Source organism: Aspergillus versicolor (assembly GCF_001890125.1).
Source record: "Aspergillus versicolor CBS 583.65 unplaced genomic scaffold ASPVEscaffold_8, whole genome shotgun sequence".
NCBI classification, from domain to species: Eukaryota; Fungi; Ascomycota; class Eurotiomycetes; order Eurotiales; family Aspergillaceae; genus Aspergillus; species Aspergillus versicolor.
In genome coordinates, this window is record NW_024467531.1 from 1 (window position 1) to 71,366 (window position 71,366).

At 30.1% G+C, this 71,366-nt stretch overlaps 17 protein-coding genes across 17 annotated transcripts; 7 read left to right on the forward strand and 10 right to left on the reverse strand.

Moving 5' to 3' along the window:
* Positions 1–7,159: 7,159 nt before the first annotated feature.
* On the forward strand, positions 7,160–27,487 carry ASPVEDRAFT_152932 (uncharacterized protein; the record flags this gene model as incomplete). The annotated part of the gene is made up of 4 exons (XM_040808331.1): positions 7,160–7,986; positions 8,042–8,364; positions 17,790–17,798; positions 27,474–27,487. The coding sequence occupies exons 1-4, from the start codon at positions 7,658–7,660 to the stop codon at positions 27,485–27,487; spliced, it is 675 nt and encodes a 224-aa protein (XP_040670352.1). The 5' UTR covers positions 7,160–7,657.
* Positions 27,488–37,404: 9,917 nt separating this feature from the next.
* Positions 37,405–38,977, reverse strand: ASPVEDRAFT_31040 (pepsin-like aspartic protease; the record flags this gene model as incomplete). Its single annotated transcript, XM_040810417.1, has 3 exons — positions 37,405–38,345; positions 38,412–38,730; positions 38,783–38,977. 3 exons carry the CDS (start codon positions 38,975–38,977, stop codon positions 37,405–37,407), a joined length of 1,455 nt encoding a protein of 484 aa, XP_040670353.1.
* A 1,081-nt stretch (positions 38,978–40,058) lies between these two features.
* On the reverse strand, positions 40,059–41,486 carry ASPVEDRAFT_136586 (tryptophan--tRNA ligase MSW1; the record flags this gene model as incomplete). The annotated part of the gene is made up of 5 exons (XM_040807307.1): positions 40,059–40,504; positions 40,564–40,682; positions 40,732–40,847; positions 40,936–41,016; positions 41,085–41,486. The coding sequence occupies 5 exons, from the start codon at positions 41,484–41,486 to the stop codon at positions 40,059–40,061; spliced, it is 1,164 nt and encodes a 387-aa protein (XP_040670354.1).
* Positions 41,487–41,912: 426 nt separating this feature from the next.
* On the reverse strand, positions 41,913–42,958 carry ASPVEDRAFT_137710 (mitochondrial 37S ribosomal protein uS10m; the record flags this gene model as incomplete). The annotated part of the gene is given in 4 exon segments (XM_040807418.1): positions 41,913–42,091; positions 42,154–42,698; positions 42,715–42,848; positions 42,905–42,958. The coding sequence occupies 4 exon segments, from the start codon at positions 42,956–42,958 to the stop codon at positions 41,913–41,915; spliced, it is 912 nt and encodes a 303-aa protein (XP_040670355.1).
* Positions 42,959–43,385: 427 nt separating this feature from the next.
* Positions 43,386–44,704, forward strand: ASPVEDRAFT_136751 (purine-nucleoside phosphorylase; the record flags this gene model as incomplete). Its single annotated transcript, XM_040807326.1, has 7 exons — positions 43,386–43,590; positions 43,652–43,730; positions 43,791–43,870; positions 43,938–44,002; positions 44,063–44,268; positions 44,323–44,602; positions 44,660–44,704. The coding sequence occupies 7 exons, from the start codon at positions 43,386–43,388 to the stop codon at positions 44,702–44,704; spliced, it is 960 nt and encodes a 319-aa protein (XP_040670356.1).
* A 178-nt stretch (positions 44,705–44,882) lies between these two features.
* ASPVEDRAFT_31045 (Fcf2 domain-containing protein) lies at positions 44,883–45,907 on the reverse strand (the record flags this gene model as incomplete). Its single annotated transcript, XM_040810418.1, has 3 exons — positions 44,883–45,269; positions 45,514–45,667; positions 45,741–45,907. 3 exons carry the CDS (start codon positions 45,905–45,907, stop codon positions 44,883–44,885), a joined length of 708 nt encoding a protein of 235 aa, XP_040670357.1.
* Positions 45,908–47,083: 1,176 nt separating this feature from the next.
* hapE (CCAAT-binding factor complex subunit HapE) lies at positions 47,084–48,241 on the forward strand (the record flags this gene model as incomplete). The annotated part of the gene is made up of 4 exons (XM_040807312.1): positions 47,084–47,165; positions 47,246–47,259; positions 47,323–47,379; positions 47,438–48,241. The coding sequence occupies 4 exons, from the start codon at positions 47,084–47,086 to the stop codon at positions 48,239–48,241; spliced, it is 957 nt and encodes a 318-aa protein (XP_040670358.1).
* Positions 48,242–48,521: 280 nt separating this feature from the next.
* On the reverse strand, positions 48,522–51,277 carry ASPVEDRAFT_137292 (Rab GTPase-binding exocyst subunit SEC15; the record flags this gene model as incomplete). Its single annotated transcript, XM_040807375.1, has 9 exons — positions 48,522–48,600; positions 48,651–48,901; positions 48,955–49,404; positions 49,458–49,602; positions 49,662–49,768; positions 49,830–49,931; positions 49,986–50,117; positions 50,176–51,168; positions 51,227–51,277. The coding sequence occupies 9 exons, from the start codon at positions 51,275–51,277 to the stop codon at positions 48,522–48,524; spliced, it is 2,310 nt and encodes a 769-aa protein (XP_040670359.1).
* Positions 51,278–52,546: 1,269 nt separating this feature from the next.
* ASPVEDRAFT_137381 (putative meiosis protein MEI2) lies at positions 52,547–55,322 on the forward strand (the record flags this gene model as incomplete). Its single annotated transcript, XM_040807385.1, has 11 exons — positions 52,547–52,737; positions 52,785–53,172; positions 53,239–53,673; positions 53,729–54,088; positions 54,145–54,180; positions 54,239–54,305; positions 54,441–54,471; positions 54,635–54,725; positions 54,785–54,856; positions 54,925–55,030; positions 55,087–55,322. 11 exons carry the CDS (start codon positions 52,547–52,549, stop codon positions 55,320–55,322), a joined length of 2,013 nt encoding a protein of 670 aa, XP_040670360.1.
* A 571-nt stretch (positions 55,323–55,893) lies between these two features.
* Positions 55,894–57,124, forward strand: ASPVEDRAFT_44119 (uncharacterized protein). The gene is made up of 2 exons (XM_040812982.1): positions 55,894–56,280; positions 56,342–57,124. The coding sequence occupies exons 1-2, from the start codon at positions 56,054–56,056 to the stop codon at positions 56,733–56,735; spliced, it is 621 nt and encodes a 206-aa protein (XP_040670361.1). The 5' UTR covers positions 55,894–56,053; the 3' UTR covers positions 56,736–57,124.
* las21 (mannose-ethanolamine phosphotransferase LAS21) lies at positions 56,886–59,827 on the reverse strand (the record flags this gene model as incomplete). The annotated part of the gene is made up of 7 exons (XM_040807377.1): positions 56,886–57,494; positions 57,535–58,508; positions 58,582–58,952; positions 59,003–59,130; positions 59,193–59,481; positions 59,535–59,579; positions 59,625–59,827. The coding sequence occupies 7 exons, from the start codon at positions 59,825–59,827 to the stop codon at positions 56,886–56,888; spliced, it is 2,619 nt and encodes an 872-aa protein (XP_040670362.1).
* Positions 59,828–60,440: 613 nt separating this feature from the next.
* ASPVEDRAFT_85986 (DUF2423 domain-containing protein) lies at positions 60,441–60,944 on the reverse strand (the record flags this gene model as incomplete). The annotated part of the gene is made up of 3 exons (XM_040817766.1): positions 60,441–60,586; positions 60,646–60,693; positions 60,761–60,944. 3 exons carry the CDS (start codon positions 60,942–60,944, stop codon positions 60,441–60,443), a joined length of 378 nt encoding a protein of 125 aa, XP_040670363.1.
* A 450-nt stretch (positions 60,945–61,394) lies between these two features.
* ASPVEDRAFT_137363 (uncharacterized protein) lies at positions 61,395–64,651 on the forward strand (the record flags this gene model as incomplete). The annotated part of the gene is made up of 11 exons (XM_040807382.1): positions 61,395–61,539; positions 61,611–61,829; positions 62,019–62,335; positions 62,413–62,518; positions 62,566–62,791; positions 62,842–63,267; positions 63,417–63,450; positions 63,803–64,044; positions 64,198–64,315; positions 64,378–64,467; positions 64,523–64,651. The coding sequence occupies 11 exons, from the start codon at positions 61,395–61,397 to the stop codon at positions 64,649–64,651; spliced, it is 2,052 nt and encodes a 683-aa protein (XP_040670364.1).
* Positions 64,652–65,065: 414 nt separating this feature from the next.
* ASPVEDRAFT_54739 (malate dehydrogenase) lies at positions 65,066–66,468 on the reverse strand (the record flags this gene model as incomplete). The annotated part of the gene is made up of 8 exons (XM_040814968.1): positions 65,066–65,206; positions 65,264–65,408; positions 65,462–65,546; positions 65,607–65,984; positions 66,050–66,137; positions 66,196–66,306; positions 66,366–66,397; positions 66,456–66,468. 8 exons carry the CDS (start codon positions 66,466–66,468, stop codon positions 65,066–65,068), a joined length of 993 nt encoding a protein of 330 aa, XP_040670365.1.
* A 1,166-nt stretch (positions 66,469–67,634) lies between these two features.
* Positions 67,635–68,414, reverse strand: ASPVEDRAFT_136916 (60S ribosomal protein L28; the record flags this gene model as incomplete). Its single annotated transcript, XM_040807339.1, has 5 exons — positions 67,635–67,812; positions 67,874–67,998; positions 68,065–68,088; positions 68,174–68,268; positions 68,363–68,414. The coding sequence occupies 5 exons, from the start codon at positions 68,412–68,414 to the stop codon at positions 67,635–67,637; spliced, it is 474 nt and encodes a 157-aa protein (XP_040670366.1).
* Positions 68,415–68,744: 330 nt separating this feature from the next.
* ASPVEDRAFT_801374 (DUF2015 domain-containing protein) lies at positions 68,745–69,637 on the forward strand. The gene is made up of 3 exons (XM_040816822.1): positions 68,745–68,769; positions 68,819–68,977; positions 69,046–69,637. The coding sequence occupies exons 2-3, from the start codon at positions 68,926–68,928 to the stop codon at positions 69,363–69,365; spliced, it is 372 nt and encodes a 123-aa protein (XP_040670367.1). The 5' UTR covers positions 68,745–68,769; positions 68,819–68,925; the 3' UTR covers positions 69,366–69,637.
* Positions 69,638–69,909: 272 nt separating this feature from the next.
* ASPVEDRAFT_54742 (U2 snRNP complex subunit HSH49) lies at positions 69,910–71,094 on the reverse strand (the record flags this gene model as incomplete). The annotated part of the gene is made up of 3 exons (XM_040814969.1): positions 69,910–70,581; positions 70,645–71,020; positions 71,075–71,094. 3 exons carry the CDS (start codon positions 71,092–71,094, stop codon positions 69,910–69,912), a joined length of 1,068 nt encoding a protein of 355 aa, XP_040670368.1.
* Between the last annotated feature and the right edge of the window lie 272 nt (positions 71,095–71,366).

Here is a 71,366-nt window from a genome sequence, read left to right on the forward strand (position 1 = left end):
TATCTTTATAAATATATTCTAGTTAATACTCTATTATTATCTTAATTTAAGCTATAAATTAACTACTATATACTATCTATAAATAAATAGATAGATAGAATACTAAAACTAGATATTTAAATATTATCTATATATCTATATAAACTAGAACTAAGATAACTAGTTATAGTAATTACTAATTATATAATTTATCTATAATAAAATAATTAGATAAGATATAAATAAAAGCCTTATATAATCTCTAATAAGATATTAATTATAACTTTAAATTAATATTAAAGATCTAGAGAAAAGTACTATATAAAATATATTAAAATAAGTTAAATAATTTTAAAAAAACTATAAAAAGCTAGTTAAATAGCTAGAGAATATAATTAAAACTATAAAAAAGTAATATAATAAAAAATATAAGAATATAAAATTTATAGTTAGTAACTTTATTATATTAGATATAAAAAATATTAACTAAGCTAGATTAAACTATAAATTAAATAATTAATATCTAGAATCTTTTAAGATTATATATATATAATACTAATCTTATAAATTATATTTATATTCTAAAATATATTAACTTTATAATATATTCTATATTTTCTTACTTTATAAATATACTAGAGATTTCTATACAGCTCTAAAATTAGAACTACTATTTATTAATAAAAAAAAGAATATAAAGTTAAAAATATAATTATAGATTACTAGTATAAAGAATAACTTTAATTTCTAGTTTAATAATATAGATAGTACCCTAGCTATAATATATAAAAACTACTTAATTATATTAGAGATACTATTATACTAAATATTTATAAAGAATAGTAATATCTACTATAAAAATATAAAAGAGAAAGATCTATAATATCTATAAATTATATAGAACCCTAAATTATAGAAAGAGAATTATTAATTTAAAAAAAAAAAAAAAAATTAGAGAAAATAAAAAACTATCTATTACTTCTACAGGGAGCCCCTTCTAGAGATTTTTTAAAAATATAAATCTCTATAGAGGGCCCCTCCCAGAGATTTTTTAAAAATAAAAACCCCTAAAGAGAACCTCTCCTAAGGATTTTTAAAAATAAATAATTTATAGTACTATAACTAAAATATATAGTACCAGGATACTAAGCATAAAATTATAAAATATTAAATAAAAGTATAATAAATATAGATAAAAATATTTATAAATAATCTAGAAAAGGGCTTCTACTCTAGCTAATAATAAAAAAGAGCTATATCTTTATTTCTTTTATAAAAATAAAATATATAATAATAAATAATAATCTCTAGTAAATTATAATTACTTTTAATAATACTAGTCTAAAAAAGTATTTTACTAGTAATAAAATATATCTTAATAGTAACTATTTTATAATTCTAAAAAAAAGAATTAGTAAAATAATCTAGATTTAATATAAAAGAATTAAAATATCTATTTTATTATAGAACCAGGTACTATATCTATTATAATAATAAATATTATACTATTTTAAAGAGCTATCTAATATTATAAATAAATAAAGCTTACTATAAAAGAGATATATATAGTATATAATAATTAGAATAGAGAATATAAGATAAAATATTAATAATATAAGAAAAAAGAGTAAGAATACAGGAAAAAAAATATAAAAAATAGTAAAAATAAGAGTAAAAATATAGATATAAATATAAATAAAAAAGCTAGAAAAATACTTATCTTTAAAAAGATATTTATAATAAAATAAGTAAGATATAACTTATATATATAATATATATTAGTAGTATAGGTAATAGCAGACTTCTTATATAGTAATATCTAAAAATATTATATTAGTAAGATTCTAAATATAAAAATAATTATAAAACTAGATTAATTAGAAACTAGAAATAAAAAAGTAGAATATTATAAAATAATAATAAAATACTAAGAACCCTGATAATAATATTAATATAATTTATAAAATAAAATAACTATTAAAGATAAAAATTAATATAGAAAAATATATAGAATAATATATTTAAAATCTAAACTAATTAGATAAAATCTTATAAAGAATTAAATAATTAAAAAAATAGAGTATAGATATATTATATATAAATAAAACTTTTAATAATAATATCTCTGTAAGTTCTTAAGTAAAATAACTAATAAAAAACTTATTTAAATTATAAAAATTAGAAGAATCTAAATACTAAATATTAGTATAATTATCTAAAATATAATTAAAAAATAGTAATATAAAATTCTTATTATTAAATTAATATATTACTATATTAATTTATAATATAGTACTAGAAGACTTAATTTAATCTAGAAAAATATTAATAAAATTTATAAGATTAAGATAATTATAAAAATAAAAAGAATTAGTAATAAAAAGTAAGATATCTAGAGAAAAAAAAATAAAAATAAAAAATAAAAAATATTTTAATATTATAATATTACTAAACTATATATAAATTTACTTATAATAAATACTAGCTATATAATATTTACTTATATTATTAAAGTTATTTATACTAATAAAATAATAATATACTAATTTTAGATATTTATTATAAGTTTAATTTTAGATTTATAAAACTAAGTTTAATACTATTAGATTTCTTTTTTTTTATTTTATATTTTAACTATAGAGCCTGTTAAAAATAACTAATTATAAAATTATAATTATTTAAAAGAGAGAAATAATTATTATATATTATTATTTATAAATATTATATAAGTATACTTAAGATATACTATAGTAGCTAAGCAGCTACTATATAATATATAAATATATATTATATTACTAGTTCTTAGCTAGAAGAGCTAGTAATTAGTTCTATTAAATATAGATCTATCTTCTATTAATTATATATTATATCTCTATAATCCCTAGAGAGCCGCTATATTAGTATTACAGCCTTATAATAATAGTAATAGATATATATTTTTATATAAATTATTATTTTTTTCTACTATAAATAATACTAGTAATTTATAAAAACTCTTTAATAATTTAATCTAGCTTTTTCAAGTACTTTTACTATATATTTATATAGAATCTATAGTTCTTTTAAAAATAATAAATAGATTAATTTTAATAAAGATGTTTTATCTAGTTCTAGCTTAATAATATAATTCTATTTCTAGTATTATAGAAGTAATTTTATTTCTTTTTTTTAAAAAAATATTTATAAACCTATAATATTATTCTAGAATTATTAATTTTATAGTTTAAATTCTATTAATTTTAATTTAGAGATAGTTATTTTTAGATTAAACTTTTACTTAATATATTTATATTTTTATAGTATATTTTTATATAAATATAATTATTTCTAGATTTATAGATTCTTCTTTATAATATTTCTATAATTTATCTTATTAATTTATTAATAGCTTAATAGCTTCTAGCTAGTTCTAATCTAAAATTATATTATATTTATTTGTATCAATAGTTTTAAATTCTAAGTATTATTTATTAAATTTATTTTTTATATCTTTTATATATATTAATAGTATATAACTTTTATAAAAGATTATATTATAGCTATTTATTATATATATCTTTTTTAATATTCTACTACTATTTAAAAATAGACTTTATTTAATTTAATATTAGTTTATAAAATTTATCTCTATATTAAAATCTAATAGAATTTATATTTTTATAACTTTCTCTACTTTTTTTAAAAAAAATATTATAAATATAATTATCTCTTATTATAGTTTAGAGAAGAGACCTAGTATTTTTATTATATAAAATACTAGATTCTTAAGTTTTTTAAATTATTTATAATTTTATTAAATTTTATATTTTTCTATAAATATATTTTATTATCTACTACTTAATACTATAATTAAATATAATTAATTTTTTTTATAATTATAGTAGTCTTAATTATTTTTATCTTTTTTATCTTTTTTAGATATTAATACAATATTTATAATTTTTATTATAAATTTTTATTTTTTTTATAATTATTTTTATTTTTTTTATAATTATTTTTATTATTATTTTTTTAGAAAAGTTATATACTATTTATTGATATATATAATTTATAAATTAGAGTTTCTTTAAAGCTTTTTTAATTATAATTTAATTTTTATATATTTTAATATTCTAGAATTAATTAATTAATTATTTAAAAAATATACTATATATATATTATAATTCTCTAGTTTTTATAAATATTATATTATTTTTTTATAAATCTTATTATATATTTTAAAGTATAAAATAGCTTTTTATATTTTATTATCTAGTAATTTAGTTAAGTACTATTTAAACCTCTTAAAATATTATATAAATTTATATACTAACTAGTATATCTATTATTTTATATTATAATCAAATACTATTACTTTTTATTTTAATATTATTAATTATATATAATAGAATACTATTAAAATTATTTTTATAAAAATTTATAATAAGATTTATATATTTCTTTCTAATTATAAAGTCTAGATATTATTAAAAATAATAATATATAATTTATTTTCCTTTTATTTATATAATAGTATTTTAAGAATATTTAAAAATAATTTTTTATATAAAAATACTAATTTAAATATTTATATAAATTATATTTTATAAAATTTTTTATATAGAGATATTTTTTAATAATTCTATTTTTTAATTTTTAAAATTATTTAATCTTAAAGATTAACTATTTTATAATATTTTTAGAGAAAATTATATTATAAATTAAATATTTTAAAATAGTATTTCTATATTTATATATATAATTTTAATATATATATATAGTTTTATTTTTAAAGTTTCTAGTTCTTTTATAATAATACTAATTTAATATATTATATAATTATTTTTTCTTTTCTAAAAAGTTCTTTAATATTCTTATTAATTTATAAATCTTTTTTATACTAAATTTTAAAATTAAAATAAATTCTCTTCTATTATTAGAATTAAGTATAAATTTATAATATTTTTTATTTTTTATTAGTTTTTAGTTTTAGATTTTTTACTTTTCTAGTAGAGATCTATATTATTATATTATTTTATATAGTAGAGGCTGTTTAATTCTATATACTATAATATAAAATTTATTTCTAAGTCTTAAATTTTATTATAATTATATATATCAGGCTTTTAAAGAAAGAGTAATTAAAATTATAAAATTATAATATTAATATACTAACTCTCTAAGAATTATAAAAATATAATATATAGTTAGTTAATAAAAAAATAAATTTATATTTAATAAAATTAATTACTAGTTCTTCTAGCTAAAAACTAGTAGTATAATAATATTTATATATTATATAGTAGCTACTTAGCTAATATAATATACCTCAGGTATACTTATATAATATCCATACATATTAGTATATAATAGTTTATTTATAGATCTTGTCTCTAAAAAGATATAGCTAGATATTCTAGAAATTATTTTATATTTATTCTAGAAAACTATATCTCTTATAGAAAAAGAAATATAGATATATTAATTTAAAGAAGTATTCTAATTAATTATATCTATTATAAATAGTTATATTTACTTATTTTACTAATAAAATTACCTAATTTAGTTTATATAAAATAATATACTAGACTATATAAGTTAAAATACTATTTTTAAAGCTTAATAACTATTAAATATATTTTATTTTATAGCCTGTCTTCTTACTAGGTCTTAATTTAATTAAAATCGTATAGAATTAGATAAAAAAACTAGATTAAAAAATAATGTTTTAAGAATAACTAGCTTTCTTATAATATTTTATAAAAGATTATATATAGGCTTTATGAAATTTAATACTAAAAAACTTTTCAAAAGATCTTATTAAATCTATATAGATAAGATATTAGATAATAATAATAATAGAGAGTAACTATCTAAAATATTAGCTAGTTTATTTAAAAATAACTTTAATTTTAATACTAGTAAATTTAAAGAATTATAATTCTAGTAAGATCTATTATACTAATAAAATTACTAGGGTTAACTAGAGTAGTATAAGGTCCTTGGCCTTGGGGTTGTTTATAAATAGTGTGAAAGGGTGTAATACACCTAATAATAAGGAATATAGTATCATGATAGCCAGATTTCAAGAATAAAGACTAGTTAATAGATTAATACTAAAGTCCTGAGTATACACCCTTCACGAAGTAAAGAGGTATCTCTCTGGCTGAGTCAGCTTTAGGCTGACTTAGCTTGCGAATACTCAGTATTCTTTGTAGAGGCCTTATAAGTAGTATTAATATAAATTTCTTATCTAATAATTATAAGTCTATAATACCTATTAGTATATTAATATTATTATTTACTATTTATCTTATTTATTTACTATTTATTTTACTATCTTTAATTATATAATATAATTATATAATTATCTAATATTTTAAATATATTCTTTACCTTTTTATTATTATTTTAACTTCTTTATCTCTTACTTTTTAGTAATAACTATATATAAAAAGTAAAAGTAAAGTAAAAAAACATTTTTTATTTTAGATTTAAAAATATTAATAATTTTAAATTTATCTAGTAACTGGCTTCTATGGTTTAAATTAATACGAGTTATTATATAAAATAAAGATATATAGAACTTAATTAATCCTAATTAATTAACTAAATTAATTCTATCTAAATATCTAAAGTATCTATAAATTTTAGATATTAAAATAGAGATTTAATTAATAATAGCTCTAAGCTCTAATAAATAAGAACTATAATAAAATTATTAATAAAAATATAACTTATTAATAAAAAGATATAATTATGTAAATAGAGATTTAATTCTCATTCTATTAATTATATAAAATTCTATTATATATTTATATAGAGGATTATTAAATAATAAATATACTACTAGATTATAGAAATTAAAGTTATTTAGAAAAATAATTAATTGATTAAAGTAGATAGTTAAGTATAAATAGCAGGTCTAGAATAACTAACTAACTATTAGCTAATCTAGATCAGTACTAGCTCAAGTTAAGTAAAGCAAGGTAATAATAAATATACTATAACAGGTAGGCATCACTATAATATATATAAATTATTAGAATCTCTATAATTAGAATATTTTTTTATCTATCTTAATATTATGAGAAATTAGGAATTACCTATTTAGTTAATCCTTAAAGTGGTAGTGGTTGCTTGGTCAAGTTATCTGAAATGTGATTACTTCAGCACTTTCGGCTTGAGTGACTGATTTGGTGACGTGCAACCGCCATGAAGGCAGCAGCTAACGCACCCACCCGGATTTGTATTTGCCCAAGCCACTCCAATACACTCTTTGCTATTAATGAAAGCATAATAACATATTTCCTGATTTCGCCGTGGTAGCGCGCCTGACCAAATGCCCCGGATTGCAACAGTGGCCATACTCCAAGCATATACACTGAATCCTCTTCTTCCGCTCCTCTTGAGGGAGTGCCGATCGCTTTCGTCGGCAAAAAACGAATTGCAATGGCTGTATGAACGAGCTCTATGTATTGTGCGATCAATGTCAAATTATCGGCGAAATGTGACGAACCATAGAGTTTATGGCTGGAGAAATCTCTTGAGATCAATGTGCCTGGCACGGTCAAGGGGTGTACCTCTCCAATACATACTGGGGGATCAGCCTTTCGGGGAACTTGACATCAAATGTACAAGGGGTGTGTTGATTCCAAGGTATCAATACTCCAATTAATCCGATCCTCGTTGCCGTCAGATGTATCCTAACCCCCCCGCCGTCAGGCATGAAACAGAAGCTATTACCCTCCACGCTGCGGAGTTGATATTGGGTCAATTCTCCGGCTCGGGGGGAGGAGAAAAGGCGTCGCTGCGTATCATGGATCTCTGCACGGGGACTGGGTGTATACCACTGCTCCTGCATTCTCTCCTCTCTCGCCACTTTTCACAGTTATCGATTGTCGGCATTGATATCAGTGCTACAGCTGTTAGCTTGGCACAAAAAAATGCCGAGCGAAATGTCCGTCTGGGAAAGCTGTCGCAACGTGCATTGACAGACATCGGGTTTCAACACAAAAATATACTCGAGTATGACACTTATAGGCCATTGGTAATGGATGAGATGTGCGACTAATATATCCAGACCCTTCGCTGTCCCCAATTCCCAGGTTGATGTTCTTATCTCGAATCCGCCATATGTTTCGCCGGAGGAGTATCACGGTGGAACCACGTCACGCAGTGTCCGGATTTTCGAGCCGAAACTTGCACTGGTGCCACCGGAAAATATTGCGCCATTTATGATGGACTCTGGAAATTTCCGTCCGGAGGATTTCTTCTACCATCATATTTCAGCTCTGTTGTGCACATTACAGGTTCGGCTGACTATTCTCGAATGTGGAAGCCGCCTGCAGGCCATGCGGGTTGCCACGGTATATGAAAATGTTATCGGTAGCCATAAAGACCTAGGTAAAGGACATGTTAATATTTGGTCAGATACGGGTATTGATACAGACCCATGTGCAGTCATTGTGCAGTTAGAAAATTAGTATATATCGTGGTGTCACGGTGTGATGTGAAATAGGTTTTTATAGCTAAAAAACCTTATAGGTTAAATTATAATAAAATTTATTATTAGATTACAATCCATAAGATATCAGAAAAATGTGTAATACTGTACTTATTAAACATACTATTTTTATTATTGATGTTGTACCTAGGATTTTAATATATATATTTGTCAATTGCCATGTAGCTGACCCACAGCACTGGCAGTTATAGGCTAGCTATATCTTAATAAAAATTATAATAATTATTTAATATGATATTATTTATTTTTAATTTATGTTATAGATCTATATATAATAACTTTTTTACTTAATTACTTAGAAATAGTGTTATGTATTCTTTAAAATTTTTAAATATTATAAAAATCTACACACTAACTGGTTATATAATTATTTTCCAATATAATATAATATTATCAATTATTATTAGAAAATCCCAAGTTATCTATTATATATAATAATATTTTATTAAAGATTTTCTATATAATAGATTCCTTAATTTCTTTTTTAGTTTTATTTTAATTTCAAATCTATTTTATAATTAAACATAACCTACCTTCGTTGTATTTTTTAATATTATTTAATATCATTTAAAAACATTTTAAGATAATTATTTATATATAAATACTAGTTTATGTATTTATAAAGACTTTACTTTCTAACCTATTTTATTTATAATTATACTCTCAAAAATAATTTAGAAATATAGATTAATTAGTAATCTAGATTAATTATTTTAGATTAATAATTTTACACCTACTAATATTATTTTATTATTTTTATATAATTTTACTTCTAGAGTAGCTAGTTCTTTATATAGTATTATTTATTATAATTTATTTATATAGTTTTTTCTCTTTTAATTAATTCTAGTATAATTTATAATTTTAGGTATTATTTTCTCTAGATTATATACTTTTTAATAAAAAATTAAATAATTTAATTCTTATTATTTATAAATAGCTAAATAAAGTACTAGAATTAAATACTTATATATATATATATATCAGAATTAGAATAACTAGCCAAGATTAATTATGTAACTTATAACTTATAATAGAATAAGATATTATTATATACTAATATATATAGATACTATATAAACATGCCTGAGATATACTATAGTAGCTAAGTAGCTATAATATAATATATAAATATATATCATATTACTAGTTCTTAACGAAAAAACCTAATAATTAATCTTATTAAATATAAATTTATTTCTTATTAATATATTATATATTTATAATTCCTAGAGAGCTATTATATTAATATTATAGTTTTATAATCTTAATTACTATTCTTCTTAAAGATCTAATATATATAGTTATAATAAAATTTAAGACTTAGAAATAACTCTAATATTATAATATATAAAATTAAATAGCTCTTTCTATATAAAATAATATAATAATATAGATCTATCTATATCTAAAAAAAATCTAAAATTAAGAAATAATAAAAAAATAAATAATATTATAAAATTATATTTAATCTTTAAAATAATAAAAGGGAATTTATTCTAATTTTAAAATTTAATATAAAATAAAAAAAATCTATAAATTAGTAAAAATATTAAAAAATTTCTTTAAAAAGAAAAAATAAGTATATAATATATTAAATCAATATTACTATAAAAGAAATAAAAAACTTTAGAAATAAAACTAAATATATATATTAAAATTATATATATAAATATAGAAATACTATTTTAAAATATTTAATTTATAATATAACTTTCTTTAAGAATATTATAAAATAATTAATCTTTAAGATTAAATAATTCTAAAAATTAAAAATAGGATTTTCAAAAGACTATTTTTATATAAAAAAATTATAAATTATAATTTATATAAATATCTAGACTAGTATTTCTATATAAAAAATTATTAAATAAATAAACAAAAATAAATTATATATTATTATTTTTAATAATATCTAGATTCTATAATTAAGAAGAAATATATATAACTTTATTATAAAATTTTATATAAACTAACTTTAATAGTATCTTATTATATATAATTAAGAATTTAATAATATTATAATAAAAAGTAATAATATATTACTATAATATAAAATAATAAATATACTAGTTAATATATAAATTTATATAATATTTTAAAAAATTTAAATAATATTTAACTAAATTATTAAATAATAAAATTTAAAAAGCTATCTTATACTCTAAAATATATAATAAGATTTATAAAAAAATAGTATAATATTTATAAAAACTAGAGAATTATAATATATATAAAAAATATATTTTAATAATTAAATAATTAAAAGAGTTTTAGAAGAACTTTAATTTATAAAATATATATTAATAAATAGTATATAAGACTTCTCAAAAAAAAGATTATAATAATAAAAATAATTATAAAAAATTATAAATTTATAATAAAAGTTATAAGTACTATCTTAATATTTAAAAAGAAATAAAAAAATAAAAAAATATATAAAAATAATCTAGATTATTATAATTATAGAAAGATTAATTATATTAAATTAAAGTATTAACTAGTAAATAATAAAGAATATTTATAAAAAAATAATATAAAATTTAATAAAATTTTATACAATAAAGATATTAGGTATAAAGATTTAAGTTATATATAAGAATAAATAAATATATTTTTTATATAAATTATATTAATTTTCTAGAATTTATAATAACTAGAAATAATATAGAAATAAAAATTAAATAAATTATAATAATAATTAACTAGCTAGTATTATAAAATATAAAAAAAAAATCTAGTTATTTATTAAATTTTTTAAATTTATTAATCATTATTACTAGTTTATTTATATATTTGGTAAGATTATAACTCTATTAAATAAAATAATAAAAAAAAGATATAAAATTATACTTATTAAAAAAAACTTAAAATATTCTTACAGTTATTATTATAATATTATAACTTAAAATTATCTATTAAAATCTATATAAATATATTAAAATATATAGTTTTAAGTATCTTAAACTAGAAGCTTAAGAATAAAAACTAATATTTAATAATCTTTTATTTAAAAAAAACTAAATAGTATATAGATATATTATAAAATATATAACTAGAAATTATTTATAATAGTAAATAGCTTTTATAAATAATACTATTATTTTAAAAATAGTTTATATATTATTAAATTTTACTATAATTATAATAATTTGTACCAATTTATAATAATTAAAAGCTATTTTTATATTAGATATATTAAATTAAAAAATTAATAATATTTTATTCCTAGATTTATTATATTATAGATCAAAAACCCTATAAATAACTCGAGAAATATATAAACTATAAATCTAAAAAAAGAAAGTAGATATATAAATAAAATATATTTTTAAAAAAATTATAGAAGTAACTAAATAGTATTATATATATATTATTTTAATATACTTTCTATAAAAATCTTTAAAATTAATATAAATCACGGGTTAGCTAGTTATTACAGGTTAATAGATTACCCACCTAAAGTTAATATATTATTTAACATATAATTCTTTAAATAACTACTATATTACTAAAATAAAATAAATCTTATTAAAAATTAGTAAAGTAAGAAGAGAAGATTTAATTTATTAAGCTATAGCTATTTTTAATATATTCTATAAAATTTTTTAAAAGTAGTTAAAAGAATACTAATTTTAATTAAAATAATATAATTATAATCTTAAGCTCTCTAAAACTTAGGAAAATATTCTAAAATATTAAATAATATTAAGAGATATATATAAAGTTACTTCTAGATATATATATATATATATATAAATAGCTAATCTTATTCTTTAATCTAATATAACTACTATTCTAAAGTTTATTAGTATTAATTAAGTTACTAATTTTATTAAATAGTAAGATAAGATTAAAAGTATATTTATATATAAATATAACTATTCTTAAACTTAATATAAGAATTTTAAATTTATTAAGACTTAGTTTAAATAACTATAGTAATTATAAGTTAAATATAATATCTAATTAAAAAATATTTTTAATTTTAATAAAACTAGCTTTACTATAGATTTAATAATAATTTTTATAGTTATTTCTAGAGTTAAGATATCTAGTATATTATATCTTATTTAACTAGATAATTAGAAATAGATTATAATAATTAAATATATTAATATAAATAATTAGGCTATTCTAATTATTATTATATTTAAAGAAAAGATCTTTATATAAAAATAATATAAAAATAGCTACTTACTAGATAATTAAAAAATTAAAATAAATTAAAATAGCTAGATAAATAATAAAATTAGTTTTTAATAGTTTTAAAATATCTTTATTTTTAAAATAATAAGCTATATAATTAATTAATATTAATTACTTATTTTAAATAAATATAGTAGTTATCTTATACTTTAATTTAATAAAATATATAGTAATAATAATATTATTCTTATTTATATATTTTTATATTTGTTTTATTTTTTATAGTCGCTAGATATTAATTATTTTAGTTTTTTAAAATATATATATATAGATTTTACTAGTTTAAAAACCTATTTTAAAATCTACTATATTAATAAATTTAATTTTTTAAAAAAATATCTAAAAATTTATATAAAAGTCTTTATATCTTAAAATATTTAAAATAATTTTACTACTACTAGGATAATTTTATTTAACTTTAATGAAATATTTTAAAAGCTAAATATTATACTAGAAATATCTATATTTTTTCAAATTATAATAATTTATTTACTAGTTTTTTAATATTAATAATATCTTATATAATTTAATAATTATAATAATAGATATCTTTAATTAAAATTTTTTTAAATTTTTTTGAAAATCTATTATTACTTTTAAAAATTATAATTTATAATATAGTTTAACTAGTAAAAAATAACTATAATCTCTATATTATAAATTATAAATTAATAAAGAACAAAAGTTAATCTAGATATTAAATAATTTTTAATAAAAATTTATTAATATATAAAACTAGAGACTTAATTAAATAGAGAAATAAATAATTAAATATTAAGATAGACTTTATTATAGATTTTATATCTTTATCTTTAATTACACTAAGATAAGTATTACTGAAGTATATAAATTATAAAATTTAAAATTATAAAAGAACTATATCTCCTATATATCTAGATAATTAGTTTTAAATAAAAAATATATTATTTAGTTATTAAAAATAGCTTTAAGTTTCTTGGGCATAGCTGAATTCAGTAAGGTAACCTGTTAACCTATGATGACCAGCTGACCCGTAATTTACATTAACTATAATAACTTATAAGATAGATATCTAGATAGAAAAAAATAATAAAAATTATTAAGTATGAATACTACTAGTTAATAATAAGTAAAGAAATTAAAAACTATATTAAAGAATATAACATATATTAATAGATTATAGTATATTAATATAAATCTTATAGTTTACTAAATAAACTCTTATAACTAAAAGACTTTATAGATTAAATAATAATAAATTTTATAACTAGACTATTCTCTATAAAATACTAAAAGAAAATATATACTTTATATTTTATATATAAAGAGTATCTTTATAAAAAAATTACTATAATTCTTATTATATATATCTATATATATTAGAGTTCTAAGTAATATAATTAATAATAAAAATAATATTTTTATAAATATATTTTAATTAATACTCTATCCACTATTATCTTAAATTATAAGTTAACTACTAGTAATATAATATCTATAGAAAAATAGATAAATTAAATATTAAAATTAAATAAATAAAATATTATTTATGTATTTATATAAACTAGAATTAAGATAACTAGTTATAATAACTATTAATTATATAATTTATATATAATAAAATAATAATAAAATATTAGCTATAATTTTAACTTAATATTAAAAATCCAGAAAAAGTATTATATAAAATATACTAGAATATATTAAAAAAAATATAAAAAACTAGCTAAATAGCTAGAGAATATAATTAAAACTATAGAAAAATAATATAATAAGAAATTTAAAAATATAAAGTTTATAGTTAATAACTTTATTATATTAAATATAAGAAATATTAACTAAACTAGATTAAACTATAAATTAAGTAACTAGTATCTAGAATCTTTTAAAATTATATATATATAATATTAATCTTATAAATTATATCTATATTTTAAAATATACTAACTCTATAATATATTCTATATTTTTTTATTTTATAAATATACTAGAGATTTCTATATAACTTTAAAACTAAAATTATTATTTATTAATAAAGAAGAAGAATATAAAATTAAAAATATAATTATAGATTATTAATATAAAGAATAACTTTAATTCCTAGTTTAATAATATAGATAAAACTCTAGCTATAATATATAAGAACTATTTAATTATATTAAAGATACTATTATACTAGATATCTATAAAGAATAATAATATCTACTATAAAAGTATAAAAAAGAAAGACTTATAATATCTATAAATTATATAAAATCCTAAATTATAGAAAGAGAATTATTAATTTAAAAAAAAAAATATAGAAAATAAAAAACTATTTATTATTCCTGCAGGGAGCCTCTCCTAGAAACTTTTTAAAAATATAAATCTTTATAGAAGACTCTTTCTAGAGACTTTTTAAAAATAGAAATCTCTAGAGAGAACCTCTCCTGAGGATTTTTAGAAATAAATAATCTATAATACTATAACTAAAATATATAGTACTAGAATACTAAGTATAAAATTACAGGATATTAAATAAAAATATAATAAATATAAATAAAAATATTTATAAATAGTCTAGAAAAGAGTTTTTATTCTAGCTAGTAATAAAGAGAATTATATCTTTATTTCTTTTATAAGAATAAAATATATAATAATAAATAATAATCTCTAGTAAATTATAGTTATTTCTAATAATACTAGTCTAAAGAAATATCTTACTAGTAATAAATATATCTTAATAATAATTATTCTATAGTTTTAAAAAAGAGAATTAGTAAAATAATCTAGATTTAATATAAAAAAATTAAAATATCTATTTTACTATAGAACTAGATACTATATTTACTATAATAATAAATATTATACTACTCTAAAGAGCTATCTAATATTATAAATAAATAAAGCTTACTATAAGAGATATATATATAGTATATAACAGCCAGGGTAGGAGATATAGAATAAAAGATTAATAATATAAAAGAGAGAGCTAAGAATATAAAAAAAAAAATATAAAAAAATAATAAGAATAAAAATAAAAATATAAATATAAATATAGATAAAAAAACTAGAAAAAGACTTATTTCCAGGAAAATATTTATAGTAAAATAAATAAAATATATCTTATATATATAATATATATTAATAGTATAGGTAATAGTAGATTTCTTATATAGTAATATCTAAAAATATTATATTAGTAAGATTCTAAATATAAAAATAATTATAAAGCTAGACTAATTAAAAACTAGAAATAAGAAAGTAAAATATTATAGAATAATAATAAAATACTAAGAATCCTAATAATAATATTAATATAATCTATAAAATAAAATAACTACTAAAAATAGAAATTAATATAAAAAAATATATAAAATAATATATTTTAAGTTTAAACTAATTAAATAAAACCCTATAAAAAACTAAGTAATTAAAAAAATAGAGTATAGATATACTATATATAGATAAAACTTTTAGTAATAATATTTTTATAAGTTCTTAAGTAAAATAACTAATAAAAAGTTTATTTAAATTATAAAAATTAAAAGAATCTAAATACTAAATACTAATATAATTATTTAAGATATAATTAAGAAATAGTAATATAAAATTTCTATTATTAAATTAATATATTATTATATTAATCTATAATATAATACTAGAAGGCTTAATTTAATCTAAAAAAATATTAATAAGATTTATAAAATTAAAATAATTATAAAAATAAAAGAAATTAATTAATAAGTTATATAAATATAAAGAAATATTTATAGTAATAAAAAATAGAATATCTAGAGAGAAAAGAAAAGAAGAAAAAATAAATAAAAAATAAAAAATATTTTAATATTATAATATTACTAAATTATATATAAATTTATTTATAATAAATACTAGCTATATAATATTTATTTATATTACTAAAACTATCTATATTAATAAAATAATAATATACTAATTTTAGATACTTATTATAAGTTTAATTTTAAGTTTATAAAGCTAAGTTTAGTACTATTAGATTCCTTTCTTTTTATTCTATATTTTAACTATAGAGCCTGTTAGAAATAACTAATTATAAGATTATAATTACTTAAGAGAGAGAAATAACTATTATATATTATTATTTATAAATACTATATAAGTATATTTAAGATATATTATAGCAGCCAAGTAGTTACTATATAATATATAGATATATATTATATTACTAGTTCTTAGCTAAGAGGGCTAGTAATTAATTTATTTAAATATAAATCTATTCTTTACTAATTATATATTATATCTCTATAATCCCTAGAGAACCGCTATATTAGTATTACAGCCTCACAATTTAGTGATAGTAAAAGAACTAGTATATTACTTATTAAATTTAGATAAAAAATATTAAAAAATAGATAACTTATATCTATAGTATAAATATAAATAAATAAAATTACAAGAGCTAGATATAACTAGTAAATATTTTTAATTATATAAAACTTTTATATATATTATAATAAATTTTATTACTTTTTCTATATTTAATCTAATATTAAAATCTTACTCAAATATATATATTTTTTAAAATATTATATAAAATATATAACTTTATATTAAATAAAAATTTATAAAGGCTTGTTTTAGTAAATTAAAATTATATTTTATTAATAATTATAATAATAATAGATATTTAGCTTAACTAAAATAGCTCTTATATATGAATATAATAAAATATAATTTTAATTTATTAAATTATTTATTTAATTTATTTATTTAATTGAAAATAATATATATTAAAGTAGTACTAGTTAATACTAAAAATTTTATTAAATAAATCATTCTAGAAGCTTAATATAAAATAAATATTTTAGTTAGAAATAAAATCTTTCAATAGTTTTTAGTTATAAAAATAGAAATAATTTATAAAAGTAATATTCTAGATAAAAATAGTTTATATAAAATATCTAGAAATTAAGTTAATATACTTAATAAATTTATTAATAAGAACTAGTATTATATTAAATCTTTATATATTAGTAATCTTTAAAATATATTTATTCATAGTAAAGCTATTATATAATAAATATATAATAAAATCTATAAATATTAAATTAACTAATATAAAGATAAATAATATAAATTATAATAAATTATATAGTAAATAATAGTAAGTATTATTCTATATGAGATATATATATATATAATTATTAATATTTTAATAACTATATTTATTATAAATTATAGTAAATATTTTAATAGTTATAGATAGTATAGAGTATATAAAGCTAAGATTTTTAAATAAAAAAATATTTTTTAGTATTATTTAAAGTTCTATATTTTTATAGATAAAATAAATTATCTTTAAAAATATAAAATAAAAAACCAGTATTATTATTATTTTATAATATTTTAATTATAATAATAGCTTAAGTATTAGATAAGTAGTCTTTTTATAAATATAACTTAAAATTTTTAAGTAATTAAATACTAGAGAATAATAGATTAATAAATATAAATTAATTAATTTAATATTTTAGTTAATTAAATTACTAAAAGATTCTCTAGACTTAAAATTAATAAATTTAATATTAATATTAGAACTTTATTTATTTTTAAATTAAGTACTAGTCTTTAAGCTATTCAGGTTTAATATAAATATACTAATAATTTAACTAATATATAATAATTAAGATAAAATATATAGTATAATATTAATATAATTAGATTTATATAATACTATTAACTAAAATTATTAAATAAATTAATTAGTATATACTAGATATAGATTTAGATTCTTTAAAATAATAATTTATATAAATAATTATTTTAAAAATACTAATAATAGAAGTATAATTAATATAAATAATAACTTTTCTAGTAGATTTAATTATATACTATATCTTTTATAGTATCTAAACTATATAAAATATTTTTAATTTAATAGACTAGTATAACTATTTTTTTAAATAAGTACTCTACTTAAAAATAGAATAGAATATATATATATTCTAGAAGATAGTACTAAAATATTATTATATATAATTATTAATATTATTAATATAATATACTATAACTCTATAATCTCTACTAGAAGTATCTAGATCAATATAAAATATAATAGATTGATTAAAATAATATAAAAATTATAATTTTTTAAATTAAACTTATAAATTATTTAATATAGTACTAAAACTAACTTATAAAGTTTATATAATATTTAAGATTTTTTAGAGTATATAAAAACTTTAATACTAATATAATTTTAAGTTTTTTTTATAAAAATTATTAATTTTAGAGTATTAATATATTAATCTAGAAATTATATAGAAAAAAATTAATAAATATTTTTATAAACTCTAGTTTAATATTTATATATTATAATTAGCTAAATACTAGTACTAGATATTTAAAATACTCTTCTAGAGTTTTTAAAATAATAATAATAATATTAATATAAGCTTTAGTAAATATAGTAAATTGATATAATAAAAGATTTATTTAATATTGAATATAAGATATTAAATAAATATATTCTACAATAATAATGTAGAATACTTTCTATTCATAATAAAATATAATTATTAATGTAAATCACAGGTCAGCTGGTCACTACAGGTCAACCACCTATCCTACCCAAAGTTAACGTATTGTTTAATATACGGTTATTTAAATAATTACTATATTATCTAAATAAAAGAAATCTTATTAAAAATTAGTTAAGTAAGAAAGAAGACTTATATTTACTTTATCTATTTTAAAAAAAAGAAATTACTTTAATTTATTAAATTATAATTATTTTTAATATATTTTATAAACCTCTCTAAGATTAATTTAAAAAATATTAATTTTAATTAAAATAATATAATTATAATCTCTAGCTCTCTAAAACTCAGGAAAATACATTAATGTATTAAATAATATTAAGAGATATATATAGAGTTACTTCTAGATATATATATATATATATAAAATAGCTAGTCTTATTCTTTAATCTAGTATAACTACTACTTTAAAATTTATTAATATTAATTAAATTACTAGCTTTATTAAATAATAAAATAAAGTTAAAAGTACTTTTATATATAAATATAACTATTTTTAAGCTTAATATAAAAACTTTAAAGTTATTAAAGTTTAATTTAAATGACTATAGTAATTTTAAGATAAATATAATATTTAATAAGAAGATATTTATAATTTTAATAAAATTAGCTTTATTATAGATTTAATAACAACTTTTAAAATTATTTCTAGAGTTAAAATATCTAGTATATTATATCTTATTTAATTAGATAATTAGAAATAGATTATAATAATTAAATATATTAATATAAATAATTAGGTTATTCTAACTACTATTATCTTTAAAAAAGTCTTTATATAAAAATAATATAAAAATAATAGCTTACTAGATAATTAAAAAATAAAATAAATTAAAATAATTAGATAAATAATAAGATTAATTTCTAGTAATTTTAAAGTATTTTTATTTTTATAATAATAAATTATATTATTAGCTAATATTAATTATTTATCTTAAATAACTATAATAGTTATCTTATATCTTAATTTAATAAAATATATAATAATAATAATATTGTTTTTATTTATATATTTTTATACTTTTCTTATTTTCTATAATCTTTTAATATTAATTATTTCAATTTTTTAATATATATATATATAGAGAGATTTTACTAGTTTAAAAACCTATTTTAAAATTTATTATATTAATAAGTTTAACTTTTTAAAGAAATATTGAAAAGCTTATATAAAGATCTTTATATTTTAAAATATTTAAAATAGCTTTATTATTACTAGAATAATTCTATTTAATTTTAATAAAGTATTTTAAAAGTTAAATATTATACTAGAAATACTTATATTTTTTTAAATTATAATAGTTTATTTACTAGCTTTTTAATACTAGTAATATTTTATATAGTTTAATAATTATAATAATAAATATCTTTAATCAAGAAACTTTTAAAAAGAGATTGTAAAAGTTTATTATTATTTTTAAAAAAATATTATAGTAAATAATAAAAGACTATAAAATTATAATTTATAATATAATTTAATTAGTAAAAAATAATTATAATCTCTATACTATAAATTAATTATAAATTAATAAAAAAAGAGTTAATCTATATACTAAATAACTTTTAATAAAGATTTATTAATATAAGAAACTAGAGATCTAATTAAATAAAAAAATAAATAATTAAATATTAATATTAGTTTTATTATAAATTCTATATTTTTATTTTTAATTATACTAAGATAAGTACTATTAAAGTATATAAATTATAGAATTTGAAATTATAAAAAAACTATATATTCTATATATCTAGATAATTAATTTTAAATAAAATATATATTATTTAATTATTAAAAATAGCTTTAAGTTTCTTAGACATAGCTGAATTTAATAGGGTAGGCAGTTGACCTATAATAACTGGCTGACCCGTAATTTATATTAGATATTTTTAATAAACATACTTAATAGATTATTAATAAAAGAATTTAGTAGTATTAATAACTAAGATAAAATAATAGCTATATATAAAATTAATAATATTATATTATATAGATATAAGATAATAGTTAGATTTAAACTTTTTATTTACTTTATATAAATTAATTATAATATAATCTTTATATTTTACTTTATTAATTTATAGATTAATAGTATAAGGTCCTTGGCCTTTAGGGTTATTATAAATAGTGTAAAAGAGTGTAATATATCTAATAATAGAGAATATAATATTATAATAGCTAGATTTTAAGAATAAAAAATAGTTCATAGATTAATACTAAAGTTTTAAGTATATATTCTTTATAAAATAAAACTTATAAATATTTAATATTTTTATAAAGATCTTATAATTATCTTTTTTTTATAATTTTAGTCTCTTAAGGCCTTTATAATAGTTAACTAATTTTCATATATAGTTCTTTTTTAAAAAACCTCCCTGTAATATAAAATCTAAAATAGGATAAAATTCTTATAATAAAAAAAAGATATTCTATTATCTTTATTATCTATAAAATATACTTTTAAATAGTAGATACTCTAAGTTTTAAATATATAAGATTTCTTATAATATTTTTCTCTATTATATAATATTATCTATTTATAATAATCTTATACTCTAGCTATAAGATCTCTTTTTTTATTATATAATATTAAAATCTTTTATAAGCTATTTTCTTAATTATCTTATAATATTTCTATAAGTAGTTTTTTATAAATATTTAATTTATTATTTCTTAATAACTTTTTTATATCTATCTAGATTATCTTATATTATTATAAATTATAGATTTTATCTACTATATAAATTCTATAGAATTCTATTATTATAGTTAATAATATTATAGTATTAAAGTTTATATAAAAATCTTTTTTCTTCTTTAGAAACTTTTTTTCTTTAAGAATTTAAACTTTTTTATTTAGTATAGTTTCTTTTTTATAGATTTTTAATATTTATTAACTTTCTATAAGATTTATCTAGCTACTTACTTTATAGATTTTATATATTAATTTATTGTTATAAATTCTTTATCTATCTTATAAGAATTAGTTCTGATTCTTTTTTATATATTTAATTATTAATTTTAATATTATTTTCTTTGTAGAATACTTAGTTATAATATCTATTTTCTTTAATCTTACTATTATTACTACTACTCTTATAAATAATAATTATTTCTTCTCTTTTTTCTCTAATCTAGAAAAGGAATAGCCTTCTATAAAAAAAGTTATATAAATCTATATTAGATATTTTATAAGATATAGTTAATAGTACCAGGCCTTTTTTATAAAGAAGAAAAAATTTTTAATCTTTATTTTTATATTTATATCTATATCTATATTTATTTCTATTTTCCTGGTCTCTATATAATCTTTTTTTATTTTTATTCTCTTTTATACTACTACCCGGGGTTCTTTTATAGTTATAATAACTAATATTTTAGCTATATCTTTTTTTTATAGTTTTATTTATTCAGGACTCTCTCCTACTATTATAAATATTTTTAAAAAAATATAAAACTAGTAGTCTCTAGTTACTTTAATAAAATAAGACTAGACTACTATCTAGTCTATTAATCTATTTATAGAGATATAATTTACTTTATATAATTAATAATATTTTATTATAGTCCCTAGACTCTTTTTCTAGATAAATAATTAGATCCTATTAATCTATAAATAATAGTAAATTCTTATATTAATTATCTAATCTATTTTCTTTTATAGATTTAACTAGTTAGAGTAATTAGTTATAAAAATCTAGCTATAAAAACTATTTTAATAATTTATATAAATTAATAATCTTCTACTAGTTTAGAGTATAGTATTTATTATAATTTCTTAGTATTACTTCTATTTATAGCTTATATTTTAGATAGAATTAGAGAGAGATATGATAACTATTTTTTTTATAAATATATTTAATATTTTCTTAAAAGATAAAATTTTAAGATAATCTCTTTTTTATTTTTAATTAAATTATATTTAAAATCTAATAAATTTTCTATAAATATCTATATAGCTTAGAAATAAGATAAAAAAATAAATATATATTATAAAAATATTTTTTTATAGCTAGTCTTATAACTTTCTATCTATATTAACTAGAATTAAATTAGTTATTTCTCTCTTTATAAAATAATTTTTATAAAAATTTAAGTATTATAGATTTATAGTAGATTTTTTAGTAGATTCTTATTAACTAATCTACTTAATTAGTATTTTTATAGAATTTTAGATCTTTAAATCTAAGATTTCTTCTATATAATATTCTTATTTATTCTTACTTATAAATCTTTGTAGAAGTTGAAGTTGTTGGGAAAGATGATCCATTAATTGAAGTGGACGGCCAGGCAGAAATAGCAGGTCCGGAATAACTAACTAACTGTTAGCTAAGCCGAATTAGTACTAGCTTAAGTCAAGCAAAGTAAGGCGACAATAGATATACTATAATAATAAGATAATAAAAGGCAATAAAAGACAGGCATTATTATAGATATAGGGATTTTCAAGAATATAACAGCCTTATTAACTATAAATAGAATTTAATAATAGAATTAAATATAATAGAATAGGCTTGGAGATTACTCAACAAGCTTCTTTATTATAGTTAAATATATATAGTAACTAAATAATAGAAATAGAATAGTAAAGACTTGGAGCTAAGCTTGATAAATAAATAAATAAAATATTAAATATTATAATTAGGATTATAAAATAATTTAAATTAAGTAATAATTTTTTTAATATTAGTAAAATTCTTCTTTTAAATTTATTAATTATACTCAGGGCTATAGCCCAACTATTAAATATAGTATTTAATAAAAAGAGTATACTTTTAACTATATAGATAAATTTAGTAATTAAATATATATTTAACTTTATAATAGTTAAGGTCTTTAGGAAAATAAGTATTAAGAATAATAAAAAATTTTATATTCTTATATCTATATAGATTAGGATTTATAGATACAGGTTTAAGTTAAGTAATTAAAATAACTAAATATATTTTTTAAGAGTTAGATAAATTAGATAGCTTATATATAAAATATCTAATATAACAGGTAATAGTAAAGAGTCTAGTATAATAAAATTCTAATTTTAAGATAATACTAATAATAATAAATAAATTATATTCTTTATATAAATAAAGATATACTTAACTTTTAGATTTAAATAAGATAGATATATAGTAATAATTATAGACTTATTTTATTTAGATATAAATAAACTTATATATCTCTTTAGTATTAAAATAGAAGCTAAAATCTTACTTAAAAAAATAATAAAGTATATACTAAGAAATATATAGATTAAGACTAAATAGTAGATAATAAAATATCTTATTAATAATAGTATTATAAAAACTATTAATTATTAAGATTATACTAGATAAAAAACTTAGCTATATATAGTAACTAAATATATAGCTATAATAAAATATTATTTTAATAATTTAAATAATTTATTTAGATTAACTATCTATTTAAGAGTAATATATTACTATATAATACTAGATTATACTAGTAGTCTTATATATAGCTTTCTAGAATTTAGAAATAAAAATTTAATCTTAATTAAAAATAATATAGTAAGATATTCCCTAATTATAAAATTATAAGTATTATATAGTTAGTATACTCTATTATTTAATATTAAAGATAGTTTAACTAGAAAACAGGTTAATATACTTTATAAATTTATTAATAATAATAAATAGAGTATTAAATCCAGTTTTATTTTTATATATAATATAAAAAATATTATTAGTATTATAAATATTTAGAGATAAAATAATTATAAAATCTATAGTAATTATATTAAATAATATAGGAATAATATTAATTAATTAGAGATTATTATAGAGCTTATATTTTTATTTAATATTAGTATTATAAAATAAATAATATAAAATATACTCTTTTAAAAGCTTTTAATCTTTATAGATAGTAAGATCTTTTATATTCTATATATATTTCTTAAAGTCTTAGTAATTATATTAATTATAAATCTTTTTAAAAATTTTATAAGCTATAGAATAGAAAATATAGATCTAGAATTTATTAATAATAATAATATTATTTTTAAGATTATTAATAATATCTTAATATTTTATATATAAGAGATTATCTTTAATTATATAGAGAAGTTTAGTATTAATACTATTCTTTAAAATATTAAAGATTAATAAAATATAATAATTATTTAAATATTTATTCTTTAAGTACTTTTTAAACTTATCAGTAATTTTAATAATTATAGAAATATAATATATTTAAATATATAAACTATTAAGGTCTAAGAATTATATCTAAATATTATATTTTACTATAGTAAAATATTTTAAGAGTAATTATAATAAAGTATTAGAAATAATATTAGCCCTTCCAGATTTATAATAAATAATAAGCTTAAATTATTATAAATATTAACTAGTATAAACTAATTAATAATTAAGATTCTTAATAATAATAGATTAAAATAATAATTACTTTAAAATACTAATAGTTAATAAATAATTAATATAGATAATAGTAGAATATTTTAATAATTTAATATAATAATAAACTTTATAAATAGTTTATATAAAGTAAAAAACTTTAAATTTAATTAGCTAATAATTATATTTAATACTAGTAAGTAAATAGCTTAGGAATAGAATAGATAGAATCTTTATTTATATAAAAAAATAGAATAATTAGTATATTTATTTTTAATATAATAAACTATAACTCTATATATAATATAAGAAGTATTAATATTAATATAAAATTACTTTTTAGGATTAAAGTATATAAGAAACTAGAGATTTCAGAGCTTATTTTATAAATTAAAGAATAATAATAATTTAATAGTAATAAGTTTAGTAATAATAATATACTTTATATATTCTTAATAGATATAGCTTTTTAATAGACTATTTTTTAAAAGCTTAATTTTATATAATTATAAAGATTTACTCTATATAATATAATATTTAATTTAATAATAAAACCAGCTAGTTAATCTAAAATAATATTTAAAATTTTATAGAATACTAGAGAACTTTAATAATAAAATAGTTTTAAGCTTTTTAATAGATATAATAAAGCTAAAAATATTAACTTATTATTTAAATAATTAAATAGATAGAAATCTAATAAATACTTTTATAAATTTAATCTTAATATTTAGATCTTATAGATATTAGAATATAAGACTTAGATAATAGAGATATTTATTAAATTTACTAGAGATAATAATTATATTATTAATATAAGTTTAATAAAAAACTTTAAATTCTACTAAATTTAAATCTATCTAGTATTAGATATAAAGTATAAAGTTAATTAAATCTATAATAATAATATTAAAGATTTCTTAATTATAGTAATTAATAATTATAATTTATCTTTAGTAATCTTAATAAAATAGCTATTAGTAGAAGAATTTATAAGTATTAATAATAATAATATATTAATAGCTATAAACTAGCTTTATAATTTCTTATTAAACTAGTATTAAGTATTAATCAGGCTTAGCTTCTTTATTTATATTATATAAATTAATAATAATATAACCTTTCTCTTTACTCTTTTAAATTTAGTAATTAAATATAGTATACTAGATAATAAATATAAAGTAACTAAAAAATATATAAATAGTAATAAGTTCAAGCTTACTAGCTTTATATAAAGAGTCTAGAATTTTATGAATTATAGCTTAATCTTTTAGAGATATTTAGTAGATTTTAGATTTAAATATATAATATTCCTAGTCTTCTTTTAATAGTACTTCTATCTATTAAAATTTAGGAATATAAATAATAGAATTAATATTTATATTAATACTCTAGATATTATAATAGAATATAAACTTAGTAAAATAAAAGATAGCTTTAAAATATTTAATATAGATAATAACTTTATTAAACAGGGTATAGATATATTTTAATAATATATTATTTTTATTAAGTAGTTTAGTAATATTCTAATAGGTTTTAATAAATAGTTAATATTTAATAGAGATATAATAAATATTAATAAATAATTATTTAATATATTAATAGTATAGATAATTATTACTAGTTTTTAAAGTAGTATAGATAATATTAAAATCAGGTTTTTTTATTATAGTTAAATATTACTTAAAGATAACTAGATATATAAAAATTAATTCTATAACTTTAAGCCTGATTAAAAATATAATATAAACTTAGGATTATTAATAGTATCTAGATAATAATAATTAAATAGAATAATAATCTTAAAAATTAAGTTAGAAGCTTTAATAAAAAATATATTATTATTAACTAGATAAGTATAGATATAGAGATCTAATTTTATTAACTTTTTTAATTTAAAAATTAGGTCTCTATTAGACAGGATAATAGATTTTATAAATATAAAAACTTTAATCTTTATATAAAAAAATATTTTAATTTTTTTAGTTAAATAGATCTTAATTAGCTTTATATAATTATTAGTCTTATAATATATAGGAATAGTTATACTCTAGTATAAATAAATAATAATAAATTAGTAATTAATATTAATAACTATATTTTTTTAATCTATAGTTTTAGTATTAATAAAAAGTTTAACAGTAATATTAACTAGATAAACTAAGATAGTAATATATCTAAAGATAGATATAGTATTAGTATCTAGAGAGAAAGAAAAATATAAATAAAACTTTATATATATATTAAATATATAATTTAATCTAATACTATTAATAGTAATAGCTTTATTAGCTTTTATAATCTTAATATTTAGAATATTTTATAGGAAGTTAGTATTACTAATTAACTAGAAATAGCTAGTATTAAAATATATTTTTTTAAAGATTTTAGTAATATTTAGACCTGTTAAAATAGTAATAGATCTCTAGATTTATAAAATATAAATATTAAAAAGATCTTTAATATTAGATTTAATAATAATAATACTAGATAGAGATATTATAGAAATAATATAATAAATAGATATAGACTTAGCTTACTTAGTATATAAATAAGATAAATATTTATATAGTTTATTATTTAATTTAAAGATTTTAGTATAGTAAAAATAGATAATAAAATCTAGTTTTTTATTATAATTAAAGATATAATTATTTTTAACTATAATAAATCTAAAAATATTTTTTACTATAGTTAAACCTTATATAATAGTAGATTTATTATTAATATAATATATATTAGTATAGTTAGTAGAAGTCTTATCTTCTTTATTATCTAAATAGATAATTTTAGTAGTATTAACTTAAGATTCTCTATAATAGATAGGATATTTATTATCCTATTAAATAGAAGATTTAGTATAATATATAAAATAAATATTAGATTCAGGAAAAGTATATATAGATTTAATATTCTAGATAATAGATTAATTTTAAATATTATACTTAGAATTAACAGCAGGCTACTTAATAATATAAATATTTATTTAATTCTAGAATTAATATAAATTTTAAAAATTACTATTAAAGTTAGAATTAATATAGATATTAGAATTACTATTAAAAATTTAATTAATATTATTTATAAAGAGCTTATTATATAAAAATCTATTATTATTAGTTTAGTAGGCTAGACAGGTATAGTCTTATATCTAATATAGATAGGTTTATTAATATTATAATTAGAAGTATAGTAGATATATAAGATATTAGTATTATAGTCTAATAGAATATAGCTAGTATTATTATCTAAAAAGTTAGTATAATAGATAACTATATTATTAATTAATATTAGAATTACTTAACTATTTACTATTACTATTATAGATAAAGTATTCTTATAAAAAGTATAAGCTATAGAATCTATTTTACTTAAGTCTATTATTACTATTTTAATTAAGAGTATAGCTAGCCTTTTAATTATTATATTTAAAAATAAGGTTTTACTAGAAATATTATTTTTAATTAAAAATTTTAAGAAATATATTAAGTATAGTATTAGTTTCAGGTTTAGATATATATTATTATAAATTAATATTAAGATAATTCTATATAATAGATATTTAATTAAATTAATTATTAATTTTAGTAGTATAATAGTAGTAAATAACTTCTTTTATAAATACTTAGGTAGTTTTACTAGTATAAATATTAGTATAAATATAATATATTATATAGAACTTTTATAATACTTATTATAAATTTAGCTTAAAATATTTAAATAGATAAAATATTTATTTTTTTTAAAAAATATAATATAGATAATAACCTTTTTAAGAATATTAAGCTAAGAGATAAACTATTAAATTATAGCTTTATAAAGATATACTTAAAAATTAACTTTAACTAGATTCTTATTTTTATAAAGAGTAATATCTTAAATTTAATTAATAAAGATATTAATATCTTTATAATATATAGTATTATATATATATTTTATAGAAATATTATTATATATATTAGACTAAAAATATCTAATATTATTAGTCTTCTAGTTACTAGTAGTATTTATAGCTTTAAAAATAAGATTTATATTAGTATTATTATTTATATTTCTATTAGTATTATTATAATAATTATTATTAAATAGATTATTAATATTCTTATTATCTAAAAAGTCTTTATTATTAGGAGATCTACTACTACTAATATAGTAATAAGATTAGATATAATAACTAGTAAATTAATAAAAACCTAATTTAAGCTCTACTATATAAGTATTAATAATAGTTTAATTATTTTATATTATAGCTTATATTTATTACAGTATATATATAAGGTTATACATAATAGGTTTAGAGCCTTAATTTATAGAATTACTTATTAAATTACTAGTAACAGGAGATTTAGTATTATAGTTATAGCTAGATCTAGTATTTAATAATATATTATAAGAGTTTAATAATAGACTTATAGATTAATAACAGGCTTGCTTTCTTAAATATATATAAGATTAGTAGTTTAGATAAGTATTAAGTTTAGTACTAAACTTAATAGTAGATCTTATAGAAGAATTAATATAAAATCTAAATTAAAATTATTTATTTAGAGTAAATATATTAGCTAGATTAAATAGTATAGAAGCAGTAAAATTACTAGATATAGATTTAATAATAAGAGATTTAATTATAATAAAACCTTCTAAAATATCTAGTATAGTAAGATTATTAAAAAATAGATATTTTTAAATATTTAGAGAAAGAGATACTTAATAATATACTTAAATAGAATAAATAGTAAATAGAGTATTTAAAAGATTAGTTAATTTAGTATTTACTAAAATAAGAGTAAAAGGTATAGGTATAGAAAAAAATATATTAACTATAAATATAAATTAATTAATAATATCTTAATAAAGTTAATCTTTAGAAATAATAGCCTTAGCTTTACCTTTATTAAAAATAGAGAATATATATAATATTAATATAATAAAAGAAGTATATAAACTAGTACTAAGAGAATATATTAGATTTATATTATTAGCTTTCTAGATAATTATTAATCTAAGCTACTCTAGATAATTAGGATAATAATTATAATATATTTTCTTAATTAAATAGAGAAATTTATTAATAATCTTATTAATTAAAAAGTAATTAATTTTCTATAAAATAAGATACTATAAATTCTTTATAAAAATAGAGAAAGAGATATATTTAACTATAAATTTAATAAGATAGATTATATACTTTTTAAATTATAATATATATAAACTTAGAAATATTTTATAAAATATATAAAGTTAATAGCTAAGTTTAGTTAAGTATAGCTTAGATTTTATAGGTATTAAAATAAAGCTATAAATAAAATAAAGATTAAAAAAGATTAAAATACAAGATTTTAATAAATAAGATTTAGATTTAATAAAGCTAAGATATAAATTAATAAACTAAAAATAATATTAATAAAATCTAATAATTAGAGTAGAGTTTATAGAAATAAAGATAGAGAAAATAATAGTAAATAAAATATAAAATATATTAGAATATTAGAAATATAATAGAAAATATATAGAACTTAAATATTACTTTATACAGAACTTTATATAGATAAAATTTAATAAAAATTAATAAAAAATAATATTAGAGATCCTTAAATAATAAATATATTACTAGATTATAAAAGTTAAAGTTATTAGAAAAGATAATCTATTAATCAAAATAGATAGCTAGGTAGAAATAGCAGGTCTAGAATAATTAACTAACTATTAGCTAAGCTAAATCAGTATTAGCTTAAGTAAAGCAAGGCAATAATAGGCATGCTATAATAACAAGGCGACAAAAGGCAATGAAAGGCGGGCATTGCCACAATCTTGATTTAAAATATTTATAAGTATTTATATCTTCTATCTTCTAATACTTATAAAGTATAAATATATAAAAAATATTATAGATCTTTAATCTTATAAATAATAAAATCTAATAAATATTTATATTAATTTATTTAATTATTTTTATAGACTAGTTTTAAGCTAATCTAGCTTCTTATTAAATCTAATTTATAACTAATTCTAGTTATTAATTTAAATATAATTATTAATCTAAAAGATTTTTATAATCTTTTTTCTATTATAATACTTAATTTATTATTTTTAGATTTTTATAATACTAGTCTAGACCTTTTTTTAAATTTTATTAAAATATTTAGCTTAGTTTATAATATTAGAAAGAATCTTATTTCCTAGATATAGATCTAATATAATAATTCTTAGATCTATTTTATATATTATATAAAATAGAGTTTCCTTAATTAATATCTATTATAAATTATTATAGATAAACTCTATAAAAAAGATATAATCTATTTAATTATCTTATATAAAGTTTATATATCTTTATAAATACTATTCTAATATACTATTTAACTATTCTATTTAACTATCTATCTATAGATAGTATATAGTACTTATTAAGTATTTAACTTATAAATAATATATAAAATCTAACTAAAATCTCTTTATAAAGATTATTTTATAATCTATTATAATATTTATAGGGATTCTATAAAGTTAGAATATTTTATAGATTATTATATATACTAATTCTTTATTCTTAATTAACTTTTATATAGGAATAAAGTAAATTATTTTATTTATATAGTTTATTATTATTAGAATAGTAATATATATCTTATAAATATTATTTAAGTCTTTATACTTAATATTTATAGATAAATTAATAATAAAATCTATATTAATTTATTTTTTAAAGTATTATAAAGACTAGTAAAGATTCTAATAATTTTTATTACTTTTTATATAATACTTATAATTTCTAGTAAATATTATAAGTTTTATAATAATTTATAATAAATTTTTATATATTCTACTAGAAGAATCTTTATTAGACTAGTTTTAAGATTTTCTTCTCTATAAAATATCTTATAATTAGATTATTATATAACTTTATAAAAATCTCTATTTATAGCTAATAATAGTCTAAAATATATAATTTTTTTTTAATTATAAAGAAATCTATCCTGTACTATCTAATAATATTATAATTATAGAATATTTTTATACTAGTCTAGATTTTTTATATAATATTTATAATTATAAATTATCTTTAGAATCTTTTTTATAAATAAGTTTTTATTTAAGAGTTTTAATAAACTCTCTAGTAATCTTTATAAAAAATTATTCTAAAATAGTCTCTTTTTTTATAAAATTATTATATTTTTTTATAAAGATTTTAACTCTAGAAATTATACTAAGAATATTATAGTTATAACTATAATCTAGTCTTTACTAGATTAAGAAGAAATTATATTCTTTATAATATCTATATTATAGTTACTATTTATTATAGTAATTTTAAAGGCTTAATCCTTACTAGTAACTAGCTTAAATATAAATTCTAGTTATAAGAATAGTTCCTGCTTTATTTATACTATATAATTATCTAGATTTTTTTTATATTATCTATTTCTTATATAATTAATTTATTATAAGGGTTTATTTACAGAATTTAACTTCTTTATATAATAAATAATTTAAAATCTAAATCCTACTAGAAACTAGAATTAGTAAATCTATATTTATAAAAATATCTTTTAAAATAACTAAAATATTATTAAAGTCTTATAATTTATAATTATCTTAATTTCTTATAGACTATTTTATAAATAGTATCTTTACTTATAAAAAAACTCTATAATAACTAGTAATTCTTATTTATTTATTATATAGTTTATTTTACTAGATAATAATTTTTATAAAAAAAATATTATAAATCTCTATATTATATTTAAATATAATTAAATTAGAACTCCTGAAAGTTCTCTACTAGAGATATTTATCTTAACTTATAAAAATAGATTCTTAATAAAATAATTTAACTAAATTATTTTTATAAATATTTTCTTAAGAGTATTTACTATCTTATAAATCTTAATTATTATAATTAAACTCTAATTCTTAATAATTTTTACAGGATTATTAACTAACTTATAAAAAAATTAGTTAAATTAATAGTAATTTTTATATAATAATAAATAAATCTATAATACTAGTTTATAAAATCTAGAAAAACTAGAATATTATAAACTATCTTTAGTATTAGCTAGTCTTAAATAATAATTATTTATAATAACTCTATTTTTATTTCTTATAGAGTAATAATATATTTTAAAAAGTTAATTTATTATATTATAAAAGAGTACTTACTTTACTTATAATATAATCTAGCTCTATAAAGTCTTCTTAGTATTTTATATATATAATATTTAGTAGATTATAAAATATCTAATTTATAAATTCTTAGAATATTACAGGAGTGTTAGTTAATCTAAAAAATATAATTAAATACTTAAATAATCTATATTTTATATAGAATACTATCTTCTACTTATCTCCTACTACTATATAAATATAGTTATAGATATTATAATAATCTTTATATTATTTAATTATAAGATTATCTTATTAATTAATAATAGTAGGTATTAATTCTTTACTATTATTATATTTAAACTATAAAAGTCTATATATATCTAAATACTACTATTCTTTTTTATTATATATATTAAGAGAATACCTGTAAAGGATTTAGATACTTAGATCTAACTTTTTATAAATATTATTTATATATATTTATATATTATAGCTAATTCCTGTAGAAAATAATAATATATTAGTTCAAATAACAGGTTCTTTCTATCTTTTAGATTAATTTTTAAATTAATATTTTTATAATATAGAGATAATTTCTATAATTCTATTTCTAAGAATATACTTATAAATTTATTATACTACTTTAATAGTACTTTACCTATAATAGTATCTTAATTATTTATTATACTTACTATAAAGATCTTATTTTAATCCTTATAAATAATAATCTTAAAGTTTTTTATAGAAATGATATCTATTAATATTTTATAAAGATTAAAGATATACTTCTAGATTATCTAATTTATAATTAAATTATAAATTATTAACTAAAATATCTTTAGTATTATTTTTATTATATTTAGAGATACTATTATAAAAATATAAAAAATCTATTATATATTTTATAAATCTTAAAGATTAAATTCTATTTTTATAATTCTATAATTCTATAACCTTTTTTATTTACTACTTATATATAGATCTGGTAAGGGAGTAGTTTCTATTTTAATTACTTTATAAAAAAATAGAATTATATTAATAATATTTCTATAGTTTATTAATATTTTATAATCTATTATAATACTATTTAGTAAGGAAATCTTTATAAATAAAAAAATTCTTTCTACTATAAATTAATTCTTATTAATAACTAGTTATTATATATCTATAATTATTATAATTATAAGATCCTTCTATTATATATTTAATATTTAAATTATTATAAGTCTAGGATAGTTTAGTTTAATATACCCTAGCTTATTATAATTAAAGTATTATATATCCTAATCTTTATTACTAGAGGATTTTTTTTCTATTTTTAAATATTCTAGTTTATTATATTTTTATAAGATTCTAGATTTTTTTTTATTTTTTTATAGAAGACTATTTTTTTATAATAAATAGTTTATAGATTTTATCTTTTAATTTAATTATTTTTATAATAATACTAGAAGACTTAGTTATAACTTTATAATAAAAAATACTAATTCTATAAATATAATTAGAAATTATAATTATTTATAAACTCTTTACTTAATAGTTACTAGATAAGATTTAAAAAATATTTATAATATAATAATATTAATATCTAAATTCTTATTTCTAAGTTTTAACTACTACTTATACTAATATTAAAAATAGATATAATTATTTTTATCTTTTATAATTTATATATAAAAGACTTTATTTTATATTATATAAAATTTATTTATAAAATCTTTTAATTATAGCTATAAGAATTTATAAAAATTATTTTATATAGAATTATTTTTCATAGTTAACTTTAACTTCTAGATTTCTTAAAGAGTTAAATTAAAATAAAATACTATAAAATAAAAAAGATTTTTATTTAAATAATTACTAGTATCTTTATATATCTTAATCTTTTATATAAAGCTATAATAATTTATATAGTTTATTATATAATACTATTCTTTTTTTTACAGATATTTATAATAATAGTAAATATTTTAAAAATAATATAAAAAAATAAATCTATTATAATTATATTTTATTATTTATAATATACTAGTTCTTTATTAGATTATTATAATTAACTCTCTTTATTTTTCTATATTATAGATTTTTTATATTTATCTATAAAGCCTTTCTAGTAATAGATCTATAAGATTTTATTATAAAGAGATTACTCTACCTTTCTAGTTAATTATAATAGATAATTATAAAGAATCTAGCTTATTATTTAATACTATTATAAGATTTATTTATAAAAAATATATTATTACTTTATAAGAAGATTCCAGGAATTATAAATTTAATTATATATTAAATATTATTATCCCTAATAGACTAAATATAAGATTAATTATTAAAATTATGATATCCTTAGTCTTAGGATTATTTATAAATAATATAAAAAAGTATAATATATTTAATATTAAGAAATATAGTATTATAATAACTAAATTTTAAGAATAAAAAATAGTTAATAGATTAATACTAAAGTTTTAAATATATATTCTTTATAAAGTAAAGAGGTATCTCTCTAACTAAGTTAGCTTTAGGCTGACTCAGCTTATAAATACTCAGTATTCTTCAGAGGCCTGACAGTAATATACCTAATAATAAAGAATATAGTATTATAATAGCTGGATTTTAAGAATAAAAAATTATTAATAAATTAATACTAAAGTTCTAAGTATATATTCTTTATAAAATAAAGAGGTATCTCTCTAGCTAAGTTAGCTTTAGGCTAACTTAGCATGTAAATACCCAGTATTCTTTACAGAGGCCTTACATTAACTATTTAATAATCTAAAAAAAATTAATTAAAATAGATATTAAAATTATTATTTATTAATCTCTAAAACCTATTTCTAAAGAAACATTTATATAAAATCTTTAGAGATTCTAATTTTATAAATTCTTTAATAATTTATTTTATTTCTAATAGAGCTATCTAATTAGCTAAACTAGAATTCTTAGAATACTAATATTGCTTGATAGTTACTAGAACCTTGGCATTGTTTAGTGCCTTACATATACTAACAGAACCACCAGGGTCAACCAGAGTATAGAATAAAAGGATAGAAAGATAATAATAAGAGATAAAAGAATAAAGTTATTTACTTACTTTTTTTAAGAACTTTTTTAAGCTATATTTATAGCCTACAATTATTATTCTTCTAGATCTATCTATATTATAAATCAATTAATTAATATTAATAACTTTTAGTAAGTTTGTTAAATAGAAAGATCCAGTCCTTATAATAATTTTATTGATTTTTATCCTGTATAAAATTTATGCAGTATAGCTGAGTCATCTAACCCATCCAATATATATTACCTTTTATATAGCTTATAAGCTAAACTCTATATATATTTAATCTATTTCTTAATACATAATATTTTATTATATATATAATTTCTATTTAAAATAAGATAGTTTTTACTATTTATAATATTTATTATTTATCATAGACTACCAAGTCTCTAAAAAATAAGATAATCTAGAGTAGAGTAAAAATATCTAATCCTTATATAATAAAGTAAAAGGAGTTAATTATATAATCTAAAGTAAAGTACAGGCCGCCAGGCGTCGGCTTGTATTTAAAAAGATCATGCACTCTTTTCATATTAATATATATTGTAGACTTTTCCACATACACGTCTCCGCATTATTTACATGCAAATAGCTTAAATATGTATGTAGCGTAGACACGGTCAAAAGGCCCATATGTACCAGACCACCACAGCGCTTAAAGCGAGACGTCCTGGAACGCCCATTCCTTCCCCAAACGCCACTGCTGCACCCGTCCCTGTAGATTGTATAGTGTCTCCGCTATCCGTCGGCCCCCCAATCCGCGCCCCCGAGCCATCGGCCACAACCGAGGTAACAGGGTGAGACACCTTTGTCGCGTTGGGTACAGCATCATCTCCACTCTGTATCTCAAAAACATTGCTCTTGGTTGAATTGAACCTGGTTTGTGCAAGCGAGATCTCATTATTTGTCAGATCATAGACAACATATGCGCTGCGCAAAAAAGTATCGCCAAGAACAGCGGTGCTGTCTCCGGCAGGGACAATACCGAATATACAAGCACGATCACCGTTTGAAAAGCGAAGACCCCCGCCGTCTATAATAAGCTCCTTGATGCCAACGGTGACTTCTGGGGACGAGAATGTGAATGTTATATTAATGTCATCCTGAGCCAAGCTACATGGTACGTACCCAGCACCAGTGGATGGCTCATAAGTCACACCAATGTCTCTGTAAATTTCCTCCGCAATGGAGTCTGGTAAATACGAGAGAGAGCTTCCAGAGTCAAGGAGAACCGCTGCAGGTAGGTCTCCCGAGGAAAAATGGCGATCTCTGGACTTAGTATTGAGCGAAACGCCAGTGAGCGCTATTATGAGTTCAGAATACCCACCATTGATGCTCTGGACAGGAAGAGTCCGTAGATCACCATGATACTTTTCTGTATCAACCCCCCCGAAGAGGATAGACCCAGTATTTGCCTCAAGATCATTCAGCCACAGGCTGTAGGCGCTCGATTGAATCAAACCCTTCTGCATTAAAAATCGAGGAAGGTTGGGATACGCATCGTCCCCAAAACGAGCAACCTGGACTTCATTCGATGGGTAGCCAATTCCTAAAACACCCTCTGAATCGGGAGCAGTTAGTATTCTAAACAATGGTTTGACGAGGCGCATGCCCTGACATGACTTACCCGCGGAGCTAGATGAGTATCCGATTCCAAACTGAAAATTTTCGACTGTTGTACCGCCGATATGGAGTGTGTCGGTTACGTAGTCCCCAGCGGCACCCGTCCCATCTGCATACGTGATGTTGAAATCGGATGAAACATAAGACAAGGATGAAGACAAGTTTGGGTCAAATGAGCCAGGTATACGGCATGGATCTCTAGACGACGAACAAAGTGTTGAATTTGCAGCATTACACCAAAGATCACTGCTACCAGTGTCGAGAATCAACCGCAGATTTTGCTCTGGTGTGCCGATTGTTACATTGCAGAAGTAGAGCGTCTCCTGCCGAAGCGTAAGTCCCTGATACATATAGAGGGATTATTAGCCAACGTACCTCATTATCAATTAACTGCGAGACGGTCTTGTCCCGTTTTCGCCTCGTTTGATCTCTCGCTATGGGATCCGGTATATTGTTGCGACGGATATTTAGCTGAACGACAGCGGGCAATCCGCTTTGTCGAAGTACCAATGAACCCGCCCAACATCGAGTCAATAGCAAAGCACCGAGAATTGAATAAACCTTCCACATTGTGATTTGCCGACAAGTTGGGGTACCCCACAGCCGCCTAGGATGTAAGGGAAGCAAGAGCGCAGTGGGTTATATAATAGATATGCAACCGACAAATCTCGGTGAAGGACTTGAAGTATAAGACAGACCACCCCAGCTGGTAAGTAGGTAGTAAACTCCCGGGTAAGGTAGCACCATTGACTGGCGCATGGCGAGCTGTTTTGTAGAGGTGTGCTGCTATTGTTGCCTAGACCGGATGGCCTGGAACGGGGCCTACACTATCCAATGGTCATGTGCAGCATCCTATTGTTGTCGTCATCATTGTGCCATCAGTACAGATTGCAGAGGAACCTACCTGTGCTTGTGTGTTGAATGTTGGGTGCTTGAATTGCGACTGGATTACTGACCAGATGATAAAATTAGAAACCTATTTAACATCGTATGGGCTTCCCATCAATCTGCCTTTCTGAGGATAAAAGCAAAAGCACGGGGCGGGGGACGACAGTCCGGGCCCAACATTGAAGGGTCGAAGGCTAGCTTGCCTTAAGGTACGATTGAGGTTCCACCGAATTTACCGAAAGCGACGAAGCTATGCCAAGTCGGACCGACTGGAAAGCTTAACTATCCGCCGTTGCCGGCTTCGGCAATGTTATAGAGGGTACGGTATGATCATAGCTCAATCGGTTATGCCCGTCATGCTGCATATGCAACCCCGGTGCAATTTGCAACTAGCCAACGGATGTATTTATGCCATTGCCACAGCTTACGCCGTCCATGGATGGGAATGATGGCTTTTTTAATTGACGATTGTCGCCCTCTTAGGTAGACCAACTAAGTAATTCAAAGCACACCCACATTGGATTTACTTGGCCTGAATCATTATTGTCTCCCAACGCTGAAGACCATCTATGGTTATCCCCCTGTCCCGACCGATTCTTAGACAGATACGCATGACTACATGACAAATGGGTATTCGGATCTAAGGGAAAAGTCTACACCGGGATGATGCAATTGGCATTGATACAGTGGATTTTGAAGTCGAAATATTAAATAGAAACAAAGAACGGTGAGCTATTTAATGATTCCGGCTCGCAGAAAAATGTCATAGCCCCATAGTTTCTCGGACCATCTTCATAGTGATCTCGGCATTGGCACGTGCTTTCTCGGCCCCTTCTTCTGAAATAACGTCTAAACTACGGCCGTCTGAGATAGTTGCATTGTACTTCTCTTTAATCGGAGACAATGCCTTACAGATCTCTTCAGACAGGTGCTCCTTGAGAGCTCGTGGACTTGCCGACTCGTACCGTGATGCGATTTCGAAGCACGAGCCTTCTTCGAGATGGCTTAGGATCTCTATAAGGTTGGATATACCTGGCCGGCAAATCGGATCATAGGTTATGCCAGGCTCTGAATCTGTAAGCGCAGCTTTAACCTTTTGTCGAATGTCCCCCGGGGAATCTGTGAGTATGATCCTTGAACGTTCGTCAACATGGGATTTTGACATTTTGAGCGTTGGCTCCTTCAGAGACATCACCCTCTTCGCGGGAGCTAATGGCAGTTAGCTTATGAACACCAGGGGTAGCTACACATGAGCTGGGCAGCCTAACAAATCAGTGCTTCCGGGGATGGGAATACTGTCCCGTAGAGGTGATTGAAGCTATTTGCAGTATTCCTGGAGAATTCCAGATGTTGCCTTTGGTCCTCTCCGACTGGAACATGGGTAGCTCTGGGTCACCTTAGCAAGATATTATTTACCCGACGGACAGTAAGCAGACCTATGAACCAGGATATCCGCAGCCTGGAGCACTGGATATGAAAAAAGCCCCAGACGTAGCTTCGACCGAACCTCTGCATTTTCCAAGGTAGTGTCTTCTGGCAGTTGAAGTTTACTCTGATTGGGGTTAATTATATGCCCGCGTTCGTGTATTTTCTTTTGCCAATAGGGGCATAGACAGTATTATCTTTTAGAGAGCACTCACCTTCCATTGCGTCATCCTAGATAGGTATCCCGTAGACGCTACAGTACTAAGAATCCAGAATAGCTGAGCATGGTGATGAACCTGACTAGCTTATCAGCTGGATATCCGGCGTGGAAGTAACATTGAATGGGTTTCAGGCTATCGCATACGGCGGATTGATAGAAAATCGTCGAACGTCTGGGATCTAAACCAACAGCTATCAACATCGCAAAGGCCTCCTTTCTCCATTTCCTCAGTTCGTGCCCTTGTTGAGGCACGGTTAATGCATGCAAATCGACGATGGAAAATATTAACTTAGTATCATCGGTGGCGGCATCCTGTATTTTAACCCACTCACGCAGAGCGCCAAGGTAATTCCCTAGGTGCGGCACACCAGTGGGTTGAATTCCGGAAAAAATCGTGGTTGCAAAACACTGTTGCGAATCGTGAGAACTTTTCCACCTTAGAGACGGTCTTGCAGGTCCGATGTCGAAGCCCTTGGTATAACCAATTCTCTTGCGTGCCTTTAATGTTTGGAGGCATTGGCGATGCTTTCCAACTGCGACACACATATCTCGCCCGGTTATCAGAGGCTTTCGGGGGTGATGTTAGGTATAAAGTTGTGCCCCGGATTTTATTGAAATGGATCGCCGGGACAGTTTTAATACACGTGACCTGAACACACCAGTGAATCTGCTGCCGGAGAACAAAGCCATGGCTACCTATGCACTGAACAGAAGATCAGAACTGCTTCTGCAACCCCATGATGAACCATGCTACCATCTAATACCACCCGCCGGAATAACAATCATAGGAAGGGAAGAAGAACATGTACATTGTAAAGCACTGTTTACCACCACATAGTACTTGCTACGAGTATTAGCGCTTACTTTGTGCTTTATGGGGTGTATTTATGAATACAGAGTAATATACAGTTTCTTAAAGCTACGTGTCGACAGAGAACAACAATAAGAGAGCAGCTATACAACTAGTGCACCCTATCGGCTGCTAACAGCCAGTGGTCCCTTGTTTAAAGATAACCGCTCGTTTCCCAAAAACTCAGACAATGATTCCCCTGTCTCGGATGTTTTGTTTTCACGACGGCCAAACCGTGAGGGATGAAGCTCGAGATTTTTTTCAACCCCGGGAAGAGCTTGGTCCATGTTTCTCGCAATTTCTGGTTATCGGCGCGGTTAGGATATCATAATCTGGCATGTGGTATTGGGGTTTGTGTCTTACCGATACTTTCATGCTCCCAGACATTTGCCTTCATTCCAACACCATAGAATGCATGCTTCCGGACAAAGGCAAGCCAAGCTTGGACAACTTGGGGGTTCCCATCTTTAATCTGAATCAATCGGCGAAGGGTTATGCGTTCGAAATTTTCCTGGCTCTTCTTGTGTACAAAATTACTCCGAGGGAAAGTCCATCGCTCGGTAATTTTGGGTAGGGGTACAGGACCAGAGACCGGGAGTTTCAAGTAATAGGCAGCTCGAATAGCAAAATCCGTGAAAAACTCGAGGTTCCGCATGCTGTACGATCTTAACTGAAGGTCGCAAACCGGAAGGCCATATTCGGCCTTTCTCCGGAGCGGCCGTAAGTATAGCGCCTGGACGCTTCTCGGTAGTCGCGCATTGAGGTTGATATCATTTAGACGTTCTCCCCTACCGAGATCACATGTCAGAAAAAATCCTTCGTTTGTTCCCAGAACGAGACCAGATATAGATTGGGAGACAAACCATTCCTTGACTGCTGAATCGAAAGGCTCTCGAGGTTGTGTTGATCTGTATCCATTAACACCCGAAGGGACAGGAAAAAAATGGAAAGACCAACCTTTCTTCTGTTCCATCTGGCTTCGTTGCGGTGGATTGGGGATATTTCACATTGCCTAACTGACTAGACGTGCTAAGAAGAGCTCGCGATCGCGCAAAAAACTGGTCGATAACATCAATGTAAATTCCCGGGCAGTATAGAATTCCAAAGACGGTACCTGCAAGGGCCTGCCTGCTCGCAATAAGATATTGTGGGGTGATAACTGTGACATTTTGCCCTTTTTTTGCTTTCCTGCCTTTTTTTTTCCGGACGAGGAAATGAAAGCTCGCACAAGAGAGACCTATAGGACACTTGTTGGGTTCATTGCTTCGTTGACTTGATTGTTTCTAGGCCCTAAGTTGTTCCTTAGATTTTACCTGACTAATCAGCCCTCGTGACCAAATAGTTAGTTAACTACCTGGTACCAGTACCTGGAAAACTCGAAGTTTACCAAAGTTGCCTACCCACAACCTACCACCAAGCTGGTAATTCAATTGACGAATGATTAATTTCGCTTATTGAGTAAGATAAGTTCACCACGCGTCAGTTGATTATTCTATGCGAGGGTTTCTATCTCACTACTTAAGCGCTACCTTACCTGTGCCTCAAAAAACCACACTTCGCGGTCAATACAAGCAAAGCGAAAGATGCCGAATCACATGGAGCACCCTGCATGTCCTTTAAGCCTCGAGAAGACGGATGAAGCATACAATTTCATAAAGAAAAATTTACCGAGCATATTGCAAAGTCCCCGTGTAGCTATTGTTTGTGGCTCTGGATTAGGCGGACTTGCAAACACTATTGATAGTGCGCAACGAGTAGAAATTGATTATTCTGATATCCCTCACTTCCCTCGTTTGACCGGTCAGTTCAAAGTTGCTTCACAGTCCCTTTTCACCAGCAGACCACCTACTAACGAACGAAGTCCCTGGACATGCTGGTAAGCTTGTGTTTGGACTACTCGACAATAAAGTCCCGGCCGTCTTGATGGTTGGCCGTGCACAGTAAGGATCTCCTGATTAAAACGGAAGCGAATGTAACCGCTAAATTCCAGCATTCTTTAGCTACTATGAGGGTCATTCCATAGAACAAGTGACGTTCCCTATTCGTGTCTTCAAATTGCTGGGAGTTGACACGGTTGTTTGTGAGCCAACTCCCCGGTTGGAACCTAAACTAGGCGTTTTTAGGGCTGGCTAATGTCGTACACATAGTGACAAATGCTGCTGGGGGTCTTAACCCAGATTACGTCGTCGGCGACATTGTACTACTAAACGACGTAAGCCAAAACGTTCGCTCGCATCAATACTATCCTGGGTTGCACTAACAATACGCAAAGCACATTTTTCTCGCTGGATTGGCAGGTATCCATCCGCTGCGAGGACCTAATTACGAAGAATTCGGCCCTCGGTTCCCACCTCTGTCGGACGCTTATGATCTAGACCTGCGTCGCCAGGTTCATAAAGCATGGCATGGAGTTATGGGATCAAAGGAAAGTAATCGGAGATTACATGAGGGCGTTTATGCTTTCGTTGGCGGACCTAGGTAAGCTATGGCACTCCGAATAGCTTCGAGGCTCTTTTTGACTCGGAATCTCAGTTATGAGACCAGGGCGGAGTGTCGGATGCTTCGCCAGCTCGGGGCAGATGTCGTGGGAATGTCGACAGTCCCGGAAATTGTCGTTGCAAGACACTGCGGTATCCGGATCATAGCATTTAGTCTGGTAACAAATAACGCCGTACTATCACCTGTCCCTCGTGGAGATGATCATCTGATTCAACAGAGGGATGTGAAAGACCTAGACACTATACTGCAGGAAGGGAAAGCTAACCACGAGGAAGTGCTCGAAGCTGGCCGATCCGCAGCTCAGGATATGCAAGTGAGTGCCGAAAAAACGCTTGATAAACCGGATTGATACTGATGATCATCATTCCAGAAACTCGTTGTCCATGTTGTCTCAGAAATTTTCACTAACACTTAGTCAAAGGGTATCATAATAATGATGTGACCAGAGGTTGTGATTTCACCATGCAGGCATTGCCCAAGAAATGATGGGGTTGTTTCTGCGATCTCGCCGAAATTCTTCGGCTATTTCCTGATTATCTGGTGGCCGTTGTGAATTCAGGCCTGATCAAGCTGACAATTTTATGTCGAAATTTTTATCGGTGTCGGTTCTTTCCACCAGAATTCCGTTTGGCTCGTAGACTCTTGTAGAACGCTTTCTTGCCACTCCTTTTTTTGCCTTGTACATCATTGTACCTAGTCTCAAAGCGCTTGTTCTCGTTTTCCAGAACCAGGGCCTCCTCCACAAATGTTCTCTTGCGGTCTCGCTTGGCAATGCGGCCACTGAAGAATTCGGTTGGGCCTTCGATGATGGTTCCTACTTGAGAGTAGTTTGGCGGTTGGGCCTTGTTATTCTCTTTCTTGTAATGTCGTTTGGGGTCCAATATAGAACGCATCCGTAGAAGTTGTAAATCTCTCTTCAATTCAGGCGTCAATTCCGTCTTCGGAAGGTGATACCAGTTACTACCCGCGGTTGGTTTATCCTGGAGCATATTGTCATTAGCAAAAAGTCAACTGACAACCCCCAATGAATAAGAATGCTGATATAAACGTGATGCTCAGAGTAACTATGAAACAAGAGGGCTCTCATTGCCACAGCGCAGCCCAATACGGGCTGTAAGGACTGTGTCAAGCGCTTATGCGATGGTTGAGTTTTCCTCATAGCAAAAAAAAAAAAAAAAAAAAAAAAAAAAAAAAAAAAAAAGAGACAGGGAATTGTGTGCATACTTGTTTGAATTTCCATGCTGTCTGTTCATTAGCCAGTGATTGGTGATTAATGTTAGTCATGGGACCCGTTATTCGTGCAGTATCAATAACTGCAAGCTCATTGTGTTGCCGGACGTAAGGTTTCAAAAACGATCCGGTAGATAGCTTGGGGATACTATAGTGCAAAATTATTAGCCCCTCGCAGCCATGACCGGCAGTTCCACCATCCGTGGGAGTACAGTACATACTTTGGGATGCTCTGCTCGGACTGATCGGTTGTAATCGAGTCATTAACTGTTTCTGTATTCTTGCAGAGACGTTGCTCCGCCTGAGCAAGGAGCTGTTGAATGTTCTCATCTGTCAAGAGAGCTCCATTGTGGTGTTGCATAGTGACTTGGTTAGATGATAAGTTCATATTAAACAGAGACAGAAAATAAAAAGAAAGTGAAAAACTAAGGGGGGGATTGGTGGTGATTTATAGAGTTAAGAAGGGAAGCTTGTCTCAATATTGAAATTTCTGTTTGTGGGGCGAGCTCGGGCTTTCCAACACCGCCTTGGCTGAGTACGTAGTAGGTACGGGTACAAGATCCGGAGAAGGTACCTACACCGTGCAGCCTTCTGAGCATGGATATACTAGTACGTAATAGGCTACCACACGGCAGCTCCAGCTTGCTTCCAGGTTCCCGAAAGGTTCTCATATCGGTCACTAACCACACGGGAAGCTGTAGGTGAGTACTGCGTCCTCGATATTTATTTCCATGGCTATAGGTATTCCATGCGCTCGATCATGTTATACCTAGATGGATACGACACGATAGTCACCATTGCCAACCGGCAATTCTCCCCCCTTCAATACGGGCCCCTCGAGAGTCGTAACATCCAAAATATCCACCTATAAACGCCCGCGAAATACCCCATCGCGAGTCTAGGGCTTTCATGGCCTCACGGAGTTATCATCAGTGGCAACATCAAGACTTTGAGTATTTAATATTTGAGCACATAGTCTAAATAGTGTTTCAGTTATATATACCCAGGTAGTTTAGGAACAGACTGTTTTATGTCGCAGATGCCCATTCTGGTGGCAGGGTAAAGTGAAAATCATTTCAGAAAAAAGGTTGTTATGGTATCTATGGTCTGTACTCTGTATGCATGAATAAATTGATATCTATTTACTAGTAGTGTATGATACTTAGGTGTATATCAGGAATGTTCATGACCCCTCAATAATGCGGAGGTCGCAAACGTCACTTGACTTTGAGCGCCGTTCTTGGCGCGCTTTGTGATGCCGAGTTGCTGACTCTTCAATGCGACCCGGGCGCCTTATTTGATAATTAAATCAATTGCTTGCCCAAACTTTACCTGCCTGTGTTGTCCAAAAACATTATCATTAGTGGCAGCCCAAACAGTCAACTGTGTATTGTTTCATGCTCTGATACTAAAGACCTTCTTTACCTAGACTGCTATAACAGCAGTTAGCTTCATCTATTGCATCACATCACATCGCGTCTTGACCCCTACCGCCCAACGCCTCCGGATTAACTCATCAATCAGACCCTTCATCTAGCTTCTTTATTATAGACTTGTCAAAACAATGGATCAAACACAGCAAAGTTCTGGACAACAGCAAGGCCGGCAGCAGCCCCTGTACGACACGAGAAATGGTGGACACTACGGTAATGATCTCTCTATCATCAAACCCCTTTGAATTTACCATCCGCATGAGTCATTATAGTTCTGATAAGCCTTTTCTTAGGTGCCAGTGCGGCGGTAATAACCCAACCTTGGACAGACATGGTTCCACACCTTGAACTGACTTCGCATTATTTATAGCTTGCTGCACAGGGTTATGCTCCAGTTGCTGAGCTCTATACTGGTACATGGGCAAATGTGGGTATGATGGTGCCTTTTATAATATCACCGCTAACCGTACTTTGTTCTCCATCAGGTCAACCAGGGCTTACAGGGAACCGCCCGTGACATCTTGACGACGTACTGGCAACACGTAATCAACCACCTGGAATCCGATAACCATGACTATAAAATCCACCAATTACCGCTAGCTCGGATAAAAAAGGTCATGAAGGCTGATCCAGAAGTCAAAATGATATCTGCCGAGGCTCCCATCTTGTTTGCCAAAGGTTGTGACGTTTTCATTACCGAGCTGACTATGCGGGCATGGATACATGCTGAGGATAACAAGCGAAGGACATTGCAGAGATCGGACATCGCTGCCGCTTTGTCTAAGTCCGACATGTTTGATTTCCTCATCGATATTGTCCCCCGCGAGGAAGCCTCGGCACATGCAAAACGCTCAAGCCAGACAGCAGGAGCTCCAACTGCAGCCGCGCCCCCCGCCCCTGCGGGCCAGTTGCCACCGGCTCAGCATGGTGTTCAGCACCACCCCCATCATATGGCACCGCCGGATTACGGAGCCCTGGGGCAGCACCCTCTCCAGGATCAGGAGTACAGGCAACAGGCAATGTATGGAGGTGCTGTGCAGTCCGATCCAACGGCGGCGTATGCACAGCCGCAAACTCAGATGTTTGAAGGAATGTATACTCCTTATCCTCATCTACCCCCCCAGCAGGTATGCAGTCCTCTCAGGTTATACCTATTTTCCCGACGTTCTACGGCCCCTGCCCAATCTGGTTTTAGAAAGCTAATTTCGCCAACCGCTTTTCACAGTGAGGGGGGTATAAGTTATAGGTACTGCTCGCGACGGGGCAGTTCCTCGTTGCGGTGCATTTAATCAAGGTGTATCTCTTACACTGAACCGTTGAACCATGGCACTTGTCGGGGGGCGCTACCGGATGTGCTCCTCTGGGTGATCGAGTATATACTAGAACATACCCATTTTTATTGTTTCTATGACGTTAGGGCCTCCTGCTAGTGACAGGAAGGGCAATATGTTTCAATGGGAGTATTTATAAGGCCAATTATAGTTTAAAGCACACCAAGACGAATATCAAGGAACTAGTGATTGCAATTTTTCTTTCTTATACGGGTACTAGAACGCGCAAGCCAAGCGTCTATGATTTCTTTCCAAATCTAGAAGAAAGAGTCGAAAATTTATCCATCTTGACCGGGCTTTGTACTGTATGTGTAAGTCTTCGAGAGTTAGTACATATTCGAACTCCTCGGATTCATTCACCACTTACTTCTCCAGCAAAGTCGGGCCGTTAATCGCATCTACGCGTCCATACTTCTTGTTTCTCATGGAGATATCGTAAAACTCGTCTGCGTTGTCTGCTTGCATCAGTTGCACTGTTTGCTGTAGCTCATCTAAGTTTTCTCTCAGGATGGGATTGTTGAGACTATCGACGAATTGATATAAATATTCCACGTCTTTTGCAAGAGCCATGACCCCATTGGGATTGATTCGCTTCACTTCTGGGGTTAATGGAAGGGCCTACATGATAATCAGTTAAGCCCACAGCAACACAGAACACGCAAAAAACTTACTAAAATCATAGTAGAAGCATGGCTTAAGGCATCGAAATAAATCAGTTCTTTGATCTCTTTGGGAAGCCCAAGGAGGGTTGAATTCATAATGTTAGAAAGAAAACGGGTGAGAGTTTGCATGTAGTTGTTTGGTTCTGTAGGAGCCACAGTAGCCATCCAGTCGTACTCTGCAGTTTCAATGAGATCATCAATCTTAGAATTCACAACTTCAAATATGCGTTTCTCTGCCTGCTTCTTGTTATCTCGGAATTTCCCTGTCGCTTTTAAAGCTACTGGATCGCTGGACGAGCTCTGTGATCTGGCGGCAGCAAGCAACAACTCAAGCTCATGGCACGCGTGTTCGAAGTGTTCCAAATTGATAAGTATTTGCACGATTTGTCCCAGATACTGGGAGTTGAGGCGCTCAACGAGCGTGTCGCAGACTTTACTAGAAAGAAGTTCGTCCAGGGCCTGATATAGTTAGAAGCGGTCCAACCTTGCTTATGCTTGCGCCGCATCCTTACATCTTTCAACGTCTCATCGATGATATCGGGATTTGAAAAATCGTCATTGGCAAAGAAGTAGAATTGGTTGAGGAAGTTTCGTATATCGATGCAGCACAATGGGTACATCTGTGAGAATGGAAGAACACACGGGAAACTAAAATAACTAAGCTCAGTATAAACTGTGCGATAACAGAACCATAAGTAGGGTGGGCGACAACGTACCCCGGCTCCTGTGGCTCGCTAGGGGTAAACCAGCTAACGTTGAGTACCTTATCGTATTCTTCGGGCGTTTGTATCGGCATGGGCATGTAATCATCCGTGGATACGATCTTTGCAATATTAGCATTGAGAATAAATAGAGCGGTCCTTGGAGCTGGTTAAGATGGCTACCTCTTGAAAGTCATCACTAAACCGTCTTTTGAGCAGCTCGGCGTAATTTCTGAATAAAGTCAAGAGTAAGCTATCGAATGCCCCCACGGCAAATTCCCAGGTCTGTGGCCTTGAGTTTAGTAAAGCCATGTTAAAACACCACGGTCAGAGACATACATTCATTGTCTGCATGAACAATGCAATTAGATTCTTAATTTTTAGAAGACTCTCGGCATTGTCGACTTCGTGGAGGGCCTTTGATATCAGACCCATGGCAGTCTGACACATTGAGTCCCATAGCTCATCGACCTAATTTCACTGGTTAGCAGCGCATTGCTAGTTGTATTATGGAAAGAAGATATTTCACATCAACTGGATATCTCATGTCCGGGACTTTTTTCATGGTAGAACGCTCAACAATTGCAAAGCCTGCCATCTCCTCTAGGAGATTATGCAGACTAGCCCCATCATCATCTACTAAGGTGATGGAAGCTGGTATAAGGAGCTCTTTTTGTCGACGACGGGTGTTTGCATATTCGACCCGGAACTTCTCCATCTGACCTAGAGACTGGTGGATGTGTAGGCATTCAAAAAGCGGAGTAAAATCAACTTGCAGCTCCTCGTTTTGGAGAAGATCATATTCTTCGTGCTCGTCGCAGACTAGCTCGATTGCAGAATTCAGCTTGAAATGCTCAAGATATGGTATTTTCGCAGCACGCTCCTTTTGCCTTGTCTTCCGCAAGTCCGTATGATACAAGGCTATCTCCCCGAGGTACTGTGACATTTCTCGTATCCGGTACAGCCAGGTATTCAAATCTGACATCACGGCTTCAGCTATGGCTCTTTGGGTGGCCGGGACGGAACGCTGAATCATATCAGCTATTTGAAACTGTGTGACACCCTTTAGATGAACATTCTGGAGCTCCTCTAGAGCGCGAAGTGCGGCATAATGATTCTTCTTTGCTAGAAGATCATGAACCTGGTTGGCAAGGCGAAGAACTTCGAGACAATCTTGTATCGCACGGGATGTCTCATCGATATTCTGACGGTGACGCCGCGATTCTACCAATGCCTTCTTTTGTTCGGCTAACTTTTCTGTACTTGCTTGGATTGATTGATTGAGGTTCAATATCTCGGCCGTTAAACTGACAGTACCTTCCCTGACGTGGAGAAGCTGATTGACGGAAGAGACAAATTCCTGGTGGTTTGTATTGCAGATAGTCTCGATTTCCGCTTCTTTGTCGCTAGAGAATTTAGAGAGGGAGCGTAATAACTCAGATGTTTTATTGCCGACACTGTACTCTTTGATAGAAGGGATCAATTGATCTAGATAATCGGTATCCGAGGGGGATATAATTATCTGCAGACAGCATCGCGTTAATTTATTGATAAATTCACACGTAATGGGGAGTTCTGACCTGGTTGAGTACGTATGAAGACTCACTTCGTGACGGAACCATAGACGGCATGTTGCCGAGGCGGGTTTGTCGGGGTTGATAGGAGCAATCGGGGTCAATCAAGTGGTTTAGAATTTAAGATTATTCAGATAGACATGGGTATCAGTCCGCATAGAGCTGGTATTAACATCCTATATAGTTCGGATGTCTTTGGGGACGCACAGTAAACTATAATACTCGAGGTTTACCGTCAGGGAGAGCTGGTGTTGAGCTTGCACTGATGCCAAGAACACGTACCTACCCTAGGTGTCATACTGCCCGATAACAGGAAACACCGGTTATCGGAGCGGTCGGTTATCGATAGGATAACTTGAATAGGTGCTCTGCTACGAATGAGGTTGCTGCCACTCTCCATTTTGAAAGCCCTCACTTTCTTTCATGGTAACATATGATAAAACAAAGCCTTTTGTAGTTGTTTAGCTTGTCCTATAATTTTAGAGATGATACCAAGTTATCACTTTCTGCGTTTCTCCAGCTAAATCTCCTTTGGGAGTCTGGGACTCGAGCGGACTATTAGAAGCCAAACCATGGGCCTAACTGGTTTGATGTTGCAAGCTAATGGCCTGCGTATCGCGGAGGAACTCGACAAAGGATTATCAATACCACCAACAATGGCCTTTTTCTTTTCTTTTCATTTCTCTTTCTCTCGCATACACACACACACACACACACACTCTCTCTCTCTCTCTCTCTCTCTCTCTCTCTCTCTCTCTCTCTCTCTCTCCCTCCAGCTGTAGCTTAATTTGACTAAACCGAGGCCAAGGTATAAGTATATATACTTGTATGCGTTGCTCACATCCCTTGGACTTCAAACAAAAATTTCAAAAAATTTCAAAAAACAAAACCAAAACAAACCCACAGTATATAGCTAAGTACAGGGATAACGATCCAGCTTTATATAGACGCCTAGATTTTAATGGAGCCCCATCCAACTGATAAACATATGGTTGTGCTCATTACGAGTACATTGGAGCAAGCTCATATCCTTTGGCAGCGACTGTTCAATAACTCTGCGTGGCAACATCCCAGGAGCTAACCCCCCTTGAGCATTTTACTCCCGTGCCTGAAGGAGTGAATTAGCTGCCTACCTAGCAAGCTTGTGTTTAACCTAACATTCCCTCTAGCACCCCTTAAGCTCTGCAATCACATCTTTTTTACCAAAAAAGCTAACACTGTTGTTTGCTAGATTTTGTCACTTGGCAGTTTCATCACATAAGATATCTGCCCTAGATACGCCCAGGCTCCCAGAAGAGTCATCCGGCCCTGGCCCTGTCTTTCGACATGAGAGGGTCCAACTCTCCTCGAGGGTTGAGCAGCCCTAGTTCCACTGATTGGGCGGCTTCTCCCAATGGGTCACCAGACACGAAACTCACTGCATTCTCGCCAGAAGATGTGCGATCCAAAGCGTTTTCCGATTCAAGTGCCTGTGGTCCACTCGATGATTGGACTGGCTTCAAACAGATCTTCTCGACGTAAGTGAGCGGCTATCAATTCCCAGGCCCGCACTGATAGATTATAGAACTTCTTCAGACCCGTTTCTTGTCTCAACCAACGTGTCAAATCGGCCACAGCTTTCTCCAACAGCTGCAAGCTTCACACCAATTGGGGTGACTGATGCCGTGGGCGCCAACCTAGTTCATTTAAAGGCCCAAGACCAATCTTCCAGTGAGATCTGCTTCTCGGCTAGTTCTAATGTTGACCCTGGGGCGGCCGAAGCCCTACCAAATAGCTGCCCCGAGAGGTCTGTGCCAGCTTATGGAGTCATTGGAAGTGATAGAATCCGTAGGGAATACCTCTCCCTTACTCCGACCCGGAGCAAGTATGAGCCAGAAGGACCCCTTCGGGCTTTACTTATAGAGAATGTTCCAACTAACCTAACGTATATGTCACTTGCTGGGTTTTTCAACGTGAGTGGCACCTGGAAACCCCACCCCTGCTGAACACCATCTAGACATAGAGTAACTGTTGAAAAGCGTCGTGAATTCACTTCCCTCAGAGGTCCTATACTTTCCGAACTAAGCTCCATGGGCAAGGTATATGTTTCCTTCAGCGACTGTCGTGAAACCAAGAAGGCAATTGAAAAGGTCCGCCTCCTCCGACCAGAATGGCGGGTCTTCTCTCTCACTCCCAAAGAGTACGTACAACATCTAGACCCAGCTCTTCTTTCGCAGACCTCGGATTACGAGGGCCAGCTGCTCGCCACTATTTATTACGACAGTCGAAACCCGAAGTTAAATCAACGTACAGTGGCCCGATCGTTTGAGACACTTGCTATGACTTTCGGAGATATAAAGACCTTTACCGCATCACCTTCTGGCCAGGCAAACATCGCCGAGTTCCACATAGAGTATTTCAACATTCGTGATGCCGAAAATGTTATGACAACACTTAATGGCACCTCCGTGGACGTGAGTCGTAAAAAACTACCACCCTAATAAAATGAGCGCTAATGAATTTTTGAAGGATTGCGTTGTTGAGGTTTCGTTATTTAGGCCAGATGTGGAGAGTGAAACACACCAGTCTCCCCACAGCCCGTGCTCCATGAAAGGGAATGTGTCCTGCCTTGATGCTCCTCATCAAGAAGATGCATCGTGGACCTCACCCCAGCCCAATCATGCTCCTTACATGGAACTAAGCCCTACAGGTCGCTCAACAATCCCGCCAGGTGAACATGCTGGATTGATGGATTGGATGACCCGAGCAGGCGAAAGAATTTTGACGTCTCCCCGCCGCGAACTTACACGCTATCCCGATTTACGTCTGAGCAACCAGAATGCGGTAGATATCGAGCGCATTCGTCTTGGTTTAGATGTGCGCACCACTGTAAGTACCATCTCCTGCACCAATTCACATCACCTGTGCCCAACCTTGGATGATAGATCATGCTGCGGAACATCCCCAACAAGATTGACCAGGTATGGCTCATGAAACAACAGCAAGACAGTACTGGATGTCAAATTCTAATTCAATAAGGCTATGCTCAAGGCTATTGTCGATGAGACAAGCGCCGGAAAATATGACTTCATGTATTTGCGTATCGGTAGGTCCAGATTGCTGTCTCAGGATAGATGGATGCCGATTGACTGTTTCCGATATAGATTTTGCAAATAACTGCAAGTATGCTGAACATATGTACACGCCATGCCTCGCTCTTTAACTGACGTTTTTGTTCTAGTGTTGGCTATGCTTTCATCAACTTCGAGGATGTGAGAAATACCATCAATTGCGAGTGCCATGTGACTAACCCTCCTCCAGCCAATCGATATAATCGATGTTAGTTCCTAGTGACTCATTGAAATCCAACTGTCTTTGGTCATAAACTTACAATATCTGAAGTTTGTTAAAGTGCGAGCAGGGCGTACCTGGTAGGTATAATCCACAGGGCCAGTACGTAATGATTTTAACAAGGCGTATAGGAACTGTTTTAACAGCGATAAGGTCGCAGAGGTCTCATACGCAAGTCTGCGCCCCCATATCCCAACTGTGGGTTCATGCTCTAACGTATGAGCAGCCATTCAGGGGAAGGATTGCCTTGTACAAAAGTTCCGCAATAGCTCCGTAATGCTTGAGCACCCATCATTTCGCCCCAAGGTACCAATTACCATCTTTCCCTTTCCATGAAGGCCATTCTTAAATTAATCGGGTGCTTGTTTGGCTAGATCTTTCACACTGGCGCTGGGCCTCTTGCGGGGACGGAGGATCGCTTTCCTGGTCCAGATAACCCATCGAAGATGCGTCGCAGTATCGAGAACGCGGAACATGTTGGTTAGTGATATCGATAATCCTTATTTAATACTAATTAAGTGAACCTAATCCGTCAGGTTTGTTCGCCCCACGAGTTGGACAGCAGTATCGAGACGAGCAACGTCGTCGCCGTTCCCAATTTGATCGTGGAACAACTGCTGCTGAGCGTGAAATAGTATATGTTCGGACTCTCGCTCCTCGGCGCCCTGTAGGTGCAGTCGGTAATGGTTTGAAAAGCGCTCCTTGCACCTACCCTGGGATGAAAATGTGGTATGATTCGGATATCTCTGACCAAGGCCCCAAGACATCCTAGTTTTTTTTCTGAAATGGAAAAGGAAAATACTCCCCGCATAAGCGAAGAGTTGACTGTTTGTGTACAAGAGTATTTGCCCGGTATTGATATCTTCCTTCATGTATTGTCCTTGTCCTTGTCCTTGTTCTTTTTCTTTTTCTTTTAGTGCGGTTTCAAACCTTTTCATTTCGTGGGCAGGTGCTTTTCTTATTCCATGGAAATTATCGGCTTGGGGCTTCCAACATTTCTTTTTTGATTCATGAGAGAAGGCCATTCTACGCATAGGTTGGCTTGTGTCTCGGGTTGAGTCTAAATGTTGGGTTTCATCTCCGTTTGGAAGTCAATAGTGAGTTTTTAGTACATATCTTCAAAAAACAATAACGAAGAACAATGAAAGGATCCAAGGGAGTTGCTAGCAAATTGGTCATATTGATCACTCATCACATATAGATTATGACGACTGGTCAGATTGAAAAGGTCTCGATTGACGCTAAATTTCCCAGATCTTGATAGCTAAGCACCGACAACTAGGGTAAGTTGCCAAGAAAGTCAGCCCTGTGGCGAGCCCTTAAAAATTTTGTGGGGTACCTAATGGAAACCTGTGGTCTCAACCTTAACCCCACTCTTCCTCAGCTGTGCGCCTTGGGCTCCAAATTCGAAGATCGAATTCTTTCTTGAGTGGGCCTGTCAAGCTTCTTTGCATGGCAACCCCGAGCGCGCGTTCTTCTGACTGACCGATAAGACGCCATGATATGGAGGAAACCGAACTTTTCCGCATCCATTCTCTGCTCCACTTAATATTTCATCGCAACAGAAACCAGCATGGCAAGGCAAAATGGTGGAAATGGCTTTCTATCCTGAAGCGAGCTGTGTGGAACCTTGCGCTGAATTTGGGCTCAAGCCACAACGAAAACGCCCAGTCCCCCATTGAGTCCTGTAAACGATATTTGGCAGATTACATTGTACCGCGATGCTACGTGTAAGCTTGACCGCTCCAGAATCAGATTCGAAAGCATGCATCGTTAACCGTTAATTCTTAGGGCCTTCTCGGTGGTCGTAGCAGATGCCCAGTTTTCTACACTGGGTACTGTGCTCCTTGCCACTCTTTCTCACCTTTCCAAGGCGACAGGGGTTGGCAAAGCACTAAAGTCGCTCCCGCGGACAAAAAATATCCATGGGGATGATTCTCTACGCTATATGGGGACGCCAAGGAAACAGGAGGATATGGGGGAAGCACTATCACGAGCTGGGGAGACATTGGACATTCTTCGAAGTTCGAAGACGCATCAAACACCGGGTCCGGTTTTGGAAAACACCGTGCTTCCCACGTTGAGAGAGACTAGTGTTGCTGAGGTTTCGGGCCCAGGGAAGAAGATGAAGAAGAAGATGAAGAAGAAAAATGCGATCGATGACATTTTTAACGGACTGTTATGATTCTAAAAAGACTAAGGCCTTGTCTCTCCAGTTATGCCTGGTTCATAACCAGAAATGGTGATATCCAACGGGTAATGCCTTTTATGACCTATATCCAAAATGTAATGTACATATCATGAAGATCTTGCAGTGTAATGTCTTGACTAACCGCTATGTAATGGCGGAAAACAGTTGGGAAACTTCACTCAATAGGCTCACCGCTAGGTGGTGGATAATCGCCCAAGACATTGTGTATAGATATTTCGGCGAAAAAACAGTCCAAATAAAAAGATGGGTCCTTAACGCTGTACAGGCGGCCATAACAGATACCAGTGTTGTAGCCGTGTGGAAAGTCAAAAGACTTATATGAGTTTGCATTTCGTCCCAAGTTTGGCCTGCTCTAAGAAGCTTGGTAGCCGACACCCACCATATTGGGCCGGCCCAATTGCCCACGTATGTCAGGATACCGACGAAGATGATGTTGTAATTGCCGATGCCATTATATGCGTTGGAAAGATCAACAGAAGAGATGGCATTCGATCCACCAAAGGCGAAAAAGGTGAGATACTGCATAAGTAAGGTCGTTATGGTGGTCTCAACCGATGTTAGGCCCATCGAAGCCAAAACTTTGAGTTGTAGCCTGAGAATTGAAAAAATCGGAATATTTGTTACCCTTGACTGGGTTAAGAGGAAAAGCGTTAGAGCCTCGTGGGCCACTATACCTGACGATACTGTTTCCATTAGTACATCCATGCAAAATTCTTTGATCCCATTACTTGCCTATGTTTTTGCGCAGTTTTTCACTGATTTTGGCAAAGACTGTTAATAACAGAAGAATAGCAATCCCAACCATCGTAGCCCGCGCATATATAACTAGCGAAATTCCACTGAGTAGGTTCGCGATGTCCCTAAATACGGTTCCATTGAGAAGCTCGGGCGACTCCGACTCCGCAAAAACCAGCTTGAACATGAAGCTTGTGGCGGTCACGCTAAGGCAGAAAAAACGTGACATCCAAGATGGGGAGAAATTGTTCATCAGTTGTGAATAGACACCAGTATATGTTATACCCACCAATACCCAGAGACTACTCTGATGGCTTGGAAAGTATTCCCGTGCGATGTCAGGCTCGGCGGCAAATTTTTGGCCAGTCTGATTCCAGCGTCTTAAGAGTCTATGAGAAACTCCTAAAGCAACAGACCCCGCTGCGGTAAACACATTCGCCATAACTCGGGATGCTTTGTCGTTTTCGACGTCAGGAGTAACTCGCTCAGTTCGAAAGGATCTGGCATGTAGGTAGAAGACCCATCCAGTAAATATCCAATACCAGAACTGTTGCTCTTCCTCCACGTAACTACTTGCAAACATCATCGCGCCATAAAGTAGAACACTTGCCACCAGAAACAAGCCGGGGTGTCGGTATTTTGATAGGACCCTATACGCTGAGGGTAGGGAGAACACGACAGCGAAACTGGCGATACATATACCTAGAGAAAGGTATCCCAGGTCATAGTTGCTTGCAGCACCGCTCATAACTTCTTGGGACGTCCCAAGGAAGTGCAATAGAGCCGATTCAACCTCTATCTGAATATCACCTGCGCCAGGTCCAGTGTGTTGACGTAATAATGCCTGTGCTTTTGCCCATGCACAATAAGCTCTTTCCAGGCTATCATGCGGATCCGAGGAACAAGTAGCCGTCATTGTGCCGCCTTCAAAACCATAGGACGGAAATGTTTCTTTCAGCGTCCCTAGCAGCTGTCTGGAATTTTCAATGAGTAACTGTACTCTCTGAGAGCCTGTGAATTTCGACGTCAAGGGTCAGTATATTTGTCACAACAGTATGCAGTGAAATAATAAGAAGCAGCTTACCAAGATGCCACATCCCAAGGAACTCAGGAATAAATACGCCAAGACTGTTTAACGGAATTGGCAATCCAAGAAGGCCCGAAAGAGTCGGAGTAATATCAGTTTGGTCGACATGACGATAATACTGGAGATCATTAACCACACCCATAGGGCTTTCTCTACTGATATTCAAAGCTTGGAGCTTCGGCGAAATAAAGAGCAGCGCAGGTGAGGTTTCGCCTGCAGAAGAGCCACCGTGATTCCCAGCATCATTCATCCCATGATCACCACACAATATAAATAGGGTTGATTTCAGATGTTCCTCTTGCTCCATAGATCTGTACACTTGCGTGACTATCGAGTCCATTTCATGTTGTTTTGGTATCATGTATGAACTAGATAATGGTCACGATAGAGCCAGAGTAAGATTGTTGATCAACGTTACCTTTGCGGTCCAGATTTATGTCCTATATGGTCTAAGCCCAAGTAATGCATTATTAGAGCCGACCAATCATCTCTAACAAGTTCATCAGGTATATGACGAGTCACATTAGTATCAACTTCAGTAAAGTCCTTTAAATGGTCAGTTATCTTGGAGACATCCGCTACTACGACAATAAGAGAGCAAAGCATACCGACACAAAGAAGCTTGTTGTCCCGTCTGATCTACCAAACATCCCAGGAAACAGCTTTAGCCAAGTATCGTCTCCGTACATTATCAGTTGCCCTCCTTTTGCCCTGATTTGAGCAAGCCACGTATCTTGATACGCAAGTGTCGACGACGTGTCAGACTCAGCAATGTTGAGGATAACGTCAAGAAAAGACGGCACGGATCCTGTCGTTATAGCTTTTAGGCGGGGCATTGTAACCGTTGGGGATCCTGCATATGCTGTAAAAGGAACTGCGGAACCCGACCGAATAAGACTATCTGGCAGATTAATGAGTGTTCAACATAATCCATTGGAAAGCTCGCAGACCTTTGAGTAAATAGAAACCCGGAATTGTTCGAATAAACGAAATCGCTTTGTTTCTCAGCCGCAATACATAGGCCAGGGATGTGTGCCTACCTCCGCAACGCATCAACCACCATGAAGATAACCTTGTCGAAAACCTTTGGTGGCGCATTATCAGGCTCTTTGAACGTGGCCAGGCCAGGAATTAGAGGTTTATATGGAAAGAATCCAAAAGAGAAGACCAAAATCGCAACGGGAATGAGAACATTGGCCAGGAATACCAGGCTATTTGCCGGTACAGCCGCGTTTTTGGTCATGGCCCGCTGGAAATTAAGTGATTGCGAGCACTAAATCATACACAAACCGCGGGGATTTTATGATACCATCGTCAGCCGGAATCCATTGACCAGGGTCTACTATTATAGTGTTGCGCGATAGAAGTGTTTAAAACGGGAAGGAGTTTCACCGCCTATTACATTCGGATGCGTTTTGTGCTTATCGATAACAGCTAGGCTGGTTATGCTTCCCCATAAAAGGGCATATTCGGGAATAAATTCTATACTTAATATCGGAAATAGTACGTATTTGATATCATGGCCAAGCCGTAAAACCTCCAGCACATATATTTGGCTCTTCCAAGATACAATGAAAAGTCTTGTTTTCCGCCTGTGGAGGCGAACTTAGGTGCTAGATTCGGTCCTGATGCAGCGACTGCAGTGGTAGAATCAGACTTCGATTGGTTGTTTGAAATCTCAAGTCCCTTTCTTTCTTGCTGGCTATCATTCGGGGAGATGAGCTCAGCCTGATACCACGCTTGAACGTTGAAAAGGGTATTCTTCTTCTTGCATTACCGAACTGTAGCGCATGTAGCCACAACACCGGTAAAATGCATTTTCGTAGATCGCACGGTGAAAGATGGAGGATCCCTATTTACTTTTTTCTTTGTGTTTTCTTTGTCTTTGACGGATGTGGTTTGAAAACGATGGATGAGCTATTTTTCCTCTGCCGCTTCTGGATCCGTCCTCGCCGTTGCGATCGAACACCGCCGCTGGTTTTCAAGGAGTCGATATCCATTGCTGGAATAAGAATATGAGCGTCAGTATACACAGTTACAACGGGCTTTATTTTAGTTTACCTTCATTGTTTGTTGGTAAATCGGTCTCGGTGTTCTCACCCTGCTTATCTAAACGTTGTTAGCTACAGCGTCAAAACCTGCCTACAACAAAAGCGAGCGAGATTCGGACGCATACCCATCTCTGTGGTCTCCATGTAGGCCTTCGACTTGATTTGATCGCTAGGTTTAGGCTGAGAGGCAAGCTCTTGCAACTTTGCGGATAATCTTTCTGTCCTAGCATCCACAGCAGGCCCAAAGACAGTAGAGCGGAGTTTTGCTTTATTGCGCTTTTGCACACTTGCACGAACACTTTTTGCCATCTTTGATATACACAAGGCGATGTCTTGAGAGGAAAAAGGGGGTTCCGAGGTGTGATATAAAGAGAAAAATTGCGGTAATATTTGGAGGTAATTGGTGTTGTCACCAAAATTGGACGTTTGGAAAAACTTTTCCATTTTCCTTCTCCAACCACCAAGTAACTAGTTAGTCGACTGACCAGTCTTATGTCATCCGATTGGAGCCGCCTCTCACCTCCGCACGATTGCTGAGCCAAGTCGCAAAGGTGATTTGTTGGACTGGCAAGTGAAATTGCAGCGCCTTTCCATTTTTTGGGTCCTTGCGTTTATGTCTCTGATATCGCGTCCCAAGAAATATAAGGCCGGCAACTGAGATGTCTCTTAATGGATCCAGTGAACAGAATCCTTGCCTTTTGTCTCTGAGTTCTCATCTATCCAGCCATTAACACCTACCCTTGAGAACCCGTCCCCACCATGGCATCCGGCCAGGCATCCGAGCTCCAGAGCGCGATCGCTCTGATCAAGACCCTAACAAATGCGCAATTGAAAGATATATTGAGAGTTGAGGGGTTAGCCGTATCGGGTGTCAAAGCTTCACTTCAAATGCGAATCATTAACTGTTGGTACATCTTTCCCTTTATAAATGCGTTTCAATCCTGTACTGATGGACTTCCCTTAAACATGAGCCAGACCTTGAGCAGCTTTCCCAAGCAGGCCATCTTGAAAGCTATGATAGCCTCAGAAAGTTCATATATGCTACTGCACACCGTTCATTACCTCAATCTCCCTCGGTACCGCCGCCAGTGGCAGGGCACCATTATCAACAATCTCCAACCAACCAAGTACTACAATCACATCACCGGCCATCACCTATAGGCATGTCTATGACCTTGCAAGGGTCTGCATCTGGTACGACCCTATGCCACATTTGTTGGGTGTAGTTTCTCATGATCTTTTAGGGCCCTTAAATTTCAAAGACAGCCCATTTTATAGGATAATAAAACAACTCACACCGACTGTAGAATGCAAAGGTGAACCCTCCCCCTTCCGGGAACTGCCGCTCATCTGCTACCGGTGTCATCTAATCATTCAAAACAGCACGTGAACACACGAGGGACAGCGTAGAGCTCAAGATTCTTCTCGACACAGACATAGCTTCCAGATTATTAGCAGATTCTAAGCTACGAGTTATGGTGTTTTGTGCCGCAGACACTGGTCTCAACCAGTTTACGAAATCAGATATCTCGTTCCCTCATCAAGTTGAACTTAAAGCGAATCTCGATGAGGTGAAAGCTAATCTTAGGGGCCTTAAGAATAAACCCGGTACAACAAGACCGGCGGATATTACCAATTATATTCGAAAAAAGGCGGGATATACAAACCATGTTGTGATGACTTATGCTTTGACTCAGAAGGTAAGAAAATCCCGACTTTCTTTCCTATGCGAGGGAATGTTGAAATGAAATGGTCACTCTTACTAATTGTTTATTAGAGGTTTTTTATTCTTGCCAACCTGGTTGAGTGTACGCCAATCGGGGAGCTTGTGAATAAGCTGAAGCGAAGGAGGACGATCACAAAGGAGCAAGTGCTCCAGGAAAGTAGGCATGCCGTCAAACTGCAACAACAATATCTAATCCAAAAATAGTGAAAAGCAAAGCCGAAGATGCGGATATTGTTGCAACGTCGACTGTCATGTCATTGAAATGTCCCCTCTCTACTCGAAGAATAGAGGTGCCTTGCCGCTCTGTGCTATGCACGCATAACCAGTGTTTTGACGCGTCGTCATTTCTCCAACTACAAGAACAAGCGCCAACGTGGACGTGTCCAGTTTGCGCAAAGGCAACGAGCTACGAGTCCCTAAACGTCGACCAGTAAGCCTTTTATTACCAATCCTTGCTGGAAACCTCCGCTAACTGTATAGGTACGTTGACGATATACTCCACTCAACACCGTTGGACGTAGAGCAGGTCATTATAGAGCCAGATGGGCAGTGGTCAAATCCTGGGGCAGAAGAAGAAGGAACAGCAGGGCCCGGAAGCGTTACGCCTGCGACGGATGATGATGATTTAATGGAGATAAGAGAGCCTGGGGTCACACCAGTAAAGCAGGAACCCCCCCCTGTCTTGGGCCTATTACAACAAACACCCTCCGGACCCCGAGAACAGTCCTCCACAAGGTCGACTAATAAACGGCCAGCTGCCGTGATCGATCTTACGGGGAGTGACGAAGACAACCATGATTCCCCAGTAAGGCCGCCTAAGAGACAGGCCGTCAATATGCATCGGCCGTTGCCTCGACAGGATTCCCGAAATTCATATAGGAGCCCCTATTCTCTTCCGACGTTTGCGTCGGATTGACAACTTGCCGTTTAAGACAGACGGTCTTGCAATGCACAACTCAATTAAACAGCGCATATTCACTGGCGTTATGGTGTGATTCGATTTCGATGGGTAACCACTCCTTAGAAAGATACTGGGGGAGCTGGGTAGGGCGTAGATTTGATATTTCAACGACGAATGCCACGTACGTCGTGCTTTCAGGCCTTTCGACTGCCTTAGTTACATTATTCCGAAAAACAAACCAAAAAAAAAATTAATGTGAAAATTTATATAACTATGGGCCAGAAGGATGTTTCACTTCGTAGCCCGCGAGTTTATACATAGCAGACTGCGGGGCTGGGCGGCTCCGAGTTTCTCCAAACTCACATACGTCGCTGCTCCGCAAACCACATGAACGATCTTCTCACGAGTGGAAGAGAAAGACGCACCTTACCCCGTGAACCTCCATTCTAAAAACTTCCCCAATCACGACCGCTCCTACTTTACCTCCTTACCCTCCGTCTCAGTCAATAAACTGCTCCTCCACGCCAACTCCCAAATAAGCCGCCTGCAACTATGTCGCTCGATGCGTCCAGCACACCCCCCCAAAATTCCGACTCCCGAGCCAGACTCCTCAATGCGTCATGCCTAGACTTCTTGCTCATTGAGTTGGTGCCAATGGCTGAGCGAATAGCCAAAGATCTTGCGGCAGAAGATAGACTACTCGATGACGAGGAAACGAATGAAACGTCGTTCTTCCGCCTCGAGTCACTAGGCTATAGGGTTGGACAAGGACTTGCAGAAAGGTACGAAATGTCATCTATTTCGCATTGCCTTCCAATGCTGGGTAGCTTCTTCCTTTGATGCAATCACCCTGGAGGGGGTGGATAGTAGTGCTGATACCGAACTTCTATATCTAAACTTTCGCATGCTAATGTACACTTTATGTATTATGATAGGTTCTCCCGAGATCGACCGCGTTTCACGGATAATCTAGACGTCATCAAGTTCCTTTGCAAGGATTTATGGATGACACTGTTCAAGAAACAAATCGATAATCTAAAAACGAACCATCGCGTGAGCACCCTGTCAAACAAACAAATATATAGCTAGGACTGACAGTGAGACCTTGCTCTCAGGGTGTATACGTCTTGACAGATAACTCTTTTCGGCCTTTTGCGAGAATGAGCATGTCCGTCAGAAGCGAGGCCGTGTCCATGGCACAGGCGGTAAGACAACCCACAGAAGTTTATTTTGGGCAACTGTCATCTAATTAGACCATAGTATTTGTGGTTTCCTTGTGGTGTCATTCGTGGTGCATTGTCAAACCTGGGCATCTATGCAACGGTGCAGGCTGAAACTACGGAGCTTCCCGGCGCAACCTTCCAGATAAAAACAATCAACAAATCTTAAAACACCCATATAGACTCCGACAAACGATGACTATGATTGACAGAGAACAGCACTACGACTATTGTCGGACAGATCAGAAGGCGGCTGTTCTGGCCTTACTCAATTCGGCCAAGAACCTACGCGACGTATGTACGTATGGAGTATGGAGAGAAATGGTTTGCTCAGCTTGCATTGTTCCTGTAGCTCGGACTACAGACCTAACCCAAGTGATACACTGTTATCCCCAGCCATTCGTCTTTTTATTCCTTTAATGATTCAAAGCCTATCTTTCCCGAATAACATCGATTAGCGAAGCTCCTTAACGGTGGTGGATTTGAATGTACCACCGAAGAGGTGGGAATGAAAATGCGAGCAGCATACGACGACCGACCAATACAGGGGAGTCCTGGGAGCTATGAGCGGGGATGGGCGCGTTTACTTTGGTGGGGGACTCTGGGCAAATTCGACGCCCTTCTCAATGTTTCCTTTAAGGCCCTTGACAGCAACATCAAGAAGCTTCTTCTCATCCTCGGTGGCGCCCTCAAGGATGTTAACGGCTTTTTGGACGCCGTTCGGCTATTTGTATTGTTAGTATGCCCACAAGGACTTAGGTATGTCAATCCAGATACTTACCCCAAGTTCGATCGGAGTCGAGAAAAAGTCCACGCCGGTGGCCTTCGCGATATCCGCACCTCCCGGAACACCTGGGAGATAAACGTAGCTTGGTTCGACAACGCCGGACTGGCCCTTGGAGGCCTTGATGACGCTCTCAGCAAACCTGTAGTTGAGTTAGCATTGGGTATTACATTGGTATCACACGGAATGTCAGACCTGAAACCAGCAAAAGCCATGGATAGGGTGGCGGACCCGGCACCATCCTTAGCTTTGACTACCTCATCACCACCGAATTGAACACCTAAAAACCAAGTATCAATAAGGTGTGGTACTATCTTTTGGGCTGTACGAGGACACATACGGTTAACGAGAGCAGCGTATTTGTCAGCTGGGATCTGGAAGGCTGGGGAGGCCTTGCTAAATAGAGGGACAATAGTCTCGCCAGAGTGACCACCGACAACAGGGATCGTCACTTTTGAAGGGTCCTTTTGGCCAGAGAACTCCTGGGTGAACGTCTCTGCGCGAACAACATCAAGAGTAGTGACGCCAAAGAGACGTGTAGGGTCAAAGACGCCAGCGGCTTTGAGCACCTCGGCGGCAATTGGGACAGTGGAGTTGACAGGGTTGGAGATGATCAAGATGAAAGCCTTGGGGCTGTATTCGGCAATGCCCTTAACAAGGTCGCGGACAATACCAGCGTTGATCTTAAAAAGATCATCACGAGTCATACCAGGCTTGCCTGTTACAGAGTGTTAGTGTACTGTTATTATCCATACAGTAATCGGATGTATGGGGTTGACCGACGAGGAATTCCGGCGGGGATCACGACAATATCAGTGCCAGTTAGTGCATTCTTGAGGCCGTCATCCTTGGGAAGGTGGCCAGAGATTTTCTGTTGTTTGCATTAGCACATCAAGCCCTACGATGTTGCTCTTATCAGTGAGACAAACAGCAATGGAGGATATGTGCGAAAGATCCGCAGCAACACCGGGAGTGTTAACAACATCGTACAGCGCCAGTTCATCGATGAGAGGGGAGGTCTTAAGCAGGAGGGAGAGAGGCTAAATGTCGATTAGAGAACCGTTTGAGTACTGAAGAACGACAAAGCGGGTGTGCAGACCTGGCCAATGCCACCAGAGGCTCCGAGAACAGCTACGGATATTCTGTTAGACTTGAACACTCAACTGGGTAGCCCTCGCATTCGACTTACCAGCCTTAACCATGGTGTAGACAGGATGCTTTATTTGTACTGAGAGCCAACAGGGTCAGAACGATGAGCCTTGCAGAAATGAAAACTAAGCGAAAATCGACGCTTGAATATAGCGGATAGGGGAGACGTGGACGATGAAGGAGGATGGATCAGTTTGAAGCTGTTGTTGGGTAGAGGGGTAAATGAGGGGTAGAGATGGGTGGGACAACGCAGGGAGCAGGCGCGAGGTGGGCGACGGTTCTAGGCTATTCCTACTACTCACATCGGTGAGGGGGACTGTATCGGGGTAGACGAATTGGGGCGAGCGGAGTTTCTCCTGAAGCGTAACAGACTGAGAGGAAAGAGATGGTGCAGGTTGGTAGTGATTTCTTCTATTTATATAGGTACTGTCCGATAATTGCAACCGACTGGAGAAATCACATGTGGGGAGGGGGTTCATTCCCCGTCGCTCCGGCTGGGAAGCCTCGAACAGCTCTGGTTTTCTAGATACCTGGACTCGAAACTCGACCAAATTGAGTATCAGGATTGGATGTACCGCTAGTAGAGCTGCGCGCTGGCCAGCCAGCTATATTCAATGGACCTGTTATAACCGCCATGGAGTTACTCTTCCAATATCCGCTGAGTCGTACTACAGTGACACTGCTTTGTTCTAATTCGTAATCACGAATTTCCAAGCAGGCTTGCTCAACAGGTCCCGGCAATTTTCGTCAATTTTTGGATAGCCGCTGACAGGGACGAAGCCGAGTTTGCCCATTTACCATCACAAGATCGGGAAAAGGCGGGTATCGAAATACCCCACGGCAAATACACGGCAGCGTCACGCTTGTTGGCTCCAACTCTACCACTTGCTTCGGGCCGACAAACGGATGTGAAGGCTGCAGACATCATATGGTTGTGTCTGACTACAATGATACCAACAAGGCTGATTGTTTTCCCGTCTTTCCGCCATCCAATATCCAAATAATCCGTGCGATAATCACATGTTCAAAAAGGGTTTTGTTCTATTTTTTATTTTTATCTCCCTTTCTTCCGCCCCAGTCATGGGCGAATACCGCGGACTGAACCAATAGCAAATGATCATTGCTAAAATACATGGATATCACTTTCCGCTGGGGCCCCTTGTGCCAGTGTACCGAACTTGCATTGTCATATTCCTAATCCTCGCTCCAGCCGCGGTTCTTATGCAGACTCCTCCTGGGTAGCCTTCCTGGCCTGAGCTCCACGGGGCTTCCTAGCGGGTGTGTCCTTCTTAGCCTTCTGGGAGCGGCGAATCGCACTCGCACGAGCAACTGCATCTTGTCGGAGGTCAGCACGGTAGCCACCCTTAGCAGTCCTGTCAGCAACACCCTTGTAGACCCTGCCATCTAGTCAGCTAATCTGGACCTTACTCCAAATTATACAGCGATCGGTCTGCTTACTTGCGGTTGGAGGCGTTGGGGCCGTAGTTCACGGAAGCCAGGCTCTTGGCGGGTTGCTGGGAGGTGCCTGGCTTCTTGGTGATAGCGACAACACCACCATTCTCGGCAGGCTGGACGCCGACGGCCTGTTTTGTTGGTCAAAAATCCATTCTTGCGGAATATATGTCATCGGAGACGGCTCGCGAATTTACCTTGATGTTGGAGTAGCCGGCGTGCTAAACATAGAAAGAACTGACGTTAGCGAATGCTTCTATCTTGACAGTAGTTGGAGCAGAACGCCAACCAGGCGCTTCTTCGTACCTTAAAAGAGTGCTTGTTCAAGACATTGAGGGGGTCGCGTGAGAACTGGACACCACCATTGCTGTTACGCTTGACCAGGTAAGCGTTCTGGTTGCCTATATAGATACCATCGAATTAGCCTCCTGTTTCTAACCAAAGCCGAGACGAGTCGAATTCATAGGCTTATCGCGTTAAAATCCATGCACGTACGGGTGAGCTGCCAGATGAGGTCGCTGGAAACGTTCGATCTTTCGGCGGCCATTGTAAATGTTTGTCTGGAGTTGAAGATTATGAAGATCAAATTCGTCGCAAGTCCAATTTCCTGGCTTGGGGCCACTGGAATTCCCGAATGATTGTGTGCGCCAATGCCAAGAGTGACGCGCCTGAGTCTCGCTAAGCGGGCCACTTTAGGAATAGGGTTTAATGCCTGAAATAAATGGCAGCAAACAGATATGTACATATGTGGAGTGGACTCGACGCACGGTCCACTTGCCTTTCCCGCTGCTTTTGGCTTTCAGCGCTTCTAGGTGACAACAATCGTACTTTCAGCCTACATCTGTCTTGCTCTCCTTTAGATGCTTCTGATGCTTCTGGCTGCTTCAACTCCAGCTGATATGGTAATTAATATCTTTCCTGCTCGAAGCTACTAGTCGGTGACCCCTACAGCCTTAACGCCTACCTAATTCCAGGGCTGCTGCTTGCATTCAATCATTTACTGATATCATTATCTTCCATCACTTAACCAACGACTACCATCAAACCAAAGCAGCAAAATGGGATATTTCTTTTACTTTCTTGCCCTGCTCGTTGGTATTTGTGGTACTGGTATGTAATTTACAGCTACAGCTTCTCAATGGTTTAGGAACCAAAGTTCTGATTTGCATATAATACAGCGCTCTATCTCACTCGGTCTCGATGGCTACCACTTCTTCCCGTTCCTGACTATATTTACCACCGCCTACCATCTAGCTTCACTGGCGACTTGTCGGCTGGACTCACATCATCCGCGTTCGACATTTCAACCAATGTTGAGAATGGTGATCAAAGAGCCGGCCTGGACGCACGGGGCAAGCGCGAAGTCTTGAATATCATGAGGCGTCAGAGGGTCGATTTCGACGAAGCACGCCGGATCTATACTGAGCAGCGATTCGCTAAAAATAATATCGGTCCTGATGGCCGGCCCAGAGATCCGAAATTCGTATCATTTTCGTGATGAGATGGCTTCGTTACCTATCGTTCTTTTTGTCCCACGTTGCTATCTTTCTTTCTCTCTTATAATTCACCAGCTAGTACCATTTTCACTGTTCTGGTATAACCGTCTAATAAGTAGGCCAGTTCGTAGAAGTTTTCTCTCCAATCCATCCAGCACGTTACTGCGATACCTAAATGACTTTGAACTCCGGCATATATTGCCATACCTGTAAAAACCAGCAACGATTTACTTCCTCCCTTTTTTGGGGGGGGGGGGAAATAGGACGTAAAGTATGGCTATAAAGTACTATTGATTAAATACTGCCCCACTCCAGTGATGGCGAGCATTTTAGCATCCCATGCGCGGTATATGCGGGAGAAAAGAGCGTATGCGACCCTGGAAATATGCAAGTTTCGCTCTGACAGGCGCCATTATACAGCATATCATACTCTCGACACTGCGGAATCGGCGTTAATTTCATTCTTTGCGCCCGCATTTCTTATGTCTATTTGTTTCATCCTTCTCCATTTATAAGTGGGTTCAATAGTGAGGCCTATATCGAGTCTCAGCGACCTCGACCGTACCCTGGCTGTTGGAATCCAGAAGGTAATGGTGGCGGTGGTGGTGGACCGGAGTTTCCTGTAGGCGCCCCGAAGTTTGGAGTCGGAAACCCTGGAGGGGGTGCGGCTTGGGAGGGGAAAGGAGGCTGTTGACCGGGGTTGTTGAAGCCGGGAGGTAGGAAGGTTTGTGGACCTCCGTACCCAGCCTGGGACGGAGGCGGCCGTGCTGGGAGACCTGGAGGAGGCGTTGTCAGTGAGACTGGAGGCGGGCCGGGTCTGGCCAGTGGCTGCTGAGAAGCTATGTTAGGTGGGAAGCCGACAGGTTGCGGGGTGCTCCCTAAGCCCTGATCTGGCGGCACCGTGCTCATTGGTCGTGAGACATCACCGTTGGTTATTGCGCCGGGTACGATGGGTGTAGCAGGAGCTGTGAACTGCGGTGGAAGAGTTTGAGTTGGTGGTCGCACGTTATGTTTGCGAGCCTGTGCCGCTAACATTCGTTCTGCCTGGTCACCATGCCTCTCGCCCTTTCCATCTTTCTTATAAGCATATTGTACAGACACCTGTTTGTTCATCAGATACTGGCCATTCATGTTAGCTATGGCGGCATCCGAAGATTCGAAGTCGGCAAACGACACAAAGCCATATCCTTTTGATAAATTGCTGTCATCCCTCGCGACCTGCGTATTTGGGTTAGCAAAGTCAGAAAGAAAAATACACGGTAGCCAAAATGTTGCAATCACCTTAGGTAGATTAACTAAATTTCCAAAGCGGCTGAAAGTGTCATATAAAACTTGCTCGGTGACCATGGGATCAAGGTTCCCAACGAAGAGCTCAGCTCCAATCTCAACCGACTTCTGCTTATCGGCGGAAGCCTTATTCACGCGAATGGGTTTGGCGTATAGGCGAATCCCGTTCATTATCCGCGACGCGTATTCCGCATCTTCTTCGCTATTGAACTCGACGAAGCCATAGCCTTGGTGTGACTGTGTGACTCGATCTTTCGGTAGGTGAACATTAACGATGCGCCCTGCCTGTAGCATGAGCTCCCATACCAGGCTATCGGATACCCGCTCATCAAGATTGCCAATATAGACAGTGGCCTCTTTATCTTGCTCCCTGTTTTGATAATTAGTCGCAAAACTTCAAACCAAACTCGATAGTTTCACGCACCAATGCCTTGCGCCTGACATGGCGGCGACTCATGTAAAGATAATATATCCACCGAATCGAAGGGTTGGTCAGGTCCCAAGGAGGCGCGGTGCAGCAGGAGAACCAATGCCGGGAAGGAAGGGGACTAGTGAAATTGGGAGTTGTTAAAAACCACAGGGCAAGAGAGAAATGGAAGCCAGAGAATGAGTCGTAGGAGAAGGAGATAAGAGAGTGTTATGCGAAAAGTTGGGGAGATGGCTTTATCACTTGCGGTGGCGGCTCTAGTTCTAACTTACCTAGCTCCAAAAAACTT

Coding starts and splice junctions, on each gene's coding strand:
- ASPVEDRAFT_44119 (XM_040812982.1), top strand. CDS start 56,054: ATGGAGGAAACCGAACTTTTCCGCATCCATTCTCTGCTCCACTTAATA. Junction 56,281..56,341: donor ATTGTACCGCGATGCTACGT/GTAAGCTTGACC, acceptor GTTAATTCTTAG/GGCCTTCTCGGTGGTCGTAG.
- ASPVEDRAFT_801374 (XM_040816822.1), top strand. CDS start 68,926: ATGGGATATTTCTTTTACTTTCTTGCCCTGCTCGTTGGTATTTGTGGT. Junction 68,978..69,045: donor CGTTGGTATTTGTGGTACTG/GTATGTAATTTA, acceptor CATATAATACAG/CGCTCTATCTCACTCGGTCT.